This window comes from Cetorhinus maximus, chromosome 21 (genome assembly GCF_964194155.1).
Source record: "Cetorhinus maximus chromosome 21, sCetMax3.hap1.1, whole genome shotgun sequence".
Taxonomy (NCBI): Eukaryota; Metazoa; Chordata; class Chondrichthyes; order Lamniformes; family Cetorhinidae; genus Cetorhinus; species Cetorhinus maximus.
In genome coordinates, this window is record NC_135899.1 from 16,766,917 (window position 1) to 16,839,005 (window position 72,089).

At 44.9% G+C, this 72,089-nt stretch overlaps 1 protein-coding gene across 1 annotated transcript; it reads right to left on the minus strand.

Moving 5' to 3' along the window:
* Positions 1-19,751: 19,751 nt before the first annotated feature.
* On the minus strand, positions 19,752-42,638 carry LOC144695340 (zinc-binding protein A33-like). Its single transcript, XM_078566239.1, has 6 exons — positions 42,198-42,638; positions 42,012-42,107; positions 41,685-41,918; positions 40,604-40,626; positions 36,611-36,729; positions 19,752-20,661 (listed from the first exon to the last, which is right to left on the minus strand). Exons 1-6 carry the CDS (start codon positions 42,606-42,608, stop codon positions 20,111-20,113), a joined length of 1,434 nt encoding a protein of 477 aa, XP_078422365.1. The 5' UTR covers positions 42,609-42,638; the 3' UTR covers positions 19,752-20,110.
* Between the last annotated feature and the right edge of the window lie 29,451 nt (positions 42,639-72,089).

Here is a 72,089-nt window from a genome sequence, read left to right on the forward strand (position 1 = left end):
AACCTTCAACACCTCTTTGATCCTTTTGTCTGTGACATCTTTTGATTATCTGCTCCTATCACTGCTTGCTTATCCCCACAACCACCCCACCCTCAGCTTCTCTCTCCCCCCGCCCCGAACCTTAGACCAGCTTATATTTCACCTCTCTCCTAACTATACTTCAGTTCTGCCGAAGGGTCAGGAGGACTCGAAACGTCAACTGTTTTCTTCTCCACCGATGCTGCCAGACCTGCTGAGTTTTTCCAGGTAATTCTGTTTTTGTACTGTATTTATCAAGTTGATCTTGATGTAACACAATTCCTGCAATCTCCCTGTCAGTCAAAGAATGCACATTGGGAGCATTGTTAACGGTGTTAAACACTTCCTCAATATCCTTAGCCTCCAGTGTATTCACACATTCCATTCATATGCATCTTGAATACTCAAGGAGCTAGTTTACCAGAATTTTTTCCCTTGTTCACATGAAAATCTTCAAAGTTCTTTGTCAATATTATCGTTTCGATGAGCACCGTTGCAGGCCAAAGGTTGTCCCACCGTTGATCGGTGTCTTTATCAACAAGGCACCACACATTAGCAGATACATAGATGGTGTCAGGGGGAGCTGGTGGTATAGTGGTATTGTGACTGGACTAATACTCTAGTGACCCAAGGCAATGCTCTGGGGACCCAGGTTGAAATCCCACCAAGACAGATGGTGAAATTTAAATTCAATCAAAATGTGGAATTTAAAGTCTGATAATAGCCATGGAACCATTGCTGATTGTTATAAAAACCCATCTCATTCACTAATGTGCTTTAGGGGAGCAAATCTGCTGTCCTTACCTGGCCTACATGTGACTCTGAACAAGGACAATAAATGCTGGGCTAATCAGTGATGCCTACATCACATGAATGAATTTTTTAAAAACTGTAAACTCCTTTTGGATGCCTTCCACCCCCCCAGGCCTCTGTCATAGTGCCAAATAAACTATTCAAGAAGGAGTCTTTATATTTACATTTCATGATCCGAAAATTACCTTGGTCCATTGACTGAGTTAATGACGTTACTTTGGGGGAAAAGTAAACAGCAAAAACATTGTTTTTCTCCAAGAGTTCAGCAGGAGAATGTGCTTAAACATTGCCCAGGAGAAACATGATTTCACAGCTACCCAACGTGCCTCTGGTACAAAGTGGTTGTGAAATCAATCAGAAAACATGTCCCTGGTTACCCTCATTGGCAGAATAGTGAACAGGTAATGTCCGAATCCTTTTGAAGCATCTGGGACGTTTGCTCTTCCCAATTACAGACAATTTACATTTGCGTGTGCCGGCTGCATTGGCACAACCAAGGACAGTCAGCCTGTCCTTAGCACCATTAACACCTGTTGGTGCACTCTCCTCAGCCGCTTTTAGCATTTTCCTCGGGATGTATCACCAGACCAGAGTTGCGTGTTGATCACTGAAACAATTGGTGAGGGTGCAGTTAAATGGGGCCAGAGATAGCAGTCACAGATCAGGCTGTGATGGAAGGAGCAGTGGATGGATGCAGAGCCCGGGAGGGGGCAACATTCAGACACAAGCATTCAGCGTTTCGAGAGACACTGGCGGAAATTTCCCCACAGTCAGTCCGCATCTGAGAGACAGTCAGTAGCCCTGAACAAAACTACTCCGCGGGAACACGGGCCTAGCTTTTGACATCCTTTCCCTTTGCCCAGGAAGCTTCATTTTTGTCACATCATTGTCCCACTGTACATTCTGAAACTGAGACACATGTCTTCCAATTAGCAGATTCCGATTTTAAAGAAAGCCTGGCTGTATAGATAATTCCACCTCCTCCACCACCATCACCCCACCCCCACCCAAGTAATTCAAACCCAAAGCATTGAACACTGATCTGGTTGAATTAATGGGTAAAAATGGTCAAGTAATGACATGTAATATTTGATATTTGTTGAGCAAGGTGACTTGTGATCCTCAGGAAGTAAACATTGCAGAATCATTGGCGGCATTTTAAATTGCAGAAAAAATGTAAGGAGCATTTGGTGAGCACCCTGGCCAGGAGCCTCTTAGACCTGAGTACCGTTTCTACCCAGTCTCCTCTCTCTGAGGACCCATGTGAAGCTGGTTTGCCAGTCAAAACCCAGCTCCCAGCTTCACATCGCAATGCTGGTTATAATCCAGCATCATTTTGGTAATTGTCCTGGGTTACTAGCTCAAAATGACCTGACGTGGTTTCTCTTAATGTGGACCTGTGCAGACATTTAGGTGAGAAAGGGAGTCAGTGTCAATGTGAAAGGCTGATGAGTCAGATGGGGTTCAGCGTCTGTGTGAACTGGGTCCACAGGAGATAGGATACTTGGAGTAACAGTTGAGCTAATGTTGGATAAGCGTTATTTGTTGAGAGTAGAAATGTCACATTGTCTCTCCCATTTCTGACAAAATCTTAAATCCGGCAATTCTGAAGTATAAAAGGAATTAAAATTGTGAATACTTTTCTGCAGGACAGGCCCCAAGGAAATGCATAACCGAACTTCCACATTTGAGTTTCCTTTTCATGCTTTTGTTTATTTATATTTTCTTAGAACCTACATATGAATTAGGAGCAGGAGCAGGCCACTCAGACCCTCGAGCCTGTTCTGCCATTCAATAAGATCATGGCTGATCTGAATGTAACCTCAACCCCATATTCCTGCCTACCCCCGATAACCTTTCACCTCCTTGTTAATCAAGAATCTATCTACCTCTGTCTTAAAACTATTCAAAGACTCTGCTTCCACTGCCTTTTGAGGCAGTGAGTTCCAAAGACTCACCACCCTCTGAGAGAAAAAAAATTCTCCTCACCTCTGTCTTAAATGAGAGACACCTTATTTTTAAACATTGACTCCTAGCTCTAGATTCTCCCACAAGACGAAACATCCTCTCCACATGCACCCTGTCAAGACCCCTCAGGATCTTAAAGGTTTCAATTAATTCACCTCTTACTCTTCTAAATTCCAGTGGATACAAGCCTAACCTGTCCAGCCTTTCCTCATAAGACAGCATTCCCATTCCTGACATTAGTCTAGTAAATCTTCTCTGAAATGCTTTTAATGCTTTTACGACATTCTTTAAATAAAGAGACCAGTACTGAGCACAATACACCAGATATGGTCTCACCAGTGTTCTGTACAACTGAAGCATAACCTCCCTACTTTTGTAATCAATTCCCCTCACAATAAATGATAACATTCTAATAGCTTTCCTAATTACCTGCTGTAACTGCATACTAACCTTTTGAGATTCATGCACAAGGACACACAGATCCCTCTGAATCTGATCTCTGCAATCTCTCACCATTGAGATAATAAGCTTCTTTTTTATTCTTCCTGCCAGAATGAATAATTTCACATTCTCCCACATCATACTCCATTTGCCAGATCTTTGCCCACTTAACCTATCTGTGTCACTTTGTAGCCTCATTACATCCTCTTCACAATTTACTTTCCTACCTATCTTTGTGTCATCAGCAAATTTACCAACCATTCCTTTGGTCCCTTCATCCAAGTCATTTATCTAAATTGTAAACGGATGAGGCCCCAGCACTGATCCCTGTGGCACACTACCCGTCCCATCCTGCCAACCATAAAAAGACCCATTTATGCCTACTCTCTGCTTCCTGTTAGCCAGCCAATCTTCTACCCTTGCCAATATGTCACCACCTGCACCATGAGCCTTTATTTTCTGCAACGACCTTTGATGTGGCACTTTAGCAAATGCTTTCTGGAAATCTAAGTACAGTATATCCACTGGTTCCCCTTTATCCTCAGCACATGTGATTCCTTCAAAAACTCTAATAGATTGGTTAAACATGATTTCCCTTCTGCAAAACCATGTTGACTCTGTCTGATTGCCTTGAATTTTTCTAAGTGCCCTGCTATAACAACTTTAGTAATAGCTTCTAACATTTAACCCATGACAGATACTAGGCTAACTGGCCTATAGTTTCCTGCTTTCTCTCACCCTCCTTTTTTGAATAAAGGAGTTACATTTACTATTTTCCAATCTACTGGAACCTTCCCCAAATTTAGGGAATTTTGGAAAATTAAAACCAATGCATCAACTATCTCACTAGCCACTTCTTTCAAGGCCTTAGGTTGAAGTCCATCTGGACCTGGGGATTTGCCAGCCCGCAGCCCCAACAATCTGCTCAATACCACTTGCCCGGTGATTGTAATTTTCCCAAGTTACTCCCTTCCTTCCATTTCCTGATTTAAAGCTATTTCCAGGATGTTACTTATGTTTTCCACAGTGAAGACCAAAGCAAAATATCTGTTTAATTCATCCAGCATCTCCCTACTTTCCATTATCAAATCCCCAGACTCACTCTCTAATGGACCAACACTCACTTTCTAAACTCTTTTAATTAAATGTCTATAGAAATTCTAACTATATATCTTTATATTACTAGCGAGCTTTCCCTCAAACTCTAATTTTTCCCTCCTCATTATTTTTTTTGTCATTTTTGCTGTTCTTTATATTCGTTCCAATACTCTGACCTGCCACACGTCTTTGCGTAAGTATATGCTTCCAAGTGAAGATTTTTGTTTACGCCATAAGTTCCAAAACCTGTTTTCACGCAAGGGAAATGTTCTTGAGGATACAGCACTTTTGGATTCTGTACAAGTTTTGACACTGGTTAAATGGGAGATAATGAACAAAGAGATAAGACAACATTATTAATTTGCACTATGTTAGGCTAGTTAATCAGTGCGCTGTCTTTCACACATATCGATTATGCTCCAACCCGGAAATGAACTGCTGACCATGTGATCACAAAAACTCCATTCCTGTAACATTGTCCAGCTTTGCCCAGACTTCAGCCCGACTGACACACTCAGCCATCACTCTGACTCCAGTCCTGACTATTCCAATGTTCTCATCGCCAGTAACCCACCCTCCGCCAAACATAAACTTCAATTCATCTGTAACTCTACCGCTTATATCCCATCTCTTGCAAAATCCCTGTTACACATCATCCCCGTCCTCACTAGTCTACAGGGGAACGAAGCGAGTGGCCTGTCAGATCCCCAGTCAAATGGAATCTCTGTCTCTGCTTCCCGCCACACTTACAGACACTAGTCCTTGTATATGGGAGCTAATGGCAGCGGCCTTCCTTTGCCGGCCTTATCTAAACCTGTCATAATCTTGTCCACCTCTATTAGACCCACCACCTTCGCTCCAGGGAGAACAAGCCTAGCTTCTCCAACCTAACCTCAAAACCAGTGGGGGTTAACCCCAGGGCCACCCAGCAATTCAAAGAGAAATTTGGGCGGCACAGAGGAGTGGGACAGAAAGGAAGGGAGAAAAAGACTTCTCTTTTTGAAAAAAAAATATTGAAGGAGACAAACTGAGTGAAGCGTTGAGAATGCCTTGGGAACAGCCCAGGACTGTTTTGCAGTGAGGATGGCTGAGTTTTGGAGAAAGCAGAATGAGGAGTCAGCCTGAGAGGTGATGGAGTGACGCCACCAAATGGGGAATATCCATACTGCAGGCAGCATTCCCTCAGTGAGTTCGAGCGAGTCTGCCTCACACCCCATCACCCCCACGACCACACCGTGATGTCAAATAAACCCCCTGCCGTGTCCCCACTAACATTATCCTGAACCCCAATAATACCCCGGTGTCCCCAGGAATATTATCCTAAATCTCAGTAATACCCCGGTGCCCCCAATACCATTATCCTGAACCCTAATAACCCCCCATCCCAACAACATTACCCTGAACCCCAATAATTCCCCGCCCCCACTAACATTATCTTAAACATCAATAACCCCCTCTACCCACTAACATTACCCTGAACACCAATAATCCACCAGTGCCCCCAAAAACATTTTCCTGAACCCCAATAACCCCTGCCCCCAATAACATTACCCTGAACCTCAATAATCGCCCAGTCCCCACTAACATTACCCGGAACCCCAATAACCACCCCTGTTTCCCCACTAACATTATCCTGAAAACCAATAACCCCCACATAAACCCCAATAATGGACCTTTTAATTTTCTCCTCGGATACTCCCCAGGGCTCTAATCACCTCTCCTGGAGACAAAAAACTACATCAGAAACAACAGAAAATGCTGGAAAATCTCAGCAAGCCTGGCAGCATCTGTGGAGAGACAGACAGAGTTAATGTTTCGAGTCTCTATGACCCTTCTTCAGAGCTGTATTTAGCTTTTACAATAAACAACATCTTTGTGACTCCAAAAACTTCCTCAGCAACCTTACCCCAACCACCAAGTTCTAACTGTTGCTCCAAGCGGGAGAGCCTGGACAAACTGCTATCGCCTGACGAACTGACTAAGGTCCTTGAGTCCTTCGAGAAGTCTAAGAGTCCCGGAAGCAATGGCTTACCGGCTGAGTTGTATTCGGCTCTGTGGGACTGGATCAGCCCAGACCTGCTAGAAGTGTACGAGAGTATGCTCCTGGCTGGTAGTGTGTCAGAATCCATGAGGAAAGGCATCATCACCCTCATCTACAAGCACAAGGGGGAAAGGGAGGAAATTACAAATTGGCGACCCCTCTCACTGTTGAAAGTGGACTATAAGATTCTATCCAAGGTCATCGCCAATCGGGCCAAGTCTGCTCTGGAGTTGGTGATCCACCCTGACCAGACCTGCACTGTGCCCGGCAGGAAGATCTCAGTCAGCCTTGCACTGCTCAGGGATACGATTACCTATGTGCAGGACAGGGGTGTGGATACCTGCCTCATCAGCCTGGATCAGGAGAAGGCCTTTGACAGAATATCACACACCTACATGGTGGATGTGCTTTCCAAAATGGGGTTTGGGGAGGGATTCCGCAACTGGATCCAACTGCTCTACACTAACATCAGTAGCGCAGTCTCAAATCAATGGGTGGGAATCAGAAAGCTTTCCAATTAAATCTGGAGTCAGGCAGGGCTTCCCTCTCTCCCCTGTTCTGTTTGTGTGTTGCATAGAACCATTTGCTGAGTCCATCAGGGCATAAGAGGAGTGACGATCCCAGGCAGTGGAGGCACTCAGGTCAAAGACTCCCTGTACATGGACGATGTCACCGTCTTCTGCTCGGATCTGCTGTCGGTGAGCAGACTGATAAACATCTGCGACCAGTTTGAACTGGCCTTGGGAGCCAGGGTAAATCATGGGAATAGTGAGGCCATGTTCTTTGGGAATTGGGCTGACTGATCCTTTGTCCCCTTCACCGTCAGGTCAGACGGCCTGAAGGTGCTGGGGATATGGTTCGGAGGGAATGGGGCATGTGTTAGAAACTGGAAGGAGCGAGTGTCTATGGTGGAAAGAAAACTGGGCATGTGGCAGCAACTCTCCCTCTCCATTTCAGGTAAGTACCTGGTCATCAGGTGTGAGACACTCTCGCTGTTGCTGTACGTGTCGCAGGCCTCGCCCATTCCAGACTCCTGAGCGATGGCGATCACCCGAGCCATCTTTAGCTTTATCTGGAGTTCGATAATGGATCGTGTCCACAGGGATGCAATGTACAAGCCTCTAGATAATGGGGAAAAAACGTGCCCAACATCACCCTCATCATGATGGCCACCTTTGTGTGCGGATGCATCAAGCGGTGCGTAGACCCTCAGTACGCAAACACCAAGTGTCACTCCTTGCTGAGGTTCTACCTGTCCCCCGTGTTGCGAAGGATGGGTCTGGCTACGCTGCCGCAGAATGCTCCAAGTAGTTGGACCGTGCCGTACCACCTGTCCCTTGTGGAAAAATTGATGCAGAGAAACTCCTTTGACCACAATTCCATCAGGCAGTGGTCGGCACGTAATGTTTTAGAGGCCCTGCAGGAAAAGGAGATGTTGGATCCTGTCCGATGGTTCCCCGAGCAGACTGTCAACGTCATTTGGCAGAATGCCTCATCGCCAGAACTTTCCAACAGGCACCAAGGTGCCTCCCCATCAGATCCTTCCTACAGGCCAAGAATCTCACCCTCTCTGCACCTTGCCCTCGAGGTGGCTGTGTGGTGGTGGGGTGGGGGGTGGTGGGTGTGGCGGGCAGGAGGCTTTTGTTCACCTCCTTGTGGATTGTGCCTTTGCAAAGAAGGTCTGGAGAGAGATGCCGTAGTTTTTGCCGAGGTCATCCCGAGCAGTGCTGTGACACAGGACTCTGTGCTCTCAGGGCTGTTCCCAGGGATACACACCGAGACAAACACCAACTGCAGCTGGAGGATTATCAACTCGGTGAAAGACACTCTTTGGTCTGCACGAAGCTTGTTGGTCTTCCAGTGCATAATTGTCCCCGACCGTGTGTTGCAGACTGGCACATTCCAAGGTCCCAGGGCTATGTGCAGAGAGATGCACTAAAGCTTGGGGCAGCCGCTGCAAAGGCCCAATGGGGAAAGGTCGCTGACTAAGACCTTTCTGCCATAGTGCACCGAGAGACTGGGAATTGTATAGATCCCTTGGGCTGTACAGCTCACATTGAACGTATGCAGTGAATACTAAATGTATCATAATTGTATTGAAGCACCTCAGAGTGCAACAGGATGTGTGTTGATAACTCCAATATCATTGCACTGTCTGACTGTCTGTAATGACCATATTGAAATGACTGTAATATTCATTGATTGTATTGAAGCAGCTCGTGATCCATGTCTAAAAGTTGAATGTGATACACTTTTTGTGATGGCGATTTAGAAATGTTTTGTAATGTTCTTCCAGATATTTAATGAATAAAGTATATTTGTCCAAAAAAGAGATGGTTCTCCCAGGACAAGGTCAGCCCATTGCACTTCGAGTGTGCTGACACCTGCGATGTCTCCAAATGCGGGATTCTCGACTGTAAAATTTGTGTGAGCTGGAGGACTGCATTTGCGCTCTCCTCTGATTAACTAATTAATGTCAGAATTTACTGTAACATATTTGTTCACCAACAGAGACCGCTGTTGCATGTTCTACAAAGTACTCGAAAAATTAACACATAAAGGACACATGTATGTGGAGAAGCAAACAGTGTTAACGTTTCGAAGTCCAAGATCGTCAACATCCGCAGTGTTTTGCTTTTATTTTAACGTTGGCATTTGAGGTCGCTCTGCACTCACTGCATTTATCATGATTTCCTCTATGCTTGTGTACTAACGTCCAACAGCCAGCAGAGGGTGGCATAAGCAAGAGAAACGGTTTTGAGGAAGAGACGCTTTTTAAATTCATTCACCCAGAAATAAATGAGTCCTCCATTGCAGCAGCGAGCTGCTTCTAAAATGTCTTTAGGCTTTTAAATCCCAATGCCAAATCGGCTCCTGAAATGATATTTTTCATTTTTCTTTTATTATTTATTCAATTCCCTATTGATCAGCATCTGGTTCACAGAATGTGAGGGGGCAAGATAATGTTATTGTCGGTCTACACAGGCTGAACACGTCAGGATCAACAGCAGAAGAGCTAAAGGATCCCCGAAAGATATTGGGTGACTGGTGCAGAATCAGGTTCAACTTCTGGCTTCATCAATTAGAGTTCATGTCATTTCGACAACACCCTCCATGCCCAAATATCCGTCCCTGGCCTGCTGCAATGTTCCAGTGAAGCTCAACGCAAACTGGAGGAACAGCACCTCATCTTCCGATTAGGCACTTTTCAACCTTCCGGGCCTAACATTGAGTTCAACAACTTCAGCGCATGACCTCTGTCCTCCATCCTCAGCCCCTTTCCGATCCCCCTTTTTTCTAATAATTTGTCATTTTTAAAATATATTTTTTTAAGTATATTTTCCTTTTCCCACCAATTTCTATTAATGGTAAATTTATTCCCATCCATTGTTTTATCTCCAGCTTTTAGCCTATTTCGATCCCTTCCCCTCACCCCACCCCCACTCGGGCCATTTGTCACTTCCTCGTCTTGCTTTCTACCCTTAATGTCACCATTAGCACATTCCTTAGATAATATCATTACCATAAAAATCCTTTGTCCCTTTGTCTATGACATGTTTGGCAATCTCTTCTTTGCCTCCACCTGTCACTGGCCCTCTATCCAGCTTCACCTGTCCCAGCCCCATCAACCAGCTTATATTTCACCTCATTTCTATTTTTCTTTAGTTCTGATGAAGAGTCATATGGACTCGACACTACAACTGTATTCAACTTCGTCGATGCTGTCTGACCTGTTAAGTTTTTCCGGCTATTTTTGTTTTATTTACAGAATCCATAGACCACTTCATCAGCAGGTGCAGAGAAAAGGGTACGTTCTGTGATTTTTCAAATGCAGAGCTAGCAGGCAGAATTGTTGAGTTGTTGATCACATCCACTCCCATGGAAGGATTCCAGGAAGTTCTGTTAGACAAGTCAAAAAGGTGTAGCATTCAAGAGCGGCTGAAGAGGATGGATGTAAGTACGAAGCGATCCTCACAGTTTGATGAAACTTACAGGTCCAAAGTACAACCCAGTTGTTGAAGCACTCACTAGGAAACCCAAACCTAGCAGGACATGTGGAGGGTGTAGCCTTCTGCATGCACCAAGGTAATGCTCAACTTTTCATTGATTCTGTAAGGCATGTGGTGTAGAAAGGGCCATTGGCAGAGGCTGTACACTTGAGCAAAGGCTGATGCAGCTACAAAGAGCCATGCGCTGATCCAAACAACCTGCATGCAACAGGTACTTTTCAGCAATGAGGATGGCCAGCTGGTATCCCGCCAGAAACATATACACGAAGTGATTGACAAACAAGAAAATGACGATGTGCACAATGAGATGGAGAGTGAAGAGCACCTATTTCACACCGTCAATCTTGTGGAAAGCATTGATGCCATCTCTCCATCTGAAGTGCTTGCCAAGATTTGAATTAGCTGCACTAAGAAAGTTGGTAAGGATTCATTCTTGGTCAAGATTGACACAGGGGCAAGTGCCAACATGCTACCCCTACTAATTCTAAAAGACACATATCTGTAGACATGGCAAAACCCACTGCTGTGAAACACTCAGCATACAACAACTCACGAATTCCATGTGCAGGATCCTGGACTGTAAGTACAGTCAATCCTCCTGGTGACACAGATGTTCTACATCATGGAGACTAAAGGCCCTGAGTCCATAGGTGTACCAGCATGCCATGACCACACACTAGCAACAATCCATGGAATCAATCAGACCTCACAAGGCAGATCAAACTCAGAAACTACGCCTGTCACCTCAGTTCATGAACTAAAATTGAAATATCCAGGATGTTTAGACATAATTGTCAATTAAAAGTGAGCTGCAACATTATGCTTGCAGGAGAATGCAAGTCTGTCAATTGATCCAGAACAAGTCTGCAAATCTGTCAATTGATCCAGAACATTTTGTGCAAAACAAATGCTAGCAGCTACAAGAAGAAATGGTGAAAGGTGACACTACAGAAACTGTGGAAAATGGATGGCCTGATTCAATTCAGTACCTCCACGAGCACATAAGATCATTTTGGCCATATTGGGATAAGTCAGGCACCTCCCGGTAAGTCATTTCTAAAGGCAGGCAGCTCATCAAACTGGAATCTTTATGACCTGATATTAGCTTTATCTAATGGCCCAGATGAATGAATGATTTGCACAGTGAAATCCCTAATTCTCAAATGTAGACAGACCAAGCAAGATCTGCCCATTGCAATGTTACATCCAAGAGTGACACCTTTAAGTGGAATTATTCTGTAACTGGCACAGATCTTGTTTGGCCGTCCAGTGCATACCAATTTATGGACTCTTACCCATTCTACTGTCTAAAAGACTAGAGAGCAACTTTTAAAACTGCAAGAGAAGACGGCCAATGTCTTGATAAAAATGTGGGTACAGAGCTGCCAAGTTTACAGTTGGGACAAGTTCACGTCCAGGGGCCCACAGAAGGGTACGTGGCAACCAGCCGACGCGTCAAAGATTGGTTCAGAACCAGGGTCCTATGAAGTCATGACACAAAAAGGCACAATGGTGAGACGTAACTGAGGAGAAATCAGATCTATTCCAGTTCCTCAACCACCGTACATTCCTATTGCATTTAGGAAAAGATCCCTAATGAAACCAAAATACAAAATGCAAGTCTGACAATCCCGCAGGTCACTGTGAGCAATTAAATACACCTCCAGATAAAGTTACCATCATAGGATCTGGGCGTACCAGCAGATTGCCTTTACCCTTCAGGGACTCATAGATTCATCCGTTCGATACGCTCATGTTATACCATTAGGTAACTAAACATGAACAAGTATTGTAAGTAGTTACACTTCTTTGGAAGGGGTTAAAGTACCTTTAAAAAGGGGGAATGCTGTAATATGTCTTTAAGAGATAGCTGCCTATCATCGCTAGAAGGGAAGTGTGTCATGCAATCTAGCTTTAGTTTCACTTTTGATAGTGAGCAGAGCACACAACAGACAGTTCTGCTGCTGATGCCTTCAATGTTTCTAGCCATGTATATCTGTCCCCATGTTCCTCGCCTCAATAAATGAACCCACAGCATATTTACACAATCACTTATGTGCAATTGATGCCTTTATATCATTGTAAAATCACCGACATGGAGTACAAGATAATGTATGTGTACAGGCGAGCAAGGCTCCCCATCAGCACAGGCTGTGTCTGCCGGGTGTCCCTATGTGGTTCACAAAGTGAATGAGGGGGAGAGAGCGCTGTGTCACATGATGTACAGGTGAGTGATACTCAGTGTCTGGTTTTCCTCAATGTTTGTGCATTTTCCCCTCAATTATTTTCTGTCCTGTCATTTAATTTTCTTTTCCCCAGACAACGTACCAGGGAATGTTTGATATGAAACGAGAATTGTAAATCTATTTGTAATCTGTTTGTGAGCGTGCTGAAGTATCTCAGAATGTCATAGGCTGCATTAAACAAAATAGATCTGTGTTGCACTTTATGTGATGTCAAATTGGAACTGTCGTGTAATTTACCTTAACTTTATGAATAAAGTTCATATTTTGAAAACAATAGTATTACAGTTTCTAGTACCTGTCGAACAGGAATTGATGTTTATCTCGGTGTGCGTCCCTGGGAACAACCTGTAGAGCACAGGGTCCTGTGTCACTGAACTGCTCAGGAAGAAACTCGACAGAAACCACTGCATCTCATTCCAGACTTACTTCGTATAGACACTTTGCAGCATTTAATCTGTCCTGTTTTCTATTTTATCAGAGACCTTCCCTTCTGTTCATCTCCCCCACCCACCCCACCAACCAATGCATCAACTATCTCACTAGTCACTTCTTTTAAGACCCTAGGATGAAATCCACAGGGTCCGGGGATTTGTCAGACCGCAGCTCCAACTGTTTGCTCAATACCACTTCCCTGGTGATTGTAATTTTCCTGAGTTCCTCACTCCCCTCCATTTCCTGAGATACAGTGATTTCTGGGAGGTTACTTATATCCTCAATAGTGAAGGTTAATGCAATATATCGGTTCCATTCATCTGCCATCTCATTATTTTCTATTATTAATTCCCCAGACTCACTTTCTGTAGGATTAACGTTCATTTTGGTTAATAAAAACAAAAATTGCTGGAAAAACTCAGCAAGTCTGCCAGCTTCTGTGGAGGGAAGGATAGAGTTAACGTTTCGAGTCCATGGTGACATTTCTTCATAACTGAAGAGAAGTAGAAATGTGGTGAAATATATACTGTTTAAGGGGGTGAGACAGATGAAGCTGGATAGTAGGTCAGTGATAGGTGGAGGCAAAGGAGGTATTGCAATAGATGTCATAAACAAAATTTCAAATGGGGTGTTTATGGTCTTAATACTGGCTAAAGGAAGTGCTAATGGTGGCATTAATGAAAGAAAGCAGGATAAGCAAGTTACATTTGGCCCTAATGGGGGTGGGGTGGAGGGGTGGGGGGGTGGGGGGGTGGGGTGATGGTGTGGGCGAAAAGATCAAAATAGGCTAAAAGGTGGGGATAAAACAATGAATGGAAATAAATTTTTAAAATAATAATAGTAATGGGTAGGAAAAAATGAATGTATATAAATTAAAATTTAAAATTAGATATTTGGGAAAAAGGGGATTAAAATGGGTAAGGATGGAGGAGCGAGTTCATGATCTGAAGTGGTTGAACTCGTTGTTAAGTCCGGAAGGCTGTAAAGTGCCTAGTCGGAAGATGAGGCGCTGTTCCTCAATTTTGCGTTGAGCTTCACTGGAACATTGCAGCAGGCCCATGATGGACATGTGGGCATGAGAGTGGGATGGTGTGTTGCAATGGCTAGCGACAGAAAGTTCTGGGTCTTGTCTGCAGACAGACTGAAGGTGTTCCACAAAGCTGTCACCCAGTCGGCGTTTGGTATCTCCATTGTAGATGTGACATCATTGGGAGCAGCGAATGCAGTAGACCAAATTGAGGAAAATGCAAGTGAAGCACTGCTTCACTTGAAAGGAGTATTTGGGCCCTTGGACGGTGAGGAGTGGGGGGGACAAAAGGGACAGGCTTTGCACCTTCTGTGATTGTATGGGAAGGTGCCATGGGAGGAGGGTTAAGGTGTTGGGAGTCATGGAGGACTGGACCAAGGTGTCCCGGAGGGAACAGTCCCTACGGAATGTCATCAGGGTGGGTGGAGGGAGGATGTCTTTGGTGGTGGCATCATGCTGGAGTTGGCGGAAATGGCAGAAATTTTAAATCCTCTCTGCACTCTCCCCAGTTCCTCTCTCATTTTTAATAATAAATTGACCAGAGCCACGTGCAGTACTGTAAGTATGATCTAACCAAAGTTTGAAATAAATTTAGCTTAACTTCCCTAATTATCAATTTGATCCCTTCAAAAAGAAGCCCTCCTGGTTGGTTTGTTTCTCTTCAGCCTTTCCCTCCCCAGTATTGACTGACTGACTAATTGTTTCTCTCACAGACACACGGGCACAGACGTATGCACACATGCACATATAAAGACACGTCATCCATTTATAAATTGTGTTTCTGATTCTGAAGTTCAAAATATTAATGCAAATTATCAACTGCAGTGGGGCCAATACTGATCCTTGTCAAATACTATTTCCCACTTTCTGCCACTCTGAATAACTGCCCTCTGCTTACTACCTGCTAGCAATCCATTCTTCCCTTCTCCCCTGACCTCCATATTTTCTGACTTTATTCAGTAGCCTATTGTAAGAGGCATTGTCAAAGGCCTTTTATAAATCCAGGTAAATTGCATCTACTACATTACCATTGTCTACTGTCTCTGTTACCTCCTCCTAAAATTTCATTACTTTGGTCAAGAAAGATTTTCCCTTTTGAAATCCATGCTCATGATTCTTTTTTTTTGTTCGAAGCTCTTCCTGTCTCTAGTAGGGATTGCATTATTTCTTCTAGCACCAACATTAAGCTGACTGATCGACTATTCCCTTCTGTCCTGCCTTTTTAAGAACAGGAATTACATTCGCTATCCGCCAGTCCTCTAGCAATACACCTTTTCCTCAAAAAAATATTTTGAATCTGCAGTAATACCTCTGCTATCTATTCCCTAGATTTACTTTAAATGTCTGGGCGTGAAACTTCTGGGCCAGGGTTTTATCCTCTTTGAGTTTGATTCGATCCCTTTTCGCTTATTTTAATTGCACTTACTTGAAGACTTAGATTATTAATCAATATCATGTCTACCTGTTCTAGCTCCCTGTTAAATACTGAAATTAAATAATCATTTAATTTACTTAGAAAAATATACTTTATTCATAAAATATCTGAAAGCACATTACAAACAATTCTAAATCGCCATCACAAAATGTGCAATCAGATTCAACTTTAACACATGGATCATGAGGTGTTTCAATACAATCCATGAATATTACAATCATTTCAACCTGGTCATGACAGTCAGACAGTGCAATGGTATTGGAGTTATCAACCTACATCATGTTGCAATCTGAGGTGCTTCAATACAATCATGATACATTTAGTATTCACTACATACATTCATTGTGAGCCATACAGCCTGAGGGGTCGAGTAATCATTTAATATTTATGCCCTGCCTCTATCCTTATCTGTGGCATTATCCTATCTATCCCTTAATGGTCCTATTTCCATCCCAGCCTTCCTATTTTTATTTATGTGCCTGAAAAATATTTTGTTTTTTACCTTCCTTTTCAGAGTTTAACGTTTCAGAGTAATATCAAACAGTTGAATTTACATATCAAAGGGAAAATTAAAGGAGAATGAAAGGCTATGTGAGGAGAGGGCCATGTAAGATCTAACAGGAGTGGAAAAACATAGAAAAATAGAAGCAGGAGTAGCTCATTCGCCCTTCGAGCCTCCTCCACCATTCAATATGATCATGGCTGATCCTCAATCTCAACGTCATAGTCCAGATCTCTCCCCAGCCCCTTTGACGACTTTAGTGTCCAGATGTCTATCTAATTCCTTCTTCAACATATTCAGTGAATTGGCCTTCACAGCCCTGGGTGGGAGAGAATTCACCACCCTCTGTGCAAAGAGGTTTCTCCTCATTTCAGTCCTAGATGGCATACCCTGTATCCTAAGATTGAGAACCATTGTTCTAGACCTCGCAGCCAGAGGAAACATCATCCCTGTATCCAGCCTGTCCAGCCCAGTCAGAATTTTACATGTTTCGATGAGATCCCCTCTCATTCTTCTAAACTCGTGTGAATACAGGCCTAATCGACCCAATGTCTTTTCATACGACAATCCCAGGAATCAGCCTGGTGAACCTTCCTTGCACTGCCTGTATGGCAAGTTTTCTTTCTCCGCTCAGGAGATCAAAACTGCACACAATACTCCAGTTGTGGTCTCACCAAGGCCCTGTATAGCTGCAGGAATACATACTTACCCCTGTACTGAAGTCCTCTTGCAACTGCTTGTTGCACGTGCATGCTTGCTTTCAGTGATTGGTATGCAAGGACACCCAGGTCCTTTTGTACATCAACATTTCCCAATCTGACACCATTTAAAAAATATTCTGTCATTCTGTTTTTCCTAGGGAAGTGGTTAACTTCACACTTATCCACACTATACGACATCTGACATATATTTTCCCAATCACTCAATTCGTCTAAATTGCCTTGAAGCCTCTAAACATCCTACTCACCGCTCACATTCCTGCCTTCAAGAAGCCCCCAGCCATTTGTGCATAAATCTGCTACGTAAAGTAACTGAAGTTGGGGAGGCCATTTGGAATTCCACTGTCTAGTGGGTACTGTGTTAACTTGCTGGTTTTTTTAAATTCTAAAATCTGTTTTGTTCTGTTGCCTTAAAGGGGGATGTGTAGCTGGGAATCAGGTTAATATTAGGAATGTTAGGAGTTGGTATAGGAGTAAGTAATTTGTAGTCTGATTTATGTGTTTAAAATCTTTTATTTTGTTAATAAATACTCTAATTTCATTTTTAAGATCTCTAAAGTCTTAGTGGACACATTATTTCTGAATTTAGTGCACACATCTTCTCGTAATAAATACAAATTGTAAAACCATTGTGATAGAGTGACCAAGTTTCGCGTGTGGATGTGGTCCGCCCGGCACACATCATCTGCCTTGTCATAACACCGACCTCTTGGGAACAACACTGTAAAACTACTCCAGTCTGAAAAATAACCATTCACCATACCTGTTTCTGCTGCTGAGGCAAATTCATATTCATACTGTCACTGCCCATTTTATCCCACGGGCTTCAAATTTTCGTGTTAGCATATTATGTGACTTTTTTCAAATGCCTTTTTGGAAGTCTAGAAATTGCACATTAGCCATGTTACCCTATCAATCCTGCCTGTTACCACATTAGAAAACTCAGTCAAGTTGGTCGGACACATTTCTTTTGAAAAATCCGGGCTGGCTTTCCTTAAGTACTCCACACAATTGTCTACGTGTTTTTTAACTGTGTCCAAGGTTATCACTTCTAAAAGCTTTCCCAGCACAGGGGTTAAACTGTCTTACCTGGAGAGGCTGGATTTATTCTTAGACCGTTTCTGAACAAGGATGAAACATTTACATATCTCCAGTCCTCTGGCTCCTCTCCTCTACCTAAGGGGATTGGAAGATTATGACCAGTGTCTCTGCAGGGAACTTTAATGGAAAATTGAATAGAGAAGTTCAAAATCATGAAAGGTTTTGAGAAAATAGGGAGAAACTGTTTCCAGTAGCAGAGGGTTCAGCAACCAAAGGATACAGGTGTAAGGTATTGTTTAAAAAAAATCCAGAGTGAGATGAATACGGATTTTCCCGCAGCCCGTTATTATCTGGAATGCACTGCCTGCCAGTGTGGTGGAAACAATATTCAAAACTAACTTTCAAAAAGGGATTGGCTGTGGGGGAAAAGGAACTGTACTGGGACCAGTTGAATAGCTCTATCAAGGTGCATCTCCAGACAGAGGCGGCTGATTGACCACAGTGTGTGCATTGTGATTTTATGATTTTGCATTGCTTCCCACCTGAAGCAGGCTGGCATTCCCACTGCCCATCTCAGGTCCCTATCCACAGTAGTGATGGCTGAAGTACCAGAGTAAACTTCCGAACAATTTACAGGCAACAGTCACTCCATTTAATCCAGCCAGAAGCTCTTCAAATCATCCAGGTAAATTTGGAATGGGTGCTGTAAGAATCCAGACTCTGGGGCAATTTGTAAATAAAACAAACAACATGTTTAGTTTCTGCTTCTCAGATTTAGTGATGAACTGTGTCCTTTTTTTAGAAAACTGCTTCTATTCCACTCGTTTTCAGGTTCTTTTGGTTGAAGAACAAATTTACAAATGTAATCATGGACTTCCAATGTAAATTATAATTCTATATAAAAATGATAATATGAACAGGTTACATGTACAGAGAGACTTAATAATGTTTTTAATAAAATATGTAACTACATACTAGTTATTTAAGGACTATTTCACTGACGGGGAAAGTGATGAGACAGAGCAGACAAACCACAGATAAATGATAACTGTGACTCCACTTCTTTTTGCAAAGTATACTTTATTCCTAAAATATCTGAAAGAACATTTCAAAATGACCATCACAGAAATTGCAATGATATTCAAATGATCATGTTGCACTCAAAGGTGCGTCAGTACAAGAGAAAGCCCATGACAAACATTATAATGCAGCAACTGAACTACTTTTCACGTGGTTAACACTGCCTGTTAATGGCATACATACCCGATCAGTTCACACATCACGTTCAATACAGACAGACTATCACATCAGTATTCACAACAGTGTCACATCATTTACATGCTCAAACAGTCTCAAAGCACGTTCACATTTTAGTGTAAAACAAACCGGAAACACCCCTCCAATTTTATTACAGAGTACCCACTTGAATTTGACAGTCTGGGCAATATTTACAGGCGTGTACCAACCCAGTCCAGTTTCTCAGTGTTATTGAAACATGGTGAGAGTTTGAAGAAAGTCAAGATGACAGTTTTATCGCGGTTACAAGAAACAAACCAATAAGAGATTAATATAAACAGAAAATGATGGAAATACTCAGCAGGCCAGACAGCATGATAACGGCACTTGCTCACTGTCTGAGCCCAAATTGAAGACGGACGAGTATCACAGCAGCAGCTGGACTTCCATCTCCCCTCCTACCGAAAGGAAATATCAGACTCACCGCTGAAAACCATGACAGCCGAAATGTCCATCACCGTGAAGAAGGGAGAGAATTCGGGAGGTTTGTGGTTGGAAATCTTGACAGCTGCTCATGCAGGAATAACACTCACTCCTGGGAATTTATACAAAGCGGGGAGCTTGTTATTTCCCCCACTTCACTTCCTCACCCTCTTGTGCTTTTCTCTCTCTCTCCCACCCTCTGGAGAAATTATTTCCTGGACCACCCCTGGAAAGACTCCCCGGACCCCAGTTTGAGAATCACTGAACTGATTCATCTCAAACAAGCTGATGTCCCACCACCTTCCGCCTGTGGAGCAACATTACAGGCAGGAAGGTCACCGGGTTCCTGCAGTTCACAGCTCATTCTACCCTGTAAGTTCCTCTCTACAATTGAGCTTCTATTTGTTTCTTCTCTCCCCCTCCTTCTTTCCCCCAGCCCTACAGAGGTCCTCGCTGATCTTTCAGTTCCCAGTTCCCATACAGGGTTTATACCCGGAATGTTAACCTGGCTTCTCTCTCCACCTGTGACTGAGACCCACACCCATCAGTTTACAGCTGGCAGGAGGCAGGGAGCCGGTGTGAAATTATGGGATGGATCTGTTAGTGACCTTGAATCCCGCAGATTCTCAGCGGGGCCGAGTTTTTCCCGTCGTCATTCGGTCCCGGGCGGAAGATGGGAAAGATTCTCCCAGTGAAAGTGTGGGTGAAAGTGTGGAGATGGGACATGTTGTCCGCATTGTAAAATGACACCTGTCCACCCTCATAGTCCAGGAAAACCCCGATCTTCCGGGGATTCACACTCGGGGTGAGGGGGGTCCGTGAGGGGGAGGTGGCGGCAAAATAACCAAATCCGGGAAACAGCCCCACAACCCACAATCCGGACTCGGGGATCAGGGAGATTCCCCCTTTCCTGTTCACAGACTCTCGGGCCACTCCGAGCCCCCACCGAGTCTTCTCCCACACCTCCACCTCCCAGTAATGTCTCCCTGATGTGAATCCCTCTGATCCCAGGACACATTCCCAGGGATCAAACCTCTCCGGGGTGTCAGGGAGCGGCTGCCGTTTGTCTCCTTGTCTCACACTGGTCCGGTCCTCAGACAGGATGAGCCGGGGATTCGCTGTGTTCAGATCCAGAGTCAGAGAGGCTGGAGCTGGGGGAAAGTTAAAATAACACAGTCAGTGATTTAGAGAGAGGAGCTGGGGAGGGGGAGAGAGTGTGAGGAAGGAGCTCGGAGGGAGAGAGGAAGTGGGAGAGAGAGAGAGAGAGAGGGAGGCGGGGAGAGGAAGCGGGATAGAGAGAGAGAAGGAGGTGGGGAGAGAGAAAGAGAGAGGGGGAGAGGGAGCTGGAAAGAGATGGAGGCGGGGGGGAGGTGAAGTTGAGGAGAGAAAATGGCAGCAGAGGAGGGAGCAGGAACGTGGAGAGGGAGAGTGTGGGTGGACTGATGGAGAGGAAGAGGTGGCAGAGAGTGAGAGCAGGAGGGTTTGAGAACATGGGAGCAGGAGAGAGAGAGACCAGCATGACAGAGATTGGGAGAGTGGGTAAGAAAGAGAGGGTGGAGTAAAGAGAGCAGGGGATGGTAGGAAGTGTGTGGGGATGTGAGAGTGAGATGAAGGGGTAGAGAGTGCAGGGGGGCAGGGAGAGTGCGAGGATGAAAGTGAGATGGAGGGGTCTAGAGTGCAGGGTGGCTGGGAGAGAGGGTAGATGTGAGAGAGAGATGGAGGGGTAGAGAGTGCAGGGGGCAGGGAGAGTGAGATGGTGTGAGAGAGAGAACGAGATGGAGGGGTAGAGAGTGCAGGGGGGCAGGGAGAGTGTGATGGTGTGAGAGGCAGAACAAGATGGAGAGGTAGAGAGTGCAGGGGGCAGGGAGAGTTTAAAGGTGTGAGAGAGAGTGAGCAAGAACTGGAGGGTGAACGCAAATCGGGCAGAGTGAAAAAGAGAGAAGGGGAGGGCTTACAAGGGTGGGAGAGAGAATGTGAAGGTCTCAGAGAGAGTGGGAGACTGCTGAGAATGTGAACGAAAGCAGAACGGGGAGGGGCGAAAGTGCAGAAGAGGAAAGGGAGAGCGTGGGAGGAGGGGAGGGCTTGGGAGAGGTATAGCGGAATGATGAGGAAAGGGGGAAGGAGAGAGAGTGTCTGGATCGGTGGAAGAGAGGGCGAAATGGGCCTGACAGGGACAATGGGTGGGGAATGGAGGTAGAGGGCGGGAGGGACTGATATTAGATCGAGCAGGAGCATTGTTGAGAGGGTGAGTGCATGGCAGGAAGAGGGAGAGTGTGTGTGGAAGGGGAGAGAGAAAGATTGTGGGAAGGGCAGAGGTAATAATGAGAGCAGAAGTTACAGAGGCAAAGAGAAAGGGAGAGTGGGAGGTGAGTGAGAGAGTGTGGGGACAAGGGGAGTGAGAAAGTGTGGGTGGAGAGAAGGATGGGTGAGAAGAGGGAGAGCATAAGGACGGGAGAGCATGAGTGACAGGGTGTGGAAAGAGATAGTGACGCAGGGAGAGAGAGAGTATGAGAGAGGGAAGAGAGATTGTGAGAAGGAGAGCGGGAAGGGGAAAGATAAAGTTTGGGAGAAAGCGGGGAGGAAACAGCAGGCTGGAGAGAAAGAGAGCTGGAGAGAGTAGGTGGGGAGTGATACTTCTGCGAAACAGGTATGAAAGTGTCACCACACAGATTGTATACAATCTGATCCTGTAAGGTACCAAAGAAAATTAAATTACAAGAACGCTATGATTAGGAGCAGGGGTAGGCCATTCGGTCCCTCAAGCCTGCTCGACCATTCGACGAGATAATGGCTGATCTGATTGGATATATTCAATGACCCAGCCTCCACTGCTCACCGGGGAAGAGAATTCCAAACACTAACCACCCTCTGACAGAAAATAAATTCTCCTCATCTCAGTCTTAAATGGGAGACTCCTAATTTTAAAACTGCCCCCTAGTTCCAGATGTCTCTCCAAGGTAAATGTCCTCTTGGCACCCACCTTGTCAAATCCCCTCAGCGTCTTACACGTTTCAGTAAGATCACCTCTTATCCTTCTAAACTCCAATGAGTAAAGGCCAAACCTGTTCAACCTTTTATCATAAGATAATCCATTCATCCCAAGAATCAGTCGAGCAAATCTTCTCTGAACTGCGTCTTATGTAAGTATCTCATTTCTTAAGTAAGGAGAGCAAAATGGTACACAGACTTCAGATGCAGTCTCACTAAGATCCTGTACAGCTGTAGCAACAATTGCATAGTTTAATACTCGATTCCACTTGCAATAAACATGAACATTCCAGTTACCTTCCTAATCACTTGCTGTACCTGCAATTAATTTTTGTGATTCATGTACCAGATTGTCCAGATCCCTCTCTACTGTAGAGTTCTGCTGTCTCCCTTGGTACATTGCGAGGCCAGACCCCAAAATGTGTTACAGTCCCAGGCAAGACCCTCAAATTTAGTTATCATCTGCTTAGTGACCATTAACTTTTTTATGTTAGTCGACCAAATTTGAAATCCCAGTTGCTTACTAACAGGATAAATCCATAAGATTCCATGTTTTGAAACAAACAGAAGAATTTTACTAAACAAGAGTCAACAATGCAAACAGATAATATTATCTCTTATATTCTATCATAAAGAATTAACATGAGGTAAACATTAATTAACAGGAAAACTGCGGTCGAACACACCACAAACCACATGTTTAATGACAGACACGAGCAAGGCAAATCACATGAACCTGCTCATAATCTGCCCAAATGTCAATTATCACCATTAAAAACCCCCCAGAATAATGGAGGATCAAAGGACAAATATCAACAAGGAACTGCAACACAATATTTTTAGTTAAAAAAAAAGTACAAGAGAAATTAATGGGACTTAAAGGAGATAAATCCCCTGGACCTGATGATCTACATCCCAGAATGTTGAATGAGGTGGCTGTAGAGAAAGTCGGTGCATTGGTGGTCAACTTTCAAAATATGAGACACTCTGGAATTGTTCCTGCAGATTGGAAGGTGGCAAATGTAACCCCACTATTTAAGAAATGAGGAAGAGAGAAAACAGGGAATTACAGACCTGTTAGCCTAACATCAGTCGTAGGGGCAATGCTAGAGCCTAAAATAAAGGATGTGATAACAGGACACTTAGAAATAATGGGAAGCTTGGGCAGAATCAACATGGACTTGATGAAAGGGAAATCACGTTTAACAAACCCCTGTTGGAGTTTTTGGAGGATGTAACTACGAGAATAGGGAAGGGGTAACTGGAGGATGTCATTTATTCAGGTTTTCAGAAAGCTTTAGATACGGTCCCACACCAGAGGTTTGCAAACAAAATCAGAGCAAATGCAATTTGGTGGAATTTACTGGCATGGATTGAGAACTGGTTTATGAACAGAAAACACAGAGTAGAAATAAATTGGTCATTTCCAGGTGGACAGGCTGTGACTAGTGGGGTATCGCAAGGGTCAGTGCTTGGGCCCCAGATATTCACAATCCATATCAATGATTTGGATGTTGGGGTTAAATGTAATATTTCCAAGTTTGCAGATGGAAGTGTCAGTTGTGAGCAGGATGCAGAGATGATTGAAGGAGATTTGGAGAGGCTCAGTGAGTGGGTGAAACTGTGGCAGATGGAATTCAAGGTGGAGAAATGTGAGGAAATCCACTTTTGTGGGAAAAACCGAAATGTAGGGTATTTCTTAAATGGAGAGAGGCTGGGAAATGTTAAGCATAAAAGGGACTTATGTGTCCATGTTCATGAGTGGACAAAAATGTGGCAGATGGAATTCAAGGTGGAGAAATGTGAGGATATCCACTTTTGTGGGAAAAACCAAAATGTAGGGTATTTCTTAAATGGAGAGAGGCTGGGAAATGTCAAGCATAAAAGGGACTTTTGTGTCCATGTTCATGAGTCACTGAAAGCCGGTACAGCAAGGAATTTAGAAGGCAAATGCTATGTTGGCCTTTATTGCAAGATGATTTGGTTACAGGAGTAAAGGTGTCTTACTACAATTATATATAGCCTTGGTGAGACTGCATCTGGACTAATATGTGCAGCTTTGGTCTCCGAACATGAGGAAAGGTATATTTGCCATAGACTGAGTGTAATGAAGGTTCACAAATAAATTCCTGGAATGGAGGGATTGTCCTGAAGATGCAGAAAATTTGGATTTATTTTAAAGTGCCAGCTAGGACCAGCATCTAGGTTGCCAAAGCATACACAGACAATCACAGCCTTACATGAAAGCTAAAAACTTGTACAAAGGGTTCAGCTGTAAATTTGCAATTAGGAAATGGGAGACACACATGGGCAGGGACTCAGGATGACTCGATCAAGACATGGGGAAGGCCATTTAACACCGTCTGATAGCCTTGAACCACACCCAGTCAGCCCCTGTAAACCTTTTGTCTAGAACAAACGCACATGCTTTGTTCTCTCCCAAAAGGACAATGCCCAGTATCTGCACTGCAATTACTGTACAAGAACACAATGATCAGATTATTGTGCTGTGGCATTTGTCTAACTAGCACCATTAAGTTGTAACTGGTAGTAAAAAATATATTAACTGTGCTCAGTTGAATCTCGGTGGAGAAGCGCCTGGATTGCCCAGCGTTAGCTGCCCACATGTGTAATAAAGGAACCACTTGAATATTGCATCTGGACTCCGAGTGTTGAAATTTTGTACCAGTGTATTCCTCGGACCTTTCAGTCCTGTGAGCAAAGATTAAATAGACGGTTCCTTTGCTCTCTGGAGTTTAGAAAAATGAAAGGTGATCTCAGTCAAACATACAAAATTCTAACAGGACTTGACAGGATAAATGCAGAAAGGATGTTTCGCTGGTTGCGGTGGTGGGGCGGTCGAGAACCAGGGGACACAGTTTCAGATTAAGGGGCAGGTCATTTAAGGCCAAGATGAGGAGGAATTTCTTCACTCAGAGGGTGATGAATCTTTGTAAGTTTCTGTCCCAGACGGTTGTGGAGGCTCAGTCATTGGGTAAGCGCAAGACTGAGATGGATAGTTTTCTACATATTAAAAACATCAATGGATAAGGGGATAGAGCAGGAAAATGGTGTTGAAGTAGAGAATCAGCCATGATTTCATTGAATGCCAGAGGAAGGGCTGGACGATCTACTCCTGCCAAGAGCAGTTCTACTCCAGTATCTTGAAAGGGTTAAACAATTTTAGTTAGAATTGCCTGTTAGTAACAATAAAATATAAGCAGAACAGCAGAACGGGAGAATAGCAGATGTGTTTCAGACAGAAGAAGAAAGGAGATGGGCAAGGCAGGAGAACAAAGAACAAGTTCAGGGAGTGAGTGGGCATTGAAGTCAGGAGGCACAGACTCCTGGACAATCAGCAAGAGATGGTGGTCTTGCGAGGATGAGAACAATGTCGAGTGTCTGTACACACGGGAAATAAGTGACAAAAGCCGAAGGCCTCTTTAAGCATGTGATTGTGAATTGACAAGATTAGATTACGAGTCTGTGACAAATTGTGTATAAAAACAAGATTTCGCTGTAATCTGCACAGCTCGGTCTTGGACTGCCCAACGCTGTCTCTCCCTGCATACACTTGAATCACTAATGAAAGATCTTGGCCTGTACCTGCGTCTCCTGGTAGTTTGTAAGGCAAATTATAACATGCCGACAGCAGTTCCACTCCAGCATCTCAACACAGGCACGGTCCCAGCTCCTCAGCTGAGCTGCTGCACCAACTGCTGCTCCCAACTCTTTAAACTCAATACAAATGAACACAAATGGTTGTTAACTGACCTTTGAATTCTCCTGTTAACCTGTGATCTCCCAGCAGGGTTCAGCCCCCTTGCCCTGAGACAGGAACTGAATGTATCAACCCTTGGGACATTCTGAACCTTAAATGTTACAATCTCCAGACAACACAAAGGTTATTCCCACAGGTGTGAACTTACAATCGCTCCACACCGAAAATACACAGTCAGAACTCCAACAATATAGTTTTAATCATCCTCTCTATTAAAATAATACGTTGCCTTGATATTCTTCCTGCCAAGTGGACAAGTTGATGAATTTGGACATTATAATCCACCCGCTAAATTAACTATCAATTAATCTATCTAAATCCTTTTGTAGACTCTTCATGTGCTCTTAACAAGTTAAATTCTTAATATCTTTGTGTCATGAACAAATTTAACTACCATACATTCGGTCCCTTCATCCAAGTCATTGATATAGATTGTAAATAGTTGAGTTCCCAGCGCTCATCCCTGTGTCACTCCACTAGTTACAGCTCAGCAACCCAAACACAAGAGCGGGATTGGGAGAGAGAGAGAGAAAAAAACGTGTGAATATAGAGAGGGGAGAGGGAGGGGGAGGGGAGGGAGAAAGGGTGATGAAGGAGTGAAAGATTGGGAGGGGTAGGGGCGTGGTCAGTGAGTGGACAGAGTGGAGCCAGAGTTAGCTGGAGGGGACAGTGACAATGGTGGAAGGGGAGGGCTGAGATGGTGGAAGGGGGAGGGGAGAGAGGTTGGGAGGTGGAGCGGAGAGAGAGAATGGGATGGGGAGGGGAGAAAGAAAGCTGACGGGAAAGGAGGAGGGATTGCGAGGGACAGTGTGCGGGACAGGGAGGACAGGGAGAGTATCGGACCGAGATGAGGGAAGAAGTGCGGAATGGGGAGGGAAGACTGACTGGAGGTAAGTGAGTGAGAGAGGGGAAGGATGGGGAGTGGAGTATGTGTAGGAATGGGCGGAGGGAGAGAACAAAGGCAACGGGAAGGGAGGTGGCGGGGAGCAGGGGACCAGGAAAGTGAGATGAGAGAGAAAGCAGGAAGGAGGTTGTGAGGAAAATGTACAGGGTGGGGGTGGGGGGAGGCAGAGGGAGCATGGGAGCAAGAAATCGAGGAAGGGAGGACTGGGGGGGTGGGTAGAGGGAGTGGGTGGCGAGTATAGAGAGTGGAGGAGGGGAGAGAGCAGAGATGCGGGAGGAGCAAGTGCAGATTTGGGTGGGTGATATTGGGGAGACAGTGGGTGGTGAGCATAGAGTGTGAAGGAGCCAGGCAGCAGTGGGAGGGGGGTGGGCATTGTGTCATCCAGCGTGGACAGGAACATTGAGGAGCTGAGAAAAAGACTGCTGCCTCCCCCATCTCCATATTGTTATCAGGAAAATAAATGTGCTCAGCTTTTCACTGTCGCCCACATCCATGTCCAGGAAACCCAAGGCTCACGGCTTGAGTCTCAGGACATCCCAATTTTTGGAAAGACTCCAAAACAGCACCAACATTAGCAGATGGATGGCGCCTAACGCCTGTTTTCGTAACTGTCCTAGTCCCTTAAAAACATCCGAGCCCAATTATGAGTTGGACTAGATAACAGAATCTTCTCGCGCAGAAGGAGGCCATTCAGTCCATCGTACTTGTTCAGGCTGTCCAATTTAATCGTCTAGTCCAGCTTTTTGCCCAGAACCCTGCATATTAGTCCATTTGAGAATATGTTCAATTCATTTTTGAAAGTTCCTATGAAATCCACATTTTCAGACAATGAATTGCAGATCATGAACATAGTCTGTGAGATTTCATTTTTGCTCATTACCCCTCTAATTCTTTTGGTGATTATTTTAAATCTTAACCTTTAGTTACAGACACACTTACCAGAGTAAACAGATTCTCCTGATCTGCTCAATTAAGCCCTCATAATTGAAATTCCTGCATTAAATCTCCCTTTAAACTTCTCTGTTCTAGAGAAGCTTATCCAACTTATCCAACGTTACCAGCTTATCCAACTACCCTGTAAACTGAAGTCCCTCATCAGTGCTATTGTGCTGGTAAGTACCCCCTGCACCCTCTCCAAGGACTTGACATCCTTCCCAAAGTGTGGTGCCCAGAAATGCAGAAATTACTCCTCCAGAGGCCTATTTGAAGTGCTCATCGGTGCAAACACTGCACCTGAAACTGCTCCTTTCTATACCCGTGCACTTGCACATGAGGGACAAGTTCACTATCCTGATTTTCTAATCCAGAAGGTGATCAAGAGTCACCAACAGATGCTCCAAGGTGACATAGAGACACATGGGGTGAAATTTGTCATGGACGGTTGTGTGACTTGGACAACACTGAAGTAGCAGCTCGGAACACATTCCTCTCAATATCTGTATCCATTAACTCCGATGGAGATTGATATTGAGCACGATGTAAGCTGGGTTACTGATTTACTGTCTGATTTTCACATATTGCGTTAGAATCCAAACAAGGTTTACTCTTTCTGAAACTCTTTTTCAACTGTTTAAAAATAAAGACAGTTTTAACTAAACACACAGACATTTCAGGACATGTCATTGAGGTGATGGCTCACCAACAGGCACTCCGTCTACAGCAACTTTCATAGACAATGGCCTCTCTGGATATGTGTGAATAGCTTTCTTACTGCCTTTTCAAGATACAGATATTACATCCATAGCTGGCATACACCTGGAGATATCCACTGCTGAGAGCAGAAAATGACCACATGCAGGTGGAGGGATTCATAAGGCATGAAACACAATTGGATGACCCGAATCAAGTTATTAACTTATATATCAAGGGACCAGGGTCAGAAAGGGATATAAAGCCACAGCCACAAGGACAGCCAGGAAAGCGTGACGTGGTCAGTCACAGGAAGTCGTGCAGGAGAAGTCATTCAGCAGAGTGACCACGTGGGAATGGGCTCCGACATGCGGATCTCACTGAACAACTGGTGTTGGAAGTGTATATTATTGCATGTTTGGTTAATAAATGTTTTGAGGGGTTGTTTAGGTTGGGCCTGTACTCATTAGATCTCAGGGTCGGGAGAGCATGTGGCGGTGGATCAGAATAATGCCCAGTGGAATGAAGGGAGGTTCAAGGGTGACAGAGGGGAGTGGAAAGCTGATATTGGGTGGGTTAATGTGATGGGGGGAAGTTGGTGGGTGGCAGGGGGAAGGGTAGAAGTTGGTGGATGAAGTTTGGAAGGTGACACTCACCATTCTTCAAATCTGACGTTGACCACGCAGTTAGTCAGTAAGTAAGATGCCTCGAAGTGGGAGCAAGGTCTTTTTGGTGGGTGGTGATCAAGGTCGGCAGAAATGGCCGACGAAAGGAACACCCTAATAATTATGAGGTAACTGGATGTCATCCATGTTCAGTCGTGTTCTCCCCTCTATGGTGAAGCCTACACGTCAGCAGGTTTATGCCCATCTCATCACATCGAGATCCCAGCAAGGTATGGAGCTTCCTTTCATTCTGTCCATTCGCCATCAGCTGCAGTCAGAGGCAGGGATGAATGGAGAGCGAGGGGTGGAAGTCTCCAAGGAGCACGGGTGGTGGCCAACTCATGACTCCAAAAATCCATCCCCCCAGCTGAATGGTCATGCCTGACAAGGGCTCATGTGTTTAGTCTTTCTATGTTACCAAGGCAATGGTCTCTCTGTAGGGACTCGAGGGTAGTGGAGGGTATTAAAGGAACTATCTCGGTGATTGCCGGGCAGGATCCTCAGGGACAAGGGATACCCCCAGCAAAAATGACTGATGATGCCAGTTCACCACCCGCAGAGTACTGCTGAGGAGATACAATGATGGCTATACCCCCACCAGGTCCCTGACTGAGCAGGTGATTGAGCTCCTAAAGATGAGGTTCAGATGTTTGGATGGCTCAGGCAGTGCTTTCCCATACTGAGAATGTCTCAGATCATCATTGTCTGCTGCACCCTGCACAGCCTCGTGATACAAAAGGGGGATGTGTTGCCTGAGCGAGACATGGGGAAACAAAATGTCTGCTCCGATGAGAAGGACAATGAAGGGGATGGGAGGGCCAGGATGTGGCCAAACCACATGCAGAGGCTATAGCTGGAATATGATGTGGTAGACAGGCCCATACCAATCTGATAGTTACCAGATTCCAGGCAGAGTAAGCTTCCGGGACATTTGTTGAACTTTTTGGTTTTCTATCCTTTGGAGGCTGGAAGGCCCCAGCACCTTCTTGTTTACTGACCATAGGTTTCTCAAATGTACCTTTATTTATGAGAGCAGAATTAAATTGCAGTAGTGACATCTTCCCTGCAGTTGGTTTGAGCCTTGCATGTGCTCAACTATAATAAAATGCTGAACCCTGGCGCCAAATGCGCTTATTAGGATCTGCACCATCTCCTGCAACCTCAGGCACCTGTAAGTAGAATTGTGATTTCAGCAATGCACTGACAACGTCCTGAACACGACAGATTGGAAGGAATGTCAAATCTAAACTTTCCAGAGATGCACTATCCTGATTGGGCATTCTGAATACACTTGTGTGTCACTGACTGAAAGCTGACGCATTGGTCCCAAGTGAAGCCCTAGATGGGTCCATTATTAAAGAAGTTCAAGGCGGGGGTGACCTTCAACGCCACCAGCATTGGATTCCCTCCAAGCCCTTGTGGCCGCAGCTCATTGTGGAGAAGCTGGCAGATAGATCCCGGGATCTACGAAGCCACCTCCAGCATTGCCTTTCACCCATTTGTGGATAAGAGCACCGCCTGTGATACACCTGTGGTCAGGCCAATGGCCGCCATCTTGACTTCCCTGAGGCCGGTTCTTGCTAACCCTGACACCTGCTCTCAAAGGGGAGCCGACCTAGCAGAGAGCTCTTTCAACCATAACCAGACAGGGAGGAGCAACATGAGAACGTTTGACCCCTATAAATCGCTGCTCCATGCATATTGATGAGAGATTATCATGTTCCTGCCCCCCCCCCCGGTCACCACTCACACATCATAATCGCATATCCCTTGACATGTTTATCATGCCAACAAGTTTAGGGGTTACTTTGTAGTCCACTCACTGAGTGCCTCACCTGCACTATGCTTTGCTGAGGTGGAAGGCCCCTGACCCTCCAGTCACAGAGACCCCTACAAGTCTGAGTCTCAGATGGACTTTCGCTTAAGTGGAAGACCGTGATCTGTCATTGTTGCACCCACAGTCAAGGAAAACTTCTTTCCTGCATGGACCCTGCACAGGACAGTTAAAGCTGCTGATCATTCACATGGATCTCCTCACAGTCCTCAGCACAGGTCCAATCGACACTCCCTCTCCTCGTGCTCTAAACAAGCAACGATCCTTCAATGATATCCAATGCACTTTGGTTAGACACATGGCAGCATGATATCATCGCAATAACAGAAACCTGGCATACGGAGGGGCGAAAATTGCAGATTACCATCCCTGGATATAGAGTTTTCAGGCAGGGTAGAGAGGGGGATAAAAAAGGTGTGGGTATAGCATTATCGGTTAAAGAATCAATGACAGCTGAAAGGAGGGATGACATCCAAAATGAAGCATCATATAAGGCCCTATGGGTGGAGCTCAGAAAGAAAAAAGGGGCAGGCTCACTACTAGGAGTGTACTCAGGCCCCCAAATGGTGGAATGGGACAAATATGTAGGCAAATTTCTAAGTGCAAAAACAATAGGATGGCAATATGTGGAGGCTTTAGCTACCCTAATATGAATTGGGATGCAAACAGTGTGAAGGGCACGGAGGGCACAAAATTCTTGAACTGCATTCAAGAGAACTTTCTTAGCCAGCACATAACAAGCCCAACGTGAGGGGGCGCAATTCTAGATTTAGTCTTAGCAAATGAACCTGGGCAAGTGGATGAAGTAGCAGTGGGTGACCATTTTGAAGATACTGACCATAAGACAGTTAGATTTAACACCATTATGGAAAAGGGCAAATAGAAAGCAGGGATAAAAGTTCTAAATTGGGGGGAGACAAATTTTACAAAGCTGAGAGGTTAATTGGCGAAAGTGGATTGGGTAGAGTTATTAGATGGGAAAATGTTGTCAAATCAGTGGGGGTTATTCAAAAGCAAGATTCTATGGGCACAGTGGAGACATGTCCCCATAAAACGAATGGTAATACTGACAAATCTAGAGCCCCCAGGTTACACAGAAGCAGACAGGTCAAGATGAAGCAAAAAAAGAAGTCTCATGGCAGTCACAAAAAGCAAGTCTAGAGGAGTATAGAAAGTACATGGGTGAAGTAAATATGTAAATTAGGAAAGCAAAGCGAGGATTTGCAAAAATGTTGGCAGGTAAAATCATATAAAACCCTAAGGAGATTTGCCAGTACATTAAGAGCAAAAGAATAACTAGAGGAAGGGTAGGGCCTATCAGAGATGTACATGGTAACCTGTGCGTTGATACTGAGGACGTGGGCAGGGTTCTCAATGCGTACTTTGTCTCAGTCTTCACTAAAGAGAGGGATGATGCAAACATTCTAGTTCAAGAGGAGTAGTGTGAAATATTAGATAAAATAAGTATAGTGAGAGAGGAAGTAATGGAGGAACTGACATCCTTGAACGTGGATGTATAACCAGGACCACATGGATTGTATCCCGGGTTGTTAAAAGAAGCCAGGGAGGAAATAATGGATGCCCTGAGGATTATGTTCCAATCCTCACTAGAGACAGGTGAGGTACCAGATGGTTGGAGGTCTTTGAACATTGTACCATTATTTAAAAAGGTTGTGAGGGATTGGCAAGAAAATGATAGGCTGGTCAGCCTGACTTCAGTTGTGGGCAAATTATTGGAATCAATTCTGAGAGGCAGGATAAAGTGTCACTTAGAAAGGCATTGATTGATCTGGGATAGCCAGCATGGTTTTGTAGGGAAAGATCATGTCTTACTAACTTAATCGAAATTTTTGAGGAACCAACAAGGAGGATTGATGAGGGTAGTGGAGCAGACATTGTCCACGTGGATTTTAGTGATGCATTTGACAAGGTCCCACATGGCAGACTGGTCAGGAAAGTGAGATCATATGGGTCACAGGGAAGGAGGCGAGTTGGATCCAAAATTGGCTCAGCAACAGGAAACAAAAGGTCATGGTCGATAGATATTTTTGCAAATGGAAAATGGTTTCCAGTGGTGATTGACAGGGCTCAGTGTTGGAGTCCTTGCTGCTTGTTGCATATATTCATGGTTTGGGCGTAAATGTGGGAGGTATGATTGGGAAATTTGCTGATGACACAAACATTTTCCCTGTAGTTGGAAGTGAAGAGGGTAGCTGTTATCTCCAGAATTATATCAATGGTTTTGTTGAGTGGAAAAATTGAATTCAATCCGGATAAGTGTGAGTGATGCATTTGAGGTGGGGCTGAGGAAGTGAGAGACGTTGACGTGCATGCCGCATATCCTGGAAGGTGGCAGTACAAGTGGGTACAGTGGTCTAGAAAGCATATGGAATGCTTTTCTTTATTGGATGAGGTATTTAAGTCCAAGGCAAGAACGTTGTGATGGAACTGTATCAGATGCTGGTTACCACAGGGCACAGATTTACAGTGAATGGTAAAAGGATTAGAGGGGAAATGAGGAAAATATTTTGCGCCCAGAGGGTGATGGGCATCTGGAAGTCTTGGCCTGGTTGGTGATTTAGGCTGAAATACTCAACTCATTTGAAAGGTACCTGGATCTGCACCTGAAGTGTTGTAAACTGCACAGCTATGTACCAGGAGCTGGAAATTGGGATTAAAATGAGCGGCTAGTTTCTTTTTTCTTTGGCTGGTGCAGGCACAATGGCCTGAATGGCCTCTTACTGTGCCGTAACTTTTCTATCATTCTATGGTTGCAAACCTTTTATGTGAGGCCTACTGCCACCTTTGATAATGGAGATAAAGTAGACGGGCACACCACCAAAATCTCCATGTGCGGTCGACAAAGGATTTAGGCAAATGCACAAACATCTCTTTAATATTACACCCAAATCCCTCTTGCAGTCAAGAATAATGTGCAGCCTCTGATTTTCTACTGTTAAGAAGACAGCGTAGAGCTTCAGTCTCTTAGCCTTAAAACTGCATCCGTGCCACTCACATAGCAGATTTAACACTGATTGAGTACTCGTGGCAACCACCACATCTCACATCAGGGCAACAGCTGCAGGAGAAACAAAAACCTTGATGATCCATCTTGGTCTCCTTCCAACGTTACCAATGTCATAGATGCCAGTCTTCAGCTGAGGCAACTGACTGCACATGATCACAAGTAAGGGATGAACTCACTGGATACAGCAAAGGCAATGGACACTAACAACATCCCAGCTGTAGTACTGAAGATTTTAACTCTGAAATTAGTGACACAAATTGTTCCAGTCGACTTACAACACAGCCATCTGCTCGACAATGTGGGAAATTGCCCAAGTATATCCTGCCGACAAAAAGCAGGACAAATACAATGCAGACAATCAATGGTCCAACAGCCTACTCTCAATCTTCAGGCAAGTTGTAGAATGTGATGTTGACAATGCCATCAAGTGGCACTAACACAGCAATAAAATGCTTATAATCCTCTGTTTGCGTTCCACCAGAGCCACTTGAAATCGAATCAGTTAGATAAAAATGAAATAAAGATGGACAGGTGATGTGTTGCAGTTGCAGCAGGTGGGGACCAGAGGCTACCCGTCTGATTCACGGCAAACACATCTGCAGTAAGTGTCTGCAGCTTGAGGAACCTCAGCTCCGAGCTGATCCACTGGAATCCGTGATTTGGACAGTGCAATGCACTGGAGAGGGGTAAAGTTACCAGCACATTTTGTTCCAGGAGGCAGTGACACCCTTAGGCATTCCGATTTGTTCAGTGGTCAGGGAAAGGGAAGAAAGTCAGGTTAGAAAGTCCAGCCTTTGCAATTGCCCAACAGATTCAAAGCCCTTGCACCTCATGTGGACGAGAGCATGAATGCAGGGAGGATGAGCAAACTGACTATGGCACAGTGGTGCAGGAAGCTATCCAAATGCAAAAAGGAATGTCATTGTAGTAGGGGACAGGTTAGTTAGGGGGATAGAAACTCTTCACTTCAGTCAAGTGCATGCATTCCAAAGGCTGTGTTGCATGTCCTGTGCCAGAGTCAAAGTAATCCTCTCAGGACTGGCGAGGAACTTGGAGTGGGAGGAAAAGCATCCAGTTGTTATAGTCCCCGTGGATACTTATATTGATAGGACTAAGAAAGAGGTTCTACTGAGAGAGTATGTGCAGTTAGGCACTAAATTCAAAGGTAATAATCTCTGCCTGAGGCATCAGCTGATTGGCATGGAGTGAATACGATCAGAGAATTGGATGTGTGGCTCAAAGATTGGTGTTGGAAAAATGTGTTTCAATTCATGGGGCACTGGCACCAACGCTGGGGAAAAAGTGAGTGAAACTATTAGAATGGCCTTCACTTGAACCACGCTGGAACCAGTGTCCTGGCAAATTGTACAACTAGGTCTGTGGAGAGGACTTTAACCTAAAGAGTGGGGGAGGGGGAGGAATTGTTCATGTGTGGAGAGGTTTTGAACATCCATGAAGGCCCTGCCTTTTCAACTTCACCCCACACCTGAGGTGTGGTGACCCTCAGGTTAAACTCACCACCAGTCATCTATCTCTAATGAGAGCGCAGCCAATGGTCCTCTGGGACAATGTTGACTTTCACTTCACAGTTTTCATTTCCTTACTTAAGGGAGTTATATTTATGTCTTCGAAGCAGTTCAGGGAAGGTTCGCTAGGCTGATTCCTGGATGAAGGAGTTGTCTGATGAAGAAAGTTTGAGACATTTAACCCTATACTCTTGAAGTTTAGAAAAATTAGAGGTGATCTTAGTGAAACATATGTGATTCTGAGGGAGCTTAATAGTGTTGATAGTGGGAGGATGATTCCTCTTGTGGGGGTATCTAGAAGCAGTGGACATGGTTTATAAATCAGGGGTCTGTCTCCCTTTTGAGATAGAGATGAGAAGGAATTTCTTCTCTTTGAGGGATGTTAGCTTTTGGAATTCTGTTCCACAGACAGCAATGGAGACCAGGCTGTTGTATAGACTCAGGGCTGAATTAGACAGATTTTTGAATGACAGTGGAGTTAAGGGCTATAGGGAACAGGGAAAAAGGGCAGTTAAAGCCACAGTTAAATGAGCCATGATCTTATCAAATGGCGGGACAGGTTTAATGGGCCAAAAGGCCTCCTGCTGCTCCTATTTCTTATAATCTTATGATGATCATACGACCACAACCCCTCACTGGAGGAACGTTGGATTTCCTGTTTCCCCCACGCCCCTGGAACTTTGAAGCTCATTTATTTCCTTCACAACTGGAATTATAGTTAGGAAAATTAATATAAAAGTTTTACCAGGGTCAATGGAATTGATCATTTCCCTCCAAGCTCTGTACTGTAAAGGTCCTATGTACTTTCCGAAAGACAGGGCTGCAACATCTGCTACTGAGAGTTTCGGAGTGTCATCACTAATCCTGTAAATATTAAAGAATTAATGCTATAAATTCATCCCATTTGAGCATTTTAGACATGATTTAAATGGTGAAGCTACCCCAAAATGCATATCTTTCAGCATTTTTCATATTAGAACAAATGTGATAGAAAGTGAAATTTCTCTCTATAACTGAGCAAAAGATAACTTGGAAATGCAAGGGCAGAGGATGGAAACACTCATGTCCTGCTAAGGCCCACAGCCTGATAACAAATTAGTTGCTTGTATATCACAGATCACAGGAGAAGATAAACATTTAGCCTGTCCACTTGCTCTATTACAAACAAAGCTTGTAGAATAAAAGCAAAGGCTGAAAACATCAACCCAACTCTCCGAGACACCTGCGCTCCTCTACTTCTGGCCAATTGAATATCCCTGATTTTAATCACTTCACCATTGGCAGCTGGACCTTCATCTGCCGAGGCCCTGAGCTCTGAAATTCCTTCTCTAAACCTTTCTGCCTCTCTATTTCTCTTTCTTCCTTTAAGGCATTTTAAAATGTACCTCATCTTTGGTATTAATATCTCCTTGTGGTTTGGTGCAAATATTCCTTTATATCTTAAAACACGTTTCTGCTGTTGCGTTGATCTTTTTCATTCATTCACATGGTGTGGGCTTCGCTGGATAGCCCAGCATTTATTTCCAATCACTAACTGTCCCTTTAGAAGGTGGTTGTGAGCTGCCTTCTTGAACCCCTGCAGTCCAAGTGGTCTAGGTACACCCACAGTGCTGTAAGAGAGGGCGTTCCAGGAATTTGATCCAGTGGCAGTGAAGGAATAATGATATAGTTCTAAGTCAGGATGGTGAGTGGCTTGGAGGGGAGCTTCCAATTAGTGGTGCTCCCACTCATCTTCTGCACGTGTCTTTCTAGATGGTAGCAGTCATGGATTTGGAAGGTGTTGTCTAAGGAGGCATGGTGAGTTCCTGCAGTGCATCTATTAGATGGTACACACTGCTGCCACTGTTCGTTGGTGGTGGAGAGAGTTAATGATTGTGGATGGGGTGTCAGTCAAGTGGGCTGCATTGTCCTGGATGATGTCAAACTTTTTGAATGTTAGCGGAGCCGCACTCATCCAGGCAAATGGAAAGTTCTTCATGCTCCTGAAATGTGGCTCGTAGGTGATGGGCAGGCTGAGTTACTCATCGCAGGATTCCTAGCCTCTGACCTGTGCTTATAGCCATTGTATTTATATGGTTAGTCCAGTTCAGTTTGTGCTCAATGGTATCCCTCAGGATGTTGATAGTGGGGGATTCTGTAATGGTAATAGCAAGCGACGGAATATCAAGTGGCGATGGTTAGATTCTCTCATGTTGGCGATAGCCATTGCCTGGCACTTGTGTGGGGAAAATGTTACTCGCCAGTTGTCAGCCCAAGCCTGGATATTGTTTAGGTCTTGCTGCATTTGGACATGGAGTGCTTCAGTATCTGAGGAGTAACAAATGGTGCTGAACATAATGCAATCATCAGCGAAAGTCCCCACTTCTGACCACTTATGATGGACGGAAGGTCAATGATGAAGCAGTTGAAGATGGTTGGGCATAAGACAGTGCCCTGAAGAACTCCTACAGTGATTTCCTGGAAATGAGATAATTGACCTCCAACAACCACTAGCATCTTCTTTTGAGATAGTTATGACTCGAACCAGTGGAGAGTTTTCCTCCGATTACTATTGACTCCAGTTTTGCTAGGGTTCCTTGATGCCACACTCGGTCAAATTATGTAATGTTCAGTCACTCTCACCTCAGCTCTGGAGTTCAGCTCTGCTGTCCATGCTTGAACCAAGATTAAAATGAGGTCAGGAGCTGAGCAACCCTGGCAGAACCCAAACTGAGCGTCAGTGAGAAGGTTATTGCTTAGTAAGTGCCATTTGATAGCAATGTTGAAGACCCCTTCCGTCACTTCACTGATGATCGAGAGTAGACCTACGAGGCAGTACTTGGCCAGGTTAGATTTGTCCTGCTTTTTGTGTACATGATATACCTGAGCAATTTTCCACATTGCCGGGTACATGTCAGTTGTACTGGAACAGCTTCGCTAGGGGTGCGATAAATCCTGGAGCACAAGCCTTTAGTACTATGGCCAGAATATTGTCAAGCCCCATGGCCTTTGCAGTATCCAGTGCCTTCAGCCATTTCTTAATATTACGTGGAGTGAATCAAATTGGCTGAAGACAGGCATCGGTGATGCTGCGGACTTCTGGAGAAGGGCGAGATGGGTCATCCACTGGGCACATCTTGCTGAAGATGGTTGCAAATACTTCAGCCTTAATCGTTTGCACTGATGCGCTGGGCTCCCCATCATTGAGGGTGGGGTATTTGTGGACTCTTCTCCTTACGTTAGTCGATTAATTGTCCACCGCCATGCAACGCTGGATGTAGCAGGACTGCAAAGCTTTGATCTGATCCATTGGTTGTGAGATCACTTATCTCTGTCTATCCATTGCTGCTTCCGCTGTTTGACATGCAAGGAGCCCTGGGTTGTAGCTTCACCATGTTGACACCTCATTTTTAGGCATGCATAGTCCTGCTTCCGGCATGCCCTCTTGCACTCTTATTCAACCAGGGTTAATTCCCTGCCTTGGAGATAATAGTCGAGTGCAGGATATGCTGAGCCATAAGGTCGCAGAGTGTGGTTTAGTACAAATCTGCTGCTGCTGATGGCCAACAGCGCCTCATGGATGCCCAGTTTTGAATGAGGGTATCATCAATCTGAAGGCAGGAGTTCATCTCCACAAGGACTGTGCAGTGGTCCCTCCTACTGCTGCAGTCATAAACAGATGCATGTGCGGTAGGCAGATTGGTGAGGATGAGATCAAGTACGTTTTTATCCTCTTGTTGGTTACCTCATCACCTGCCACATACCCAGTCTAGCAGCTATGTCCTTTGGGACATAGCCAGCTCGGCCAGTAGTGGCGCTTTATGAAAAAATCATTCATGAGATGTGGGCATCGCTGGCTAGGCCAGCATTTACTGCCCATCACTAATTGCCCTTGAAAAGTTGGTGGTGAGCTGACTTCTTGAACTGCTGCATGCCATGTGGTGTAGGTACAGCCACAGTGCTGTTAGGGAGGGAGTTGCATTAACGAGTCACTCTTGGTGATGGTCATTGAAGTGCCCGATCCAGTGTGTATCCTGCACCCTTGCCACTCTCGGTGCTTCTTCCAAGTGGCGTTCAACATGGAAGAGTACTGATTCATCAGCCAAAGAGTATGTGAGGGAGGGGTGGGGGGAGGGTGTTGGCAAACGGGTTGCTACGTGGTCATCATCAGTATGTTTCCTTGCCCATATTTCACCCGATGCCATGAAACTTCATCGGGTTCTGAGTCGATGTTAAGTACTCCCAGGGCAACTCCCTCCAAATTTTATACCACAGTGCCGCCACCTCTGCTGGGTCTGTCTTCTCGGTGTTAAGGATACAGGTCAAAGTTCTACACTGGAATCAAAACAAAACCTGTTCCCACTTAACATGTGACTGTCTCGGTTTGGTCAGGAGCCTTGCAGGGACATGGATGGTCGACACCATGGAAACATGGACGGTGTGGCTCTCTCGGGGTCAGTCGGAAGGCCACAGCCGCACTAACAGCAGTCTGCAGCCTGCAAGTGAGCACTTCAGGACTGCATGGCATCTTACAATTTAATACAATCATGCGGACCAGTTATAAGAAATCTAATTTAACATCTGCAATAAAACATGTCAACACAATAAAAGACTAGTGCTTAAACCATAAGCAGAGTTATTGTCGCCCGATGAACGGCACTTTAATGTTGCGATTGTAAGTAGAAAAGAAATTCATAACAAAACCTTTCTGAGTTATTTTACCAAATTGTGCAGAGTTTCAGCAGAAAACATGTCCTACCTTCTCTTCCGACAAGCTTCCTCCTGAAATAAATGAATCACGAACAGTGAGGAGAACAGTGACAGATTTAGAATCATAGAAAGTTTACGGCACAGAAAGAGGCCAGTCGGCCCATCCTGTCTGCGCCAGATGAAAAACAAGCCACCCAGCCTCATCGCACTTTGCATCATTTGATCCCCAGTCCTGCAGTTTACAGCACTTGATGTCAATATCCAGAAAGCTTTTAAATGAGCTGAGGGTTTATGCCTCTACTACTCTTACAGGCAGTGAGTTCCAGATCCCATAACCGTCTGGGTGTAAAGGTTTTTCATCATCTTCCCTCTCATCTTTCTATGCACTTTAAATCTGTGCCCCCTGGTCACTGACCTCTCTGCTAAGTAAATAGGCCCTTCCCCACCCACTCTATCAGGCCCCTCACAATTCGGTATATCTCAAATCTCCTCTCAGTCTCCTCTGTCCCAGGGAGAACAACCCTAGCCTTTCCAATCTTTCCTCATAGCTGCAATTTTCTAGTCCTAGTAACATCCTTGTAAATCTCCTCTGTAATCTCTCTAATTCAATTACTTTTCTGTTAAGAGGTACCCAGAACCGCACACATTTCAGGAGGACATAAACAGGGCGGCTGGTGAAATGAGCAGACTCAGAGCATGTTAGATTCAACACGGAAGTGTAAAGTGGTGCATTTTGGCAGGAAGGTTGTGGAGAGTCAAATATATTGGAACTCAACATCAGTCCCGCTCACAGACACAGTGACTCTCACACACCGTACCAGACACACCCACACACTCACAACATGAACTGGAACTGGATTACAATGGGCGGTCCAGGTGAAAATTAAACTTGGCAACGCGGAAATAATCACAAAGCAAGTGTGAAGATCAAGAAAACTGATTCTCTGGAGGTTACAGGTATTCTCGGGAATCTGCAGACAATGTGGAAGCCGATTATTTCGGGGAGACCGCAGAAATGTGCTTAACTCAGTTTTTATTTATTCAGTAAATTCGATATTTATTCCACAGTTATCAGTTATTTTGTGACTGTGTGAAGTTTCATTGAACTGACCCGCAATATATTCCCTCACCTTTAAAAATATCAACTCGACCTTTTGCTCCGTCTGTTTCTGCAACTTTGAGAGCTTCTCTTCAATAGAATTTAAATTCTCTTCAATCTCTCGAAGGTTTTTCTCCATTCTTTCTAGAATCCTCTCCTCTTCTTCCCTGAGATCTCTGAGTAGTCGCTGCTCTTTCTCAGTGAGAATCTGATGCATTTTAGTGAACTCGGATGTGATGTGGGTCTGCAGACTGCTCGACCGTTCCTACCAAATGAAATGTGAAACATAATTAATGTCCCGCGATAAAGGGAGCAAAACTGACCGAGATCCCAGAAAACCAGCACAGGGAGACCTTACCCTGACTTCGGAAATCTTCCGCTTCTGTTTCTGTTCCGTTTCTAGAACCGCCGATTTCTTCTGTGTGAGAGAATCTAAGGAAGATTTCAGCTGACCCTGGGATTGGGAGAGAAAATCACAGATTTGAAGTGTTAGACCATGAAAATATGATAAAACTATCAACTTAGAAAATATATCCCCTTTTACCTTGTAGATTTCAACAGCTTCTTTAATTGGTAGGAAGCGGTGCTCTCTGTGTTCCCGCGAATCTCTACAAATCACACAGATCAATTTCTTGTCAGTTTCACAAAACAGCTTCAGTTCTTCCTGGTGTTTCTCACAGTGAAGTTTGCTTTCCTTCTCTTTCAGATCCAGCTTTAATTTTCGAACTTTCTCGGCCAGATTCGCTAAGGCCCGATTCGCCCTGAGGTTTCTTTCCGGAAACTCCTCTCTACATTCCGGGCAGGAGTTTTTCTCCTTCTTTTCCCAACACTGGGTGATACAGGAGCGGCAGAAGTTGTGTCCACACTGCAGTGTAACCGGATCAGTGAAGAAATCAAGGCCAATGGAACAAATTGCCTCCTCGGTCAAACTCTGGACCTGTTCTCTGAAAGCCATGTTCACACTCAGCACTTCCTGATTCAAACCGCTTTCAGTTTCGATGTTGCTGCCGCACACCCTCAGTACAGCTTATTTCTTATAACGTTCACTTCGATCCTCAGGCAATTATTATTCCTTCGTAGTCTAAGTCCTCGCGACTTTCACACAGGACAGTAAACATAACACGCCCAGTCTAAAGGGGGAAAAGCAGAGTTGAAGAACTGAGGGGAATAATTGAAACCTGTCGAGGGCGGGTTGGGCTCCAGGGAATGTTGACAGTGGAGAGAAAGAGAGAGAGAGGGAGGGAGAGAGGAGGGGGGAAATCGGTGGAATCGAGATTCCATTGCACTTCTCTCCAGTCTGAACTCGCTGCCGATTACAAACCCTCTGGTGAAACAAGGTGTGAGATCCAGATCCTTAAAATGCGTTCCTGATTGCAGTCGCTCACACTAAGGCAAAAAGTACCATAACTTCAAGAAAGCATATCGAGAGATAGATACAGAGAATTTAGAGGGTTCGACCTGTCAAGTTACTTTATATTTAATAAAAGAAAATCTTATGTTTTAATAGCGCCTTTCTCAGCCGCTGGACGCCCCAACGCGCTTTGAAGCAGAGGAAGTACTTTAGAAGGGAAGTCACTGGTGTCACGTTGGAAAATACATCAGTCAACATGAGAACAAGTCTGAGTTCTGTACCGAAGCATCTGGAATGAGACGCGATCCCACCACTTTCTGATTCAGAGGTAAATAAGCTACCAACGAGCCACAGCTGACAGATGGCACTAAAATTAGATATTTTTCACTTGTTTCCGGAATGTTTCTTTGCAGCAGTGTGGAGAGATGAAGCAGCGGATTTACTGGCGAGGGGGTCTCCTCCCAGGTAACTCTGTAGCACAGGCCTCTGTACTTCATGGATCCTTCCCAGGGACACCTCAACTGATGCAGGAAAGCTTTGGGGTGACTTATTTACCCCATACATTTGACAGTATTGAACATTGGATTTTAATGTCACTGTCTGGGTGTTAAACAGCTCCTGTGTGGGGCACAGAAATGACAATCTGGCCTGGGGGACATGAACACCCCTTACACAGCCCACCGGAATTTACTGACATTCATTTCAACGGAGGGAAAACCTGGGAAGTTCCTGTCATTGGAGACATTCCTCTCCACCGGTCGGAATTCTACTCGATTTTGGAAAATACTGTCACCCATCATCAACATGAGGAGAGTTCTGTCATCATCAATAAAATTTCACCGAGGCCATTGAGGAGTGAAATCTCGAAGCAACTTTTCACCTCCAAGTGTCGGAGAAATGTGGAATTGTCTCTCCTCTAAGGGGGAATACTAGGAATAATGTAATTTTCCAGGGTATCAAAACATACGGAGCTGAGGCGGATAAATGGAGTTGAGGGACATGTCAGTCATATCTAATCGAAAGGTGGAAGGCATTCAGGCGGCTGAACGTTCCAATCCTTTTCCTGTCCCCGTCCGACAGCCTGAGACCTTCCAATGAGATATTCAACCAAGGCCTCAAGTGGGAGTTTCAGATCCCACGGTAAAGTGGAGCAGGGGAATTCTCCCGGTGTCCTGGACAACATTCCTCCCTCAACCAACGCCACCAAGGACAGATTAACCTGTAATTCATCTAATTTCCTTTCTGTAGGGTCGTACTAGGTGTAATATGACTCATTCATTTCCCTGAAAAACGGCGGTTACTGCACTTGCGCGTAATGAATTTCGGGTGCAGTTTCTGGGATGGGTTCAGACTCTATGTGAACGTCTCTTTTATTCATACAAAGTGCAGCACTGCCACCTGCTGACAGAATATCAGTTCCGAAGAAGGGCCTTGGAAACATCGAAACATAGAAAATAGGAGCAGGAGTTGGCCATTCGACCCTTCGAGCCTGCTCCGCCATTCATTATGATCATGGCTGATCATCCAACTCAATAGCCTGCTCCCGCTTTCTCCCAATATCCTTGGATCCCTTTCGGGTATTGAGCTATATCTTACTCCTTCTTGAAAACATACAATGTTTTGGCCTCAACTGCTTTCTGTGGTAGCGAATTCCTCAGGCTGACCACTCCCTGAGTGAAGCAATTCATCCTCATCTCAGTCCTAAATGGTCTACCCGGTATCCTCAGACTGTGACCCCTGGTCCTGGACTCCCCCACCATCGGGAACATCCTTCCTGCATCTAGTCTGTCTCGTCCTCCATTATTTTTAAATGTATTTCCATCCATTATTTTACCTCTAACTTTTAGCCTATTTCGATCCCTTACTTCCGCCCCACCCCCACTCGGTTTTTCTGTCACTTGATCGCCCTGCTTTCTACCCTTACTTTAACCATTTTCACATTCCTTAGCTAATATCACCACCGTCAACACCCCTTTGTTCTTTTGTCTATGACATCTTTTGGTTATCTCCACCTGTCACTGGCCCTCTATCCAGCTCTACCTGTCCCACCCCTCTTCCCCCACCCCCAAACCAGCTTATATTTCACCTCTTTTCTATTTTTCCTTAGTTCTGATGAAGAGCCATGTGGACTTGAAGCGGTAACTGTGTTCCTCTCCACAGATGCTGTCAGACCTGCTGAGTTTTTGCAGGTATTTTTGTTTTTGTTTAGGAATAAAAAAATTCTTGCAGTTCACCCATGCACTCTTTGAATGTTTGCCATTACCTATCCACCATCATCCCTTTAAGTAAGTTTTCTCAATCCATCAGAGCCAACTTGCATCTCATACCAACGTAGTTTCCTTTATTGAGGTCAGGACCCTAGTCTCAGACTCAACTACATCACTCTCCACCTTGATGAGGAATTCTATCATATTATGGTCACGCATCCCCAAGGGGCATCGCACAACTAGATCGCCAATAATTCCTTTCTCATTACAGAATACCCTGCCTAGGATGGCCTGTTCTCTAGTTTGTTCCTCAACGTATTGATCTAGAAGCCATCCAATATAAACGCCAGGAATTCCTCCTCTACGGAATTGTTACTAATTTGGTTTGCCCAATCTAAATGCCGATTAAAGTCATCCATAATTACAGACGTTCCTTTATTGCATGCCTCTCTAATTTCCTGTTTAATGCTATTCCCAACATCACCGCTACAATTTGGGGATCTATATAAAAACCCTACCAATGTTATTTGCCGCTTAGTGTTTCTCAGCTCTATCCATACAGGTTCCACATCGTTGAAGCAAATATCTTCCCTCACTATTGCGTTAATTTCCTCTTTAACCAGCAATGCAACTCCGCCATCTTTTTCTTTTTGTCTGTCTTTCCTAAACACTGAATACCCCTGGATGTTCAGCTCCCGTCCCTGTCCACCCTGCAGCCATGTCTCCGAAATCACGACTATATCATACCTGTTTACATCTATTAATTAATTCATCCACTTTATTGCGAATGCTTCTTGTGTTAAGGCACAAAACCTTAAGGCTTATCTTTTTAACATTACTTGTCCCGTTCCCATTATTTTTCACTGAGGCCCTGCTTGATTCTTGCCATTGATTTCTCTGCCTATCTCTTTTCTTATTCCCCTTTCTGTCTTTTGTTCTTGTCCATAATCCCCCCTCCTCTGACTCCTTGCATAGGTTCCCATCCCCTTGATATTTTAGTTTAAACACTACCCAACCACTCTTGCTAATATTCCCCCCAGGACATCAGTCCCAATCCTGCCCAGGTGCTACCTGTCCAGTTTGTACAGGTCCCACCTGCCCCAGAACCGGACCCAATGTCCCAAGAATGTGAAACACTCCTCCTCACACCATCACCTCAGCCACGTATTCATTCGAAATATCCTGCTATTTCTACTCTGACTAGCACGTGGCACTGGTAGTAATCCTAAGATCACAACCTTTGAGATCCAACTTTTCAACTTGCTTCCGAACTCCCTATATACTACTTTTAGGACCTCAACCTTTTTTTTTTACCTATGTCGTTTGTACCAATGTGTATCATGACCACTGGCTGGTCACCCTCCCCCTTCAGAATGTCCCTTAGCCATTCTGAGACATCCTTCACCCTAGGACCAGAGAGGCAACAAACCCTCCTGGAGTCTCATTTGTGGCCACAGAAACGCCTGTCCATTACCCTTACTATTGAATCGTCTAAAATTATTGCACTCCCACACTTTTTCCTCCTCCCCTGTGCAGCAGAGCCAAGTGTGGTGCAATGAATTTGGCTGTTGCTGCTTTCCCTTGAGAGGCCATTCCCCCAACATTATCCAAATATATGTTTTGCAGAGGAATAGCCACAGGACATTCTTGCACTGCCTGCCTAATCCTCTTGCTCCGCCTGGTGGTCAACCAGTCCCTCCTGCCTGTGGACTCTTAGCCTGCGGTGTGACCACCTCTCTATATATGCTATCCACAATACTCTCCACCTTGCGGATGCTCCAAAGTGTCCCCAGCCGCCGCTTGAGCTCCGAAACCTGGGCTTCCAGTAGCTGCAGCTGGAGACACTTCCCGCACACATGCTGGCCCCGGGCACAGGAAATGTTCCCAGCTTCCCACATGGAGAAGGAGGAGCAACCACGGCTTTGAACTCTCCTGCCATGACTTACCACTTTAAATTAAATTGTACCTTATACTTAATACCAGATATGTCAATTACTCTCGGTTACTTATTCTCTGCTCCTCGTTGTTACAGAATATAGCCCTTACAAACACTGAACCACAAAATAAGACCTTGAAAACTAAGTGTTAAATGTAGTAAATACTTACCTGAATGTACACACGGTCCTCAAAGGATCACCTCGTTCCCTTGCTCACCGCTCTCCCTCAGTCACCAAACTCCAACTTAAGCACTCTACTGCAGCCCAAAGCAGCACCCAAGTGCAATTTCGAAATGTTAACTCTCCTTCTCTCTCCACAAAGGCTGCCAAACCTGCTGAGTTTTTCCTGAAACTTTCTGTTTTTATTTTCTGACAGAATTTCAGTGCTGAATGAAAGAATTGAGCATTCAAAGTGGCCCAAGAATTGCTGAGTAAGGTTTTTGAAGGTTCATGGGTTCGAAAGGCTGAGTGGTCTCCTTCTGTGTTGTATGAGGCTGCAATTTTCAAGTATTCTTAGACTTGGATCCGATCAAATTCAGATTCACAAAGTCGATTCAATCAATCCCGTTGTTTCGTGATTTGTTCCCAGGGGTGTTAGTGGGAAAGATTAGCTGGAGAATGTCACATTAATATCCACAATTATCCGGGAAATATTTACGATTAAGATTCTGCATTAATGTGATATATGCTGCAGTATTTAGCTGGTTTTGAAATCCGCTATATAAACCAACATGATTGTCATCCTGGCATTGCTATGCTAACAGAGGGATTTAAAAACAGTAATGGTGGGAAACAAGTGATTGGAGATCTCCGGAACTGAACAACATCGGAGTCAGTCTTGATATCAAGACTCTGGTTTGTGCAGATCAACCCCAATCTACTGAACTCCTGGTTTGTCGGTTCATCTGGTGAATATCACAATGGGATCCATTCTGCGGGATGAAATGTTGGACATTAAACTCTCTCTACGGGACTTGTTAGACTCCACAGAGGACCATTGGGTCGCTTAACCCAGTAAAATCGTCTATGAACCTCGTATTTTCCATCTAAAGTGAGTTCTTATGTAATTATTACTCCACTGTTAACTGTTGTCTTTGTTTCTGAAATGACACCTACACGTCTCCCTTTCAAACAGCCGCAGGGAATGTAGTGTTAGTTGTTCCTGACAGGAATTAGGAATGTTGCCATCCTGCCCTTTACAGCCTTTCAGCCTCAGCATTGAATTCAGGAACTTCAGATTATAACCACCGTTCACATTCTGCTGTAACCATTAACACCTGCTCTGGAACCAGTTTATGAGCCTAAGAACACAGGAACAGGAGGAGGGCATTTGGCTCGTCGAGCCTGCTCTGCCATTCAATTAGATCATGGCTGCTCATCTATTTCAATGCCACTCCCCCGCAATAACTCCATATTCTTTGGTGACATTGGTCTCAAGAAATCTGTCGATCTCTGTCTTGCACATGCTTGATGATTGAGTTTCCACAGCCCTCTGGGGTAGAGAATTCCAAAGATTTACCACCCTCTGAATGAAGAAATTCCTCCTCATCTCAGCCTTAAATGGTCTACGCCTTATTTTCAGATTATGTCCCCTGGGTCTAGACACACCAGTTAGGTGGGGGGGGGGGGGGGGGGGGGTGCATTTGATCTACATCCACCCTATCACACCTTGTAAGAATTTTGTAAGTTTCAATGAGGTCACCCCTTATTCTTTGAATCTCTAGAGAATACAGACCGTCTCCTCAATCTCTCCTCATAAAACAATCCCTCCAGGATTAATCTAGTGAAGCTCCGCTGCACTACTACTGTAGCGAGTATATTCCTCTTTAGATGAGAGGACCAAAACTGTGCACATTACTACAGGTGAAGTCTCAGCAAGGCTCTGCATGACTGCAGCAAGACATCCTTACTCCTGTATTCCTCGCGATGAAGGCCAGCATGCATTTACCTTCCCAATTTCTTGCTGCATCTGCATGCTAGATTTTTGTCAAGAGTGTGAAGGAATACTCTCCACTTGCCTGGTAAAGCGCAGCTCAAACAACACTCCCGAAACTAGGCATCATCCAGAACAACGCAGCCCGCCTTATCGGCTGCCCATCCACTATCTTAAACATTCACCCCCCTTCACCACCAGTGTTCGGTGGCAGCAGTATTTGCCATATGCACTTTGCATCTTGCTCCGAGCCATTTAAGTGCTTGTTGTGAATTTATGGTGTCAGATTTTTTTATTTGCAGGATTACTGAAGATTATCATTGAGTATCGTTATCAGAGGGCATTTTGTGGGATTTTACTGTGACGGGTGAATGTGCGCTTGTGAGTAATTCACTGTGGACCGCATTAGTTTCTGGGATGGGTTGAGACCCTGAATGTTCGCAAGTTTTTCATTGATACAAAGTGCACCGCTGGCACCTGCTGACTGAAGCTCGGTGCTGCAGGAAAGAAAAAGGACCCGAGAAGTGGGGGCTGTCTTTGAAGGTTCACAGGCACCACGGATCATAGAAACATAGAAAATGGGAGCAGGAGTAGGCCATTCGGCCCTTCGAGCCTTCTTCGCCATTCATTATGATCATGGCTGATCATCCAAATATAAAGAACAGGAGTGCATTGTAATTTTGCTTTCTTCTTTTGTAGAAAGTCTGATAATGTGACTTTGCAAAGGAAGGCTACAAGTGGAGGAAAGTAAGCAAAAGCTTCAATAAAATAAAATATCCAAATTACAAGGTTAAAATACAGAAGTTAGGTCTCAGAAGGTGTAGCAGCTTTATTACTTCTAGCTTCTAGACTGTTGCTGGTATGTAATTGCAGTACAGCAGGGTTAATCCGGCCACAGTATTTTAAATTATAACAGCTCCAATTAATACAAATTGAAACTCTCTCCCAGCCAAATCGCACATATTTTTTCAGTATTATACATCAAAGTATCAGTAGAAAACTATACAAAAATTCCCTGGACAAGAAAGATGCTTTATAGGCATTTAGAATTATTTAAGGATGGGGACCTTGGTCAGAAGGCCTCAAGCTTACAAGTTTACAAAGTTGGCAAATGGAAGTGCTCGAAATTTTAATGGCAACATAGCAATAGCATAAAATTATATTAGTACCAATTTATTGGTTTGTGTGTGCGTGGAAATTATGTGCCATATCGATCGATTGGGCTCCTTCTGTGCTGGATCATACAATGATTAACATGTATTCTGCTACTCAAATCTAATCGATACCACCTTCTCAAATTGAATTCATCCAGTCCCCTTGTTTGGTTGTGTGTTCCATGAACATCATTGGGAAAGTTTAACTGGGCAGCCCCACACTAAAATCCACAATTATGTGGGATAGATATAATCAGCATGATTTTCCATTAATGTCAAACCTTTGATATATACTGTAGTATTTAACTGGCTTTAAATTCAGCCTCAAGAACATGGTGGACGTCAAGACGGTGTTGTTCTAACAGAACGATTTAAGTTCAGTAATGGTGGGGCCAAGTGATTGGAGAACTCAGGAAAGAGACACAATCACTGTCAGTATGGTGTCAAACCTCTGGTTTAGACGTCAGGTTCTTTAATTCAATCATGCGATGTGCGGTTCGCTGGCAAGGCCAGCATTTATTGCCCATCCCTAATTACCCTTGAGAAGATGGTGGTGGTGAACTCCCAATCTTCTACACTTCTGGTTTCTCTGGTACTCAAGTGAATATCGCAATGGGGTTCACTCTACGGAGCAAATTATGTGACGGTCAGCTCTCTGTACAGACATCCTTAGACTCGACAGACAAGCACAGGAACACGTGTGCCAATAAAAGTCATTATGAGCCTCGTGTTTTCCACCTAAAGCTTTTCCTTATATTTTTTTAATCCCCCAATCAGGTCACTGTTAACTCCTGCCTTTCACTCTATTCCAAAGGGATTAGAGTATAAGGGTAAAGCAGTTTTACAGTAATTATACAGGGGCTTGGCGAGTCGTCAACTGGTACTGTGTACAGTCTTGGTCTCCTTAACTATCGTAGGATATGCTTATTATAGAGGGAGTGGAAAAAAGTTTCATGAAACTAATTGATGGGGGATTTCTATGCGGAGAGTTTGTGTAAATCTAGCATGTAATCCGTAGAGATGAGGAGAATGAAAGGTTGTCTCATTGCAGCATTTAAAATTGTTAAGAGCTTTGTCATGGTAGATGCTGGAAGGATGTTTCATCTGATTTAAGAGTTTAGAACTGGGCACCATGGTGATTCAGCTGAAAACATCTGGAAAATTCAATCTGGACGCGACAAGGAAATTAAACATGAGGATCATCGGGAAGAAGTGAAGCTGTTTTGTGAAACTGACAAGACATGTCCTGCTGGGAGAGACCAACAGAATCACGAGTCGCACCATCTCCTGCTGATCAATGAAGCTGTTGAGATCTACAAGGTACAATCAACAAGAGATTCACTCACATGTTTTCAGAAACACTTTCATTCTGTGATTGTCTTTCTCAATCCGAGGATCGGTTGAAGTCTCCATTAGAATCTCACACAAAAAAATACATCGGCCGTTCTGTAAACTGCAACAAAACAGAAAGTGAAGATTTCCGAAGTTAAATTGAGATCTCCTTGTAATAAAAACAGAAAGTGCTGGAAAAACCCAGCAGCTCTCGCAGCAGTGAAAGTGAGTAGGAGGTAACTAAAAGTGTGAGTGTAGGGTGGGAGTGGGGTTGGTTGGGAAGGTGGTGAATGCAGTGTGTCGGGGTTGTGGAAAGGTGAGGAGCAGCCAGCAGCAGGCAGGACAATTCATGCAGCCTCCCGGGCACAAATTGTCAATAAAGAGAACAAAAAGAAATAACTTTACATTTCTATAGCGCCTTTCGCGACCACATGACATCCCAGAGCACTTTACAGCCAGTGAGTTGTTTACAAAGTCTATTAACTGTTGCAATATAGGAAAAACAACAGGCAATCTATAATCTACAGATGTGATAATGACCAGATAATCTGTTTCTGTGATGTTGTTTGAGAGATAAATATTGATTGAACAGGACACTCAGCGTCATTCACTTCAACCTAGACTGTCACCCACTTTCACTGATCTGGTTTCAGTTATTTACAGTTCTTAGTTCACCAATTAAATACACATCTATCCCTGTTCTGACATTTTAAACCAATATCCCTATTGGAAAAAAGCGGCATAATTCGGATCAATCTTTTGATATTTATATTTTATTCTCACTCCACTCTTCTCTTTGCAAAGCATATTGTCACAAGTTGATATCCAATCAGAATCCGGGCTGCACAATGGAGCCCCAGTCTCCTCTCCTGCACTGTTTAAGGTTCATGCCCCTAATGGTTGTTAAAGTTTAGCTCCGGCTACAAAGCCTAAGCTACAAGGTAAATCTAGGTACAGAACACATTGTCCATCCTCTCCTCTGTCTGTTCTGCGTTTGAACCTCTGCTCTTTTCAATGGCTGGAACGCTGCTCCCATTAGATTTACTGAACTCCGGAATCCCTGAGACATTTGGACTGTGCCGCCCTGCTGAGAAATGCTCCAGCCAGATAAATGGACTTAGGTTGGTAGTCAATACAGACCGTACCCAACTGGTTAGCTGTTCTGCTCTCCGCCCCATATTCACTTTCATTGACTTGAACAAAACATAATATCCACCCTGTCAGTGGAAGGAGGAGGGGAGGAGAGTGGAGAAGGCAGATAGGAAGGGGGTGAAAGGTGGCATCGTGGTACTGTAACTGGACTAGTATTCCAGAGACCCAGGGTTATGCTCTGGGGAGTCAGTTTCGAATCCCACCATGTCAGCTGGTGAAATTTAAATTCAATAAAAATCTGGAATTAAAAGTCTGAAGATGACTATTACATTGCCCCATTGCCGATTGTTTTAAAAACTCATCTGATTCACTAATGCCCCTTTAGGGAAGGAAATCTGCCGTCCTTACCTGGTCTGGCCTACATGTGACTCCAGACCCACATCCCATGAACAATTGAAAAAATGTGATTCTACTGTTTTGCGTCCTCACCAATTTCCAATATCACCCCCAGTGTTGACTGGCTACCGTGACTCTGCTCTTCCACTCAATCGCTTCAAGTTTAACGTCATTTGTTATAAATTCCTGGTCAGAACAATACTTCAATGCACAGCTGGTCTCTGAGCTTCACTCTGCTACTTTGCTGGGTTCTGGTCAGGAATTGGCTTTCGTCTGAGCTGAATTCCAGTTGTACTGTGATCTCTGTATTTGCTGCAGCTTTTTACTGAGATTGTATCCTCTTCTGGACCCTCCTCCGAGCTCCATTAAGCACATTCCCATTGAACTGCTGCTATCCAACATCCCGTCCTATTCCCATGTTAGCTCACATTGTAAATGAGGGCATCTCCTCACTTCCTGTCCAGCTAATTTTCAAATTCCCCCACTTTCATAAGGCCCATTTCAAAAATACCGACCATCAATCGCTGTTCTTGCACTTGATCTCCAACCTTACCTTAACAAAGTCCTTGAATGTGTGCTCACTTCTGAAATCCATGTCCATTTTCCAGCAGTTACATGTTTAAACCAACAACAGGATTTTCATCCATCAGAGCGTCAGTGGGTCTAATAATTGTCACAAATAACATGTACTATGACAGCGACTATAGCGCATTAACCCTCATCATCCTTTTGGACCATCCTATAACCATTGACATGGCCATCATCACCATTCTCCTCCAATGTCTCTCCTCAATTGTCAGTGTGACTGTATTGATTTGGTTCCACATTTGCCAATTTGATCAACAGAAGAGTTTCTGCAGCAATCGTTTCTATTCCCCCCTCAGCACTGTATCCGGAATCTCCCCAGGATTTATTCTTTTCTTCTCTCTATTACTGATCCAGATGTTGCACAGGTCAACCTCATCCACAGAAACAGGTCAGTTTTCAGATATACACCAATGACAACCAACTCTACCTCTCCACGACCTCCCTTGGACCTTCCACCACCAGTTTGTTTTCAAGCAGCTTATTTGGAATCCAGTTATGTAGGAACCGGAATTTCTTTCAAATAAGTATTGAGAAGATTTAAGTTATTACCTTACAAAATTGTTACCGATTCCCCATGCACTCCTTGTCCACGGTGTCTGACTCTGACTCTGTCTCTGACTGAACCAGACCCTTGCTGTCCGATTCAATCTGGAATCGCGCTGCTGGTTGTGATCAACTAAGAGTGTCTGGGACATTCTCTGGAGTAAATGGTGTATCCCGTGTTTCCAATCTCCTCTGCTGAGTGTTTTTTTTTAATTTAGTTTCCTCGGTTGATTGTTGGATCTCTTCATTTCTGCATTCGTTCACCACCTCCCTTTTTCCTTTTTTTCTTCCCTTCGCTCTGATGTTGTGAATTTCTACCTCTCCTCACCTCAAAATCATTAATGAGTGACACGCTAGTCAAGCCTCCAGAGATTACAGGTTAAATTCGCCGAAGTGGTAAAGCAACATGTGCGGTCGCAAATCAGTAGCTCATTTCAGATTGCACACTCCCGGGCTCATACTTTCTTTCACCCTTCTCTATCTCAGCTGTTCCCTCTCCTCTCCACCGTTGCACTCTCCCACTCCCTGTGCACTGCCAAACATCGACCCCCGCACTCAACCATTCTCAACTCTGCTCCCCCTGCAAACTCTCCACCACCACTTTGCACCAATTCCAGCTGTGCAATCTCTCCCACCTCCCGCGCCCTGGGCACTCTACACCCCCACCTTACATATTCTACCCTGCCCCCAATGGACTTATCCCTGCACCATCCACCTTACCCCTGCTCACTCTCCCCTTGCCGCAATGTACTTTCCCCTTACCACACCATCATTCAGTTTGCCTTCCCCACTGAGCACTCTCGCTCTCCAACCACGCTCTCCAACCACACTCTCCCACACTCCGCAGCCCGCCCCTCCACCCAATGTTTCCAGTGAATTTCGTGTCTTTATCTCCAGGCACTCAGGGTGTAAACTCTCAGGTAACAGCAAATTCCAAGAATTTAGACGACAACCTGAGTGAGATCTTTAAAAGGAAAGCATTCAAATAAAACAGAGCAGAAAATTAAATCACTGACTGTGTTATTTTAACTTTCCCCCAGATCCAGCCTCTCTGACTCTGGATGTGAACACAGCGAATCCCCGGCTCATCCTGTCTGAGAACCGGACCAGTGTGAGGCTTGGCGACAAACGGCAGCCCGGAGAGGTTTGACATCTGGGGCTGCATCCTGCGATTAGGGCAATTTACATAAGGGAGACATTGCTGGGAGGTGAAGGTGGGAAACAAGACTTGTTGGGTCTGGGAATGTTCCAAGGGTATGGCAGCAGTAAAAAGATGATCAACCAGAGACCTGAAACTGGATACTGGATAGTGTGGCTCGAACCAGGAACAGGTTATTCTGGCAGATCCACCCCCTCATCGACCCCCCCGAGTGTGAATCCCCGGAAGATCGGGTTTTTCCTGGGCTATGTGGGTGGACAGGTGTCGTTTTACAATGCGGGCAACATGTCCCATCTCCACACTTCCACCCACACTTTCACTAAGAGAATCTTTCCCTTCTACAATCCGGGATGGAATAACAACAGGAAAATTCTGCACCGCTGGCATTCCGTGGTATTTAAGGTCACTAACAGATCCGTCCCATAATTTCACACTGTCTCCCTGCCTCCTGCCTGCAGTAAACTGATGTCGGTCTCAGTCACAGGTGGAGAGAGAAGCCAGGTTAACATTCCGGGTGTAAACCCTGTATGGGAACTGGGAACTGAAAGATCAGCGAGGACCTCTGTAGGGCTGGGGGAAAGAAGGAGGGGGAGAGAAGAAACAAATAGAATCTCAATTGTAGAGAAGAACTTACTGGGTAGAATGAGCTGTGAACTGCAGGAACCCGGTGACCTTCCTGCCTGTAATGTTGCTCCACAGGCGGAAGGTGGTGGGACATCAGCGTGTTTGAGATGAATCAGTGCAAAACCTTTGCTGCCAAGCACTGTTATTAAAATATACAGTAGAAGCAGCACTTGATCTAAAAAGAGGACTTGATGTTTAATTACATTCCAGAAGCCTCTCCAAGGCCTCACACTGATAAAGGACAGGCGTTGGGAAACTCCACCATTGAGCACTTGACCGTAATCCCTCCTTTCGTGAAAATGTATGTCAACCTCTTACGTCACATTGATGGGAAAATTATAGTTTAACATCTCTGATCTCTCTTTCCTATAGGTTTTAAAAACACATTCCACACATGAACCATTACTTTCTGATTTTCCTCATTTCGTTGTCAAATGTTTTCAACTTTCCTCACATTCCACACCCTTCATATCCGTTTCTTACTCTTTAATAACATAAGTGCAAATATTTCATGTTATACGTTTTTTTCTCTATTATCACTCAAACGTTATTTGACAAATCAGTTGTGAACATCCGTCTCTTTTAATTTTCCAGTCTTAAGCCATTTAAGAACCCACTGTGACAAGCTTAATGATTGAGATCAGTGTTTCTTATTAATGAATTGATTTGATTAGACCAGAAATACACAAGAACCATGAGCAGGGGTAGACGATCGGGCCCAGACACTGCTCCATCATTCAATATGATCATCGCTGATATTCTGCATCATCTCCACTTTCCTGCCCATTCCCCATATGCTGTGATTCCTGGAGAGATCAAAAATCTGTCCTTAGTATTAAATACATTCACTGATTCCACAACCTTCTGGTGTAGAGAATTGCAAATCATCACAATCCTATGAGCGAAGAAATTTCTCATGGTGTCGGGCGTAACATATTAGCATGGGTAGAAGATTAGATAGCTAACAGGAAGCAGAGAGCAGGCATAGTGGGTCATTTTTGAGTTGGCAAGATGTGGCGAGTGGAGTGTCATAGGGATCAGTGCTGGGGCATCAACTGTTTACAATTTATATCAATGGCTTGGATGAAACGACTGAAAGTGTGATTGCTAAATTTGCTGATAACACAAAGATGGGAAAGTGAGTTGTGAAGATGACATAATAAGCCAGCAAGGACACATAGAAGGGCTAAGTGTGTGAGCTGTTTTCTTGAACCGCTGCTGTCCATGTGGTGCAAGTACAGCCACAGTGCTTTTAGGGAGGGTGCTCTAGGATTTTGACCCACTGAGAGTTAAGGAATGGCAATATATTTCCAAGACATGATGGTGAGTGAATTGGAGGGGAACTTCCAGGTGGTGGTGTTCCAAACTATCTGCTGCCCTTGCCCTTCTAGATGGTAGTGTTCATGGGTTTGGATGGTGCAGTCTACGGAGCCTTGGTGAATTCCTGCAGAACATCTTGTAGTTGGTACTCACTGCTGCTGATGTGCATCGGTGATGGAAAGAGTGAATGTTTATGGATGCGTGGCCAATCAAGCGGGCCACTTTGTCCTGGATGGTGTCAAGCTTCTTGAGTGTTGTGAGAGCTGCACTAATCCAGGCAAGTGGGTCACACTCCATCAAACTCCTGACTTGTGCCGTGAAGATGGTGGAAAGGCTTTGGGGAGTCAGGAGGTGAGTTACTCATCGCAGGATTCCTAGTCTCTTAACTGCTCTTCTAGCCACAGTATTTATATGGCTGGTCCAATTAAGTTTCTGGTTAATGGTAAACCCCAAGGGGTTGATAGTGGGGAATTCAGTGATGGTAATGCCATTGAACGTCAAGGGGTGATGGTTCGATTCTCTCTGGTTAGAGATGGTCATTGCCTGACATTTGTGTGGTGCAAATGTTACTAGCCAGTTGTCAGCCCAAGCCTGGATATTATCCACGCCTTGCTGCATTTGGACATGGGCTTCTCCAGTGTCTGAGAAGTCACGAATGGTGCTGAACATTGTGCAATCATCAGCAAACAACCCCACTTCTGACCTTATGATGGAAGGAAATAGATTGATGAAGCTGAAGATGGTTTGGCCTAGGACACTATCCTAAGGAACTCCTGCAATGATGCCCTGGAGCTGAGATGTCAAGGGCAGTCACCCTCACCTCACCTATACCTGCTATTTGGTAGATGTGCACACTTGAGGAGTTTGTGGGTTAAATAAGTAAACAGCAAAATATCTCCACACCAGTTTTGAGAAGGTCTATTACATCACTCCATTCTCCATCCTGGGTGCATCCATTAAATGCTCCCAGTGACAGACGGTTTTCTGCTTTGATTGGCTGATAAACATTTTAACTAATTATGCAAATGTGATATATTTAATAGCAGAAACTGAAACAAACACTTCATAATGTTACTCAGTAATTTTTCGAGAACATGTCATCAGATGTACTGTCTTGGAATATACAAAATTCAAATGTTAACACATTGTAGACTGATGAAAGTCCAAAAATAGACTCAAAAAACTTTGATTTTCCAGCATGAAAGAGCACAAAAGTCAATAGTAAAATGATGAGCAAATTGCTGATCTCAGCTGCAAAGAACTTGAAGGGAGAGCCTTTGGGTCTTGGACAGGAGTGGACGTGAACGAATGGAAGGAAGCGATTGAAAAGCTAATTAGAAAAGCAGAGTGAATAATACAGGACTAATTGGATAAACGGTCAGTGGACGGGCTGGTATTCAATATTGAGGGGGGAATCACTGGAGAACTGTGTCAGGGATTTTTACCAACAGACAGAGTCAGCAGGAAACAGAAATAAGTGCAGGAGGAAACCAAACACATAAAATAATAGAGGATGCACTGACAACAGGGAGAACACTTGTAAAGACACTGATAAAGCCACGACAATGGGAAGCTACAGGAACAGGAGTAGGCCTTTAAGCCTCTTGAACCTCCCCACCATTTCATTCAATCAAACACTAATGCCTAATACAGAAGATCCAGTAGATCAGAAGCCAGAGAATGTGGTTAGGACAAACATGCTGTTGGGAAGGTGCAGGGAGATTCTGGCTGTGAGTAGTGATGAGTGTGGGAATGATGATGAGTTGAGTATCTAGAGAAAGATATGTGTACGTTGAGGATGAATAAGAAAAGGTACTAGAGGAGCGGGAAGGACTAAATAACAAAGTAAGAAATGATGGAAGTTATTCCGGAAAATAGAGCCAGACCTTACAGGAGTGAAACGAGGAAATACTTCAAGATGAAAAGACTGGTAGAAGTCTGCAACTCTCTTCCCCAAATGGCAATCGATGCTAGATCAATTTTGAATTTCAAGTCAGAGATAGATTGATATTTGTCAGCCAAGGGATAAGGGAAAAGGCAGGTATATGGAGTTAGATCGAAGCTCAGCTATGATCTCACTGAATGACAGAACAGCTTCAAGAGGCTAAGTACCCCCTCTGCTGTTCCTATGTTCCTTTAGGAAAATTCTGGCCTGGACAAATGTATATTTTGATTCCCTTTGAGTTGTATGTAGTGGTATTTAGTGAAAGTTTCAGAAAGAAAACTGCAATCTTGGAAGTTTTTCTTCGCTTGTCTATTATTTAAGTTATAAGAATAACATTGCATTTAAGTGGCAAATAATCTACACATTAAACACTGAACTAATAAATAATAATGCCGATTTTAAAAAAACCTTATTCACCAAGATATTTTGAATCACATCATTTTCGATAGACAGGGTCACAAGTGAAGATAGTCTGTCCTCTCCCATATTCGATCACTAATGTCATTTTCTAAGCTACAACTGTTGACTGCTCACCACTGATGTGAGGTAACAGGGTGTTGAGTGTTATCCATGTGTTCAGAAACCAGAAATTTGTTCTATTTAACTAGCACTAGTGTTAGTTAGAAACAGATTTTGGAGTTAGCCAAATTCTTTGCAGAGGTTGATTTCAGTATTATCAGGCTCTCCCCAGGCAGTCAACCAACATTAAGACTGGCCCTGTCTAAATAAGTCCATTTAGGTTATGATGTCTCTACATCTTTCCATTATGGAAGTGCATCACTTCACACTTATCCACATTAAATCTCATTTGCCTTGAGCCTGTCCAATTCACCAGTCCATATGCTCCTGAAGTCAGCTACTCTTCTCTTCACTATTCAGCTCGCTGCCAAGTTTAGTAGCATCTGCAAACTTTAAAAGTGTAATTTTTATAACCAAGTCTAACTTATTATATACAAAATAGTTTCTTGTCAATTGCCTTGTATTTCTTAAAACAAAAACAGAATTACCTGGAAAAACTCAGCTGGTCTGGCAGCATCGGCGGAGAAGAAAAGAATTGATGTTTCGAGTCCTCATGACCCTTTTTTGTTTTTATCTTTGTTTTTGCCTTGTATTTCTCGCTGATTTTCCTGAATTTGTCTCCTCAACACCCCAACTCACCTCCTCCTCAGCCCCATACCCCTCCTCCTAAGCCACCATTCGCCCCTCCTCCTTTCCCCATCCCCCTCCTCACGCCATCCTCCCTCCACCTCAACCCATCCCACTTTTAGCCATCCCCCTCCTCCCTCCTCCTCACCACATCCCACTTTTCCCCATCTCCCCCTCCTCAGCCTCCAGATTCCCCCTCCCCCTCAGCTCCCCATCGCACCCTCCTCCTTACCCTCACCATGCCCCTTCCCCTTCATCTCTCATTCCCTTCCTTCTTACCCCATATGTCTCCTTCTCACCCACCCATCCCCATCCTCCTCACCTGCCCATTCCCCCTCCTCCTCACCCACCCATTCCCCTACCCCTCATTCACCCTCATCCTTAACCCCATCTCCCACCTTCTCAAACTCATCCCACTCTTCCTCACCACCACTCCCCCCTCTCCCCACTTTCATACCTCCTCTTCCTCACCCCATCCCCTTCCTAACACAGATACCCTTTGAAAAATCCAGGTAAATTGCATCTACTACATTACCATTGTCTACTGTCTCTGTTACCTACTCCAAAAAATTCATGACTTTGGTCAAGAAAGATTTTCCCTTTTGAAATCCATGCTAATGATTCATTTTTTTTGTTAGAAGTTCTTCCTCTCTCTAGTAGGGATTTCATTATTTCTTCTAGCACCAACATTAAGTTGACTGATCTACTATTTCCTGGGTACATTCTGTCCTGCCTTTTTAAGCATAGGAATTACATTTGCTATCCACCAGCCCTCTAGCACTACACCTTTTCCTAAACAAGATATTTTAAATCTGCAGTAATACCTCTGCTATCTATTCCCTAGCTTTATTTTAAATGTGTGGGTGTGAATCTACTGGGACAAGGTTTTATCCTCTTTGCGTTTGATTAGATCCCTTTTCTCTTATTTTAATTGCATTTACCTGAAGACTTAGATCATCAATCAATATCATATCTACCTGTTCTAGCTCCCTGTTAAACACTGAAATTAAGTAATCATTTAATTTTTTCAGAAAAATATACTTTATTCATAAAATATCTGAAAGGACATTATAAAACATTTCTAAATCGCCATCAGAAAAAGTGCAATTAGATTCAAATTTTACACATGGATCATGAGGTGTTTCAAAACAATCAATGAATATTACAGTCATTTCAATATGGTCATTAGAGACAGTCACACAGTGCAATGGTATTGGAGTTATCGACATACATCCTGTTGCACTCTGAGGTGTTTCAATACAATTATGATACATTTAGTATTCTCTACATGCATTCATTATGAGCTATAAAGCCCGGGGTGTCGAGTAATCATTTAATATTTCTGCCCTGTCTCTATCCTTATCTGTGGCATTATCCTATCTATACCTTAACTATACCTATCTATTTCCATCCCAGCCTTCATATTTTTATTTATGTGCCTGTAAAATATTTTATTTTTTACCTTCCTTGATAATTTACTTTTATAGGGCTCCTCTTTGCTTTTCTAATTTTTTTTTGATTTCTCTCCTAATCACTTTATATTTCCTTCTGTCATGCACCCTCTGCTGCCCATGGACTTAACATATGCCTCTTTCCTAATGCACATTTGCCCCCTTATGTCTTCATGGATCCATGGAGTCTCTCTAGTGCTGATTTAGTACTTTCGTGTCTAGCAGAATGTATCTTTCCTGTATTCTGTTGAACACTGTTCGAAATGTTTTCCATTGTTGTTTGTCAATTCTGTTGCCCATTTTATTATCCCCAAGTTCAATTCTCAGCCCCTCAAAATCAGCCTTTTTCAAATTGATTAATCTGGCTTTCATCATAATTGTGATACAAAATTGGCTGAGAAATAGGAAACAGAGAGTAATGGTCCATGGATGTAGCAGATAAAGTTCAGTGTTGAGAAGTATGAGGTGATGCACTTTGTTAGGAAGGACATGGACAGACAATATAAAATAAGGGGTGAAGCTTTGAAGGGCAGGCAGGAGCAGAAAGACCTGGGTGTATATGTGCAGAGATCATTGAAGGAGGCAGGATAGGTGGAGAGAGTTAATAAAGTATATAGTATGCTGGGTTTTATTAATAGGGGCATATTGTAAACGAGAAAGGAGTTTGTGCTGAATTTATATGAGACACTCATTAAACCTCATCTGGGATATTGTGCACAGTTCTGGGTACCACACTTTAGGAACGATGTGATCGCATTGGAGAGAGTGCAGAAGAGGTTCACAGGAATGTTTCCAGTGATGAGAAACTTCAGCTCTGAGGATAGATTTGAGATGTTGGCACTATTCTCCTTGGAGAAAAGAAGGCTGAGAGGAGATTTGATGGAGATGTTCAAAATCATGAGGGGGCTGGACAGAGTAGATAGGGAAAAGCTGTTCTCACTCGTAAAAGGATCAAGAATGAAGAGGCACAGATTAAAAGTGATTTGCAAAAGAAGCAAATGTGACTTGAGAAAAGCTTTTTCACACAGCAAGTGGTTTGGGTTTGGAATGCACTGCCTGGAAGTGTGGTGGATGCAGGTTCAATTGAAGCATTGGAGAGGGCGGTCGATGATTGTTTCTATTCAAATAATGTGCAAGGGTACAGGGAAAAGGCAGGGCAATGGCACTAGGTCATAATGCTCATTTGGAGAGCCAGTGCAGACATGATGGGGGCCTCCTTCTGTGCCGTTAAAATTCTGAGTCTGTGATTATGTCCTTCTCTATCATCATCTTATGGTCACTATTGCCTTGGTGTGTTCCCTTTCTTTTCCTTCTCTTATCTGCACTGGTTCATTCCCATTACTCGGTCCAATAGAGAATCTTCCCTGTCCCAGATCTGGTGCCAATATGCCATGAAAAGGAACCCCTCTTTCTCTTTCTAGCCCTTTAATTGTGGAGGGTGATGGAATATGGTGGAGCCACTACATAAATATTTGGAACCTTTTTCATACAGGTGGTGTGGAAATAAATGTTTAGGCATGGTCGAGAAGAATATGGAAAAAGAAATAATGGTGACAACTGTGGAAAAATACAGATTTTATAAGAAAATCATAGCAGAGCTCAAGGTGACTAAGTCACCAGATCCGATGTCATGTAACCTGGACTATGAAAGGAAGTCAGAGAGGAGCTAACAGAGGCTCTGCCTCCAATTTTCCAAATGTCCTTATATATGAAAATTGTTCCAGGGCTCTTTGGGAATGAGAGAAGAATTACTTGGGTGATTATGGACCACCCGGACGAATGAGGTGTGAGCGAATTCATAATTTTAGATAATACTTGTAAATGTCTGGAATTGCACAAGTTGACGAAGAAACACAGATTTAATGGGCGTTATTAAATCAACTCTCTGTTCTACGTCAGTCTGATATTCCATTTCATTCTCTTCACTGGAGGCTGAATTTTCTGTTTGTCGAGCGGGCGGGCCCGACCCAATCGGCAGCGGGCACGGAGACGATCGCCGCCGGGGAAACGGGCAGCACTGCCATTTTGCACGGGCGGGCCAATTAAGGCCCACCCAACACGTTTCAGACTCCCGTGTCCAGCTGGAAATTCTAATCTGCAGCGGCATGTTCAGACCACCGGTTCCAATGGGGAATCGACACTCTGTATAAAGAAAGGCCAGGCAGCCTCCTTTAGGCTGTTCACCATGGCCAGCGACCGGGCACCAGAAGGGGTGAGGGCAGGGGAGCAGGGGGGCACGCTGCAGGGTAGGCCAGCAGGGGTCAAATGTGCCACTCGGTTCTCCGATGCCTGCCTTGCTGCACTCCTGGAAGAGGTGTCAAACCGTTGGGAGGTGTTGTTTCCAGAGGATGGGAGGAAGAGAGACCCCACGTGACCAGGCAGGCATGGCAGGAGGTGGCAGAGGCTGTTAGCTCTCAAGATGCTGTGTGGCACACAGGAACACAGTGCCGCAAGTGCTTCAATGATTTGTTGTGCTCTGGAAGGGTGAGTATGGTTGAGAAATGGCCGTGGCCATTTTACCCAGCAGGTAGCCTTAGCCCTTTGAGGCCCTCCCAACCCTTGTGGTTCCCAGGCTTATCTGTCTGTTGGCCTCGGCGCCACACCTAGTTGCGCCTCCTTGCCATGGGCGCTAAGACCCGTGTGTTATTCAAAATGATGGACGCCAAATGTGTCAAAGGTGGCCGTTCGGGGAGGGGGTTGGGAGCAGCCATACTATCTACTGGTGACTGATCACCAGTAGTACGAACAGGAGCCGCTGGAGACCTCAGATGGGCCACTGTGTTTGGGGTGCATGGTGCGCGTGCAGAGTACATGAGGAATCAGCCCCAATAAATGCTCTTCTCTGCACTGCAGGCAAAAACCGAGAACAATAGCCGGGAGCGTCTGCGGACTGGTGGTGGGCACGCCGTGCTGCAGCACATCACCACTTATGAGGAGCAGGCAATGGAGCTGGGGAGGAGGCAGATGGCCAAGTCAGCAGGTGTCAGCGACGCTGGGGTTCAGCGGCCAGGTATTTGAGGGCCACAGTCCCATCCACTCTGTCTCCCCACCATCCAAAGCACTGATGGTTGCTGCAATCGTTAATGCAGCAACACTGCTCATTCACAGACTGATACAGTCAGACATGTGGGTCATACACAAAGGTCCCTCGGCCCCTTCAGGATGCGCGTCTCTAGCACCTTCCAATGTCGCCTTATCCCACTTGTGACCACTATCGCATCGCTGCTGCACATCCAAAGACTTATTGCATCTTAGGAGCGTTTGTACCTCCACCACCCTTTCAGCCAGTGCGTCCCACATTACTCTGTCCAAAAGGTCCTCAGCACCTCACCTGTCAACCTCATGGCACTCAACTTAAATAAATGCCACCGCATTAGTCGTCCCTGCGCCAAAGTGAAATGTTGCCTTCTGTCCACCTGGTCTATGCCCCTCATAACAGTATGAAGGTCAATAATGTGACCTGTCAATCTCCTGTGCTCCACAGCAAATGTCGCAAGTGTATGAAATGTTTCCGCCTCACTCCAACACTCCAGGCCAGCATGCATCCAGGTCAGGAACCTCTGCACTCTCCCCACTCAACTACCATCACCTCCCATGAAGCGCAGATCACAAGTGAATGCAGAAGTGTAGATGTGGCCTCGACAGCGTTTTCTGCACCTGCAACATGACCTCTAATTTCCTATATTCTATTCCTCGGCTAATAAAGGCAAGTTTGGCTTTGACCTTGTTAAACGCCTTAGGTTCCTCTTCTGCTACCTGAACGGTTCTGCCCAACAAGGTCCCTGTAATTGTCGTGACTTCCCACGGTCCTACCATTACTCATGTATTCCTGTACCTTGTTTGTCTTGCCCAAGTGCTTTACTGCACACTTATCCACATAACATTACATGTGGCATTCCTTAGGCCATCTGACCAGCCTGTCTGTATGTGCGTGTAATGTTTGGGCCTCCTCTTGACTATTTACCACCCCACCAATGTTCATCTCCATAGGTTCTTGAAGGTTGAGCGCATTATGAGGCCGGAGGAGAAAGGGATGAAAGGTGTTACAGTCTGAACGCTAATTGATGCACTGTCCTTGTTGTTAATTTCAGCATCATCAACAACAAATCCAGAGCCCCCCACCCCCTCCACACCTGAGGGCCAAGACTTGCAACTTGTGTCATATCATTTCCGCGAGCCAGGCACCAGCGCAGCGACAAACGCATCGGTAGGGATTATGTCATCGGCTAGTGTCCCGGGGCACAGTGGAGAGGGCACTTCACAATCGCTGGAGGAGATGGCATGGACAGAGAGTGCCTATGGCGCCAGCAGCTGGGGGACTGCAGGGGACCAGGCACATGCTGAGTCAGGCAGTGATGATTTGCCTCTGGAGATGTCAGCCATGCAGCAGCTGCAGGGGAAGCGGCAGGGTGCGTGGGACCATCTGGCAGGGTTGCACAGGGGTTTGCTTCACTTGGTCTGTGCGGTGGAGGAGTCCAGGCAGAGTGTCAGCGATGGCATGAACCTCAGGACAGAGCTGCAGGCTTCCTCCATTGAGAGATTGGTGACTATCATGGAGAGGGGCTTCCAGCAGATTGAGAATCTTCTGATTGGGTTACACTCTGACCTACAAGCCCTCACATCGCTAATGGCCACAGGTGGTCATTGGCAATGTGGGAGATGTTCTGGGCACCAAGTGTCGCAGCTTAGTGCCCGTTCCTTTGCGCTGAGCAGGGAGGTCCAATGTGTCCTCACGTCAGTGCAGCAGCTGCCTGTCATCGCTGCGAGCTCCTCTCAGGGCGCTCCAGATGAGGGCAGCAGCTCCTCCGCCCCTCTGCCAGTGACCGTTCCATCCGTTAAGACTGAGACAACTGGGGAGTTCTGGAACTGGCCACTCCCTCCCAGGCGGGGCCAGCACAAGCTCCACGGGCCAGAGGATGCCCGCCAAGGTCATCGAGGCCAACAGGACAGCAGAGTCAGCAGGCTGTCTCACAAGCCACTCGGAGTAATGGGGCAGCACCAAGACGTAGCAACCCGCAAATGTAAGCATAAGGAACGTTAGGCACTCCACAGGTTTGTGACTGGTGATTTTGTGTTGGCCCTAGATTAGGGAATATATCATTATCTGCGTCAGAGCGACGTTTGTAATTCATTTTGGTGGCAATAAAGTCCACTTTTCTGAGCATGGCTGAGGGTGTTTCCTTTGTGCTGCATTTGTATGTTTCACAGACACAGACAGACATATCATGAGTGTTTGAGTGGACACTGATGTTTCTGTACTAAGCCCTTAGTTGCAGCTGATGAGGTAGAAGATGTAGCACCTAAGTGCTACGTGTGGAAGCGCCAGGCAATGCTGGTCCTGCAGACCCACGTGTGTGGCGCTAGCTGAAGGTTCGTTGGATTAAAGCGTCCCGGTTGTCCCTGCCTCCTTGGTGTAGTAGCGTGTTGGAGTCCTGCCCCTCATTGTCCCGTGCTTCCTCATCCTCTGAGCCACTGCTGGATTCAGCATGTGCAGCCTCATCCACTGCGTCAAGGTCTTCATCGTCAATTGCATCCCCCCCTTTCCAGCGCAAGATTGTGCAGAGCGCAGCATGCTACCACATTCACAGAGACCCGATCTGGGGGGTACTGGAATGCACCCCCTGAGCGTTCCAGGCAACGGAAGCGCCTCTTGGGAAAACTGATGGCTCTCTCCACCAAGCAGAGATAAACATCAGCTTGTTATTCCTCATGAGGTAGTTGCTGAAGAAATATTGTAACCATATTTAAGGGCAAGTTGTCAGGTACAGCATGCATCACAAATTAACTCTTACGCTTTGAAATATCATATTGTGTGATGATTAAAACTGCAATTCCACTACATTTATACATTAAAACAGAACAAACAAAAACTGTATTTCTTGCAGAGCAGGTGTAATTGTAACTTTGGCTCAGTGTAAACGAGCGATATTGAATTAGCTGCCGGTTGATCGCCGCACCCGATTTTCCTTTGTCTCAAAGTCAAGAGTTCGAATTACTTTCCCACCGCCCAACCTGCCCCGAATAAACCTCCATCTCGGTCACCCAGAGTCACGGTGATGAAGTACCGAAAAAAAATTTAAGTACACCTTGGCACAGGGATACGGAGCTTTACGGTTAGAGGGGGAGGGGTGGGATGAGGACACGAAAGAGAAGGGGGAATGCGGACCGAAAAGAGGAGAGGGGGGAAAATGCGGACCGAAAAGAGAGGGGAGAAATGCGGACCGAAAAGAGGAGAGGGGGGACTGCGGACCGAAAAGAGGAGAGGGAGGGAATGCGGACCCGAAAGAGAGGGGGGGAAATGCGGAGCCGAAAGAGGAGAGGGGGGGGGGGGTGCGGACCCGAAAGAGGAGAGGGGGGGGGGGGGGGGGGTGCGGACCCGAAAGAGGAGAGGGGGGGGTGCGGACCCGAAAGAGGAGAGGGGGGGTGCGGACCCGAAAGAGGAGAGGGGGTGCGGACCCGAAAGAGGAGACGGGGTGCGGACCCGAAAGAGGAGACGGGGTGCGGACCCGAAAGAGTGGGGAGTGTGGGATTATCGCTTCCAGTTCGTCAATTCAGCCGGAATGCGTTCCAGGATCAAAACTATTTACATGCAGGGCAGACACACGGAAACGAAGGAAGTTCATGCCGGGAACAGCAAAAGAAGAAATCGGGGGCAAAACAAGTGCAGACAAGGCAGCGCTGAGGAAGGCCTCTTTTTATGCTCCCTGATTACTGATTCAAGCTTCTGATAACCAGTTTAGGCCAGCTATCTAATTAACTAGCTGCAACTGCTCTCAGAGAGCTTCTATATCACAGTTTTAAGGATGGAATAAAGCTTAACTTCTCTTAACTTAAAGAGTAATTTTTAGTTCATTGCTAAATTAAAGAAATAACTAGACTTTAGTTAGAAATTAACCCTTAAAACTCTCTCACCCACCAACTCTCAGTGCAGACAACTCTTTCAGGACAGCCCTGGAAAAGGTGGCATGGTTGGTCACCTTGCCCAGAGTGCACCAGGATAATCCATCCAATAAATCTGAAACTAGATCATTTAAAAAAATCCTTCAAAGCAAAAGTATAAAAGTGACCATACCTGAAAAAACAGGCCCTGTGGAAACTGGGGTTGCTTGCGAATGTGGAGATCATGGGCAGAATTAAGCTCAAGGGCCACAGAATCCACCACCACAGGTTGGAGAACCAATGGGAGCCTCACACCACATCAAAAGTTTACCATACAAGAGGTCATAGTGTACAGGGTAATGCATTAGCATGGATAGAGGACTGGTTGGTTTACAGGATGCAGAGAGCAGGCATAAATTGGTCATCTTTGGGTTGGCAAGATGTAACTAGTGGAATGTCAAAGGGATCAGTGCTGGGGCCTCAACCATTTGCAATCTACATCAATGTCTTTAATGGAGGGACCAAATGTATGGTTGCTAAATTTGCTGATGACACAAAGATAGATCGGAAAGTAAGTTGCGAAGAGAACATAATGATTCTGAAAAGGGATATAGATAGGTTAAGTGAGTGGGCAAAAAAAATGGCAGATAGAGCATAGTGTGGGAAAATGTGAACTTGACAACTTTGGCAGGAAGAATACAAAAGCAGCAAATTAATGAAATAGAGAGAGATTACAGAGCTGTGATCGCTACAATGGAAGCGGGGTGTCTGGTACATGAATCACAAAAGGTTGTTGTGGAGGTACAGCAAATGAATAGGAAGGCAAATGGAACGTTGGTATTAATTGCAAGGGAAATAGACGAATGTTTTGCTACAGTTGTACAGAGTGTCAGTGAGACCACACCTAGAGTACTGTGTAGTTTTGGTCTCCTTATTTAAGCAAGGGCATAATTGCATTAGCAGTTCGGAGAAGGTTCACTCGACTGATTTATGGGATCAAGGGGTTATCTTATCAGGAAAGGTTGGGTCTATATTTACTGGAATTGAGAAGAATGAGATGTGATCTTGTTGATCACCTGATATAAGGTCCTGAGTGGCCTTCACAGAGTGGATGCTGAGAGGATTTTTCCCCTTTTGAGAGAGACTAGAGCTTGAGGACACAGTTTAATACTAAAGGGGTTTCCCATTTAAGATGGAGATGAGAAGTTTTTTTCTCTCAAGAGGGTCCTGAGTCTGTGGAATTCCCTTCACCGGAGAGCAGTAGGGACAGGGGCATTGAATATTTTTAAGGCAGAAGTAGATAGATTCTTGAGTAACAAGGGAGTCAAAGGTTATCAGGAGTAGCTGGAATGTGAAGTTGAGGTCACAATCAGATCAGCCATGATCTTATCGAATGAAAGAGCAGGCTCGAGGGGTCGAATGGCCTTCTTCTAATCTGTATGTTTATACACAGTAGCAGCTCAAGTACACTCAGGCAATTATAAGTGTAGGGCCTCCCATGGGATCAAGGACCTCGGAAGGTGAAAATCCTGCCCAAGAGTTGGACTGATGCTGGATCCCTGGACACAGGCGAGTAGGGTGGGATGTCAGGTGTGGTGAAGGGTTTGTTGCCGAGGCAGAGCAGGGAGTTTGAAAGCAAGGCCAGGGGAGTAGCTTTCAGTGTCCCTTCAGCTCCTGATGTCAGGTCCCTTGATCAGGCAACGCGTGCCTGTCACCGGGGGCCCCCTCCTGTTAGGCCACTGACAAACATGATAGGGTTTGCCGGGCATCCTTTGGGAGCCAGTCTTCAGCCAATGTGATTCCATGTGATATCAAGTAGCACATACCCAGCAATAGCCTGCTCACTGATGCCAACTTTGGGTTCTGCCAGGACCATTTAGATCCTGACCTTGTTACAGCCTTGATTCAAACATGGACAAAAGAGCTGAACTCGTGAGGTGAGGTGAGAGTGGCTGCCCTTGATATCAAGGCATCATTTGACCGATTGCGGCATCAAGGAGCCCGAGAAAAACTGGGGTCATTGAGAATCGGGGGAAAACACTCCGCTGAATGGAGTCATACCTAGGACAAAGGAAGATGGTCGTGGTTGTTGGTGGTCAGTCACCTCAGCTCCAGGACATCACGGCAGAAGTTATTCAGGGTAGTGTCCGCAGCCCAACCATCTTCAGCTACTTCATCAATGACTTTCATCCCATCATAAGGTCAGAAGTGGGGTTGTTCACTGATGATTGTACAATGTTCAGCACCATTTGTGATTTCTCAGATACTGAAGTAGTTCATGTCCACTTTCAGCAAGACTGGACAACATTCAGGCTTGACCTGATAAGTGGCAGGTAATACTCATGCCACACAAGTATCAGGCAATGACAATCTCCAACGAGACACAATCTAAACATCTCCTCTTGACATTCAATGGCATTACCATTACTTAATCCCTCACTGTCAACATCCTGTGGATTAGCATTGGCCAGAAACTGAACTGGAGTAGCAGCTACAAGAACAGGACAGAGGCTGGGTATCCTGCAGCGAGTAACTCAATTCCTGACTCCGCAAAGCCTGTCCACCATCTACAAGTCACAAGTCAGGAGTGTGATGGAATACGCTCCATTTGCCTGGATAAGCTCCAACAACACTCAATAAGCTCAACACCATCAAGGACAAAGTGGCCCATTTGATTGGCACCCCATCCACCACCGACACACTAGTGCAGTAGTGTGTACCATCTACAAGATGCACTTCAGTAACTCACCAAGGCTCCTTCGAAAGCACCTTCCAAACCCACGACCTCTACCACCCAGAAGGACAAGGGCAGCAGATGCATGGGAACCTGCAAGTTCCCTTCCAACTCACGCACCAACATGTCTTGGAACGATATCGCTGTTCCTTAACCGTTGCTGGTTCAAATTCTTGGGACTCCCTCCCGAAGAGCACTGTTGGTGTACCTACACCACATGGACTGCAGTGGTTCAAAAAGTTGACTCACTGCCACCTTCTGAAGTGCAATTAGGAATGGGCAATAAGCATTGCCCGAACCAGTGATGTCCATATCCAATGAATAAATGAAAAGAAGCTTATCTAGATGGTAGATTGTCAGAATTTGGCTTAGCTTGGAGTCTTTGTAAGGTGATTAAAGGTTTTGTTAGGCCAAATATGAAAGACGATGGGCGAGACTTATTGGCCCTACCCACCACTGGGATAGTCCATCTCTGCCGAAAGTCAATGGGTTTTTGGCTGGGCCGCTGAATCTCCCACGGCCGGTCCCACCACGACGGCGCTGCAAAATCCCGGCCTATGGGGTTCATTTTCAATTTGCCACCCGGATGTAAAATTACTGTTGCAGATTGGCTGCCTCTTGTAGGATACCTCTTGTAGAACCTCA

What these genes read in the sequence shown, in the direction of transcription:
- LOC144695340 (XM_078566239.1), bottom strand. Translation starts at nt 42,608, where the DNA reads ATGGCTTTCAGAGAACAGGTCCAGAGTTTGACCGAGGAGGCAATTTGT. An exon ending in AAGCTGTTGAAATCTACAAG is followed by an intron (nt 42,108 to 42,197) that starts GTAAAAGGGGAT and finishes TCCCAATCCCAG; the next exon opens with GGTCAGCTGAAATCTTCCTT. An exon ending in GGAAGATTTCCGAAGTCAGG is followed by an intron (nt 41,919 to 42,011) that starts GTAAGGTCTCCC and finishes TTCATTTGGTAG; the next exon opens with GAACGGTCGAGCAGTCTGCA.